We start from the raw sequence: 60,948 nt of genomic DNA on the forward strand, positions 1-60,948 counted from the left end.
TAAGATTCCTTTGAGGAAAAGCCAACTTTACTTCAACTGGACTAAGGGTGGAAGGATGCAGACATCTGGATCAACATGACCAATAGAGATCAAGCACAGCCTCTCCCCAGGCACTTGGAGGTGGTAGTCATAGCAACATCTCAGGTGGAAACAGGGAAGCAGGTAGATGCAGGTGAGGTAGACAGAACAAAGAGCAAAATGTGGGAGCCAGAGGTTACAGCCCCACTCCCAGTTTCTCTCCTCCTGGGATGCGCCTGCTCACCCCCTCTACTCTCTTTAGTCTCTAGCCTGCAAAGAAAAATGTGGACCTCAGACTGGGGAAAAGAAGAGTATGTTTTTGAAGATTTACTTATTTATTTCAAAGGCAGAGTGACAGACAGCAGGGTGTGGGGTGGACAGAGAGACATCTTCCATAATTGGTCTACTCCTCAAATGCCATAACAGCCAAGTCTGGGCCAAGCCAAAGCCCGGAGCCTGGAACTCCATTCCAGTCTCCCACATGGGATGCCAGCTTCGCATGTGCTAACAACCCACTATGCCACAACACTGACCCTGAGAGAAGGGTATTAAAAGTGCAGACTAGGCTGGCCCCACCACTCGCTAGGCTAATTCTCCTCCTGTGGCGCCAGTACTCTGGGTTCTAGTCCCAGTTGCTCCTCTCCCAGTCCAGCTCTCTGCTGTGGCCCGGGAAGGCAGTGGAGGATGGCCCAAGTGCTTGGGCCCTGCATCTGCATGGGAGACCAGGAGGAAGTACCTGGCTCCTGGCTTTGGATCGGTGCAGTGTGCCGGCTGTAGCAGCCATTTTGGGGGTGAACCAATGAAAGGAAGACCTTTCTCTGTCTCTCTCTCTCACTGTCTAACTCTGCCTGTCAAAAAAAAAAAAATGCAGACTTTAGGGGCTGGCACTGTGGCATAGCAGGTAAAGCCGCCACCTGCAGTGCCGGCATCCCATATGGGTTAGAGTCCCGGCGCTCCCCCTACAATCCAGCTCTGCTATGGCTTGGGAAAGCAGAAGAAGATGACCCAAGTCCTTGGGCCCCTGCACCTGTGTGGGAGACCTGGAAGAAGTTCCCGGTTCCTAGCTTTGGATCGGCTTGTTGTGACCATTTGGGGAGTGAACCAGCGGATGGAAAATCTCTCTCTTTCTCTCTCTGCCTCTCCTTCTCTCTGTGTGTAACTCTGAATTTCAAATAAACAAATAAATCTTTAAAAAAAAAAAAAAAGAGTGCAGACTTTATACTCAGACTGAATCAGGTTCCAGGACTCACTGCTACACTTGGCTGTGCGACCTTGGACACGACATAGATTCTCCCTAAGCCTGTATTTTCCGTATTAACAGGGAGGAAGAGTGATGCCTGTCTCATCAAAGGTTATTGCTGGATTCACAGAGATGACAGCTGTAGAAGTTGAGTGGAGTTTTGCTGTTTAGCCAGCCCATCACTCTTCCTTTTGTGGGAAAGCCTCCTCTTTCTTTCAGAGAACTCCTCTTCCTCTCACACTTCCACTGTGACATCCAAATGGGAGTTGCTACTTTTTAAATACATATTTTATTTGAGAGGCAAAGTTACAGAGAGAGAGAGAGAGAGAGAGAGATCGATCTTCTATCTGCTGGTTTACTCTCCAAATGGTCACAACAGCCAGAGGTAGGCTGGGCTGAAGCCATGAGCCAGGATCTTCATCTGGGTCTCCCACATGGGTGCAGGGGCACAAGCATTTGGGCCATCTCCTACTGCTTTCCCAGGCACGTTAGCAGGGAGCTGGATTGGAAGTAGAGCAGCCAGGGCTCAAACCCATGCCCATATGGGATGCCATAACTGCAGGTAGTGACTTAACCCACTGTGCCACAGTACTAGTCCCAGTGGGTTGCTACCTTTTTACCCGACCTTGGCAACAATGACTGATCAAGAAGTAATCACCCATCCAAGTTATGCCAAGCACAGTATATGTCCAACAACTACTGCCATTGGTCCAAGGATGGCCATGTGTCCTCAGCACGTCACTGAAACCCTTCGAAAGGATCCAAGTGTGCAGATGTTGAATCATTGCTCCAGTCACCCAGCTACCTGTTAATTTGAATTGGTGTTATGTCACATGCAACCAAAAGATCTTTAGACAGGGGCTGGGACTGTGGTGCAGCGGTTTAAAGCCCCGGCACCAGAATCCCATATGGGCACCAGTTCGAGTCCCAGTTGTTCCACTTCCAATCCAGCTCTCTGCTATGGCCTGGGAAAGCAGTAGGAGATGGCTTAAGTCCTTGGGCCCCTATACCCACATGGGAGACCTGGAAGAGGCTCCTGACTCCTGGCTTTGCCTCAGCTCAGCTCTGGCTGTTGCCATCGTTTGGAGAGTGAACCAGCAGATGGAAGACCTGTCTCTCTCTCTCTCTCTCTCTGGCTCTGCCTCTCTCTGTAACTCTGTCTTTCAAATAAATAAAATAAATCTTTAAAAAAAAGATCTCTAGACAAGCCATAAGCAGGGAAAAGTGGGAGAACTTAAACATGAAGAACTGGCTGAGTTAAGATGGGGCAGTTTTAACACATATTTGAACATCCCATGGCACTCCTTCCATCAAGGGGTAGTATTTCTGTGCACTCCTCTTAAAACTGGAGAGGCCCCTGTGACTGCCTGGATGGACACAATGCATTAGAAATGACACTGTAGGATTTCTGAGGTTTGGGGGAGAAAGTAAGGGACCTTCTGCCGGTTTCTCTCGGGACACTCACTCTGAAAGCCTCAGTCTCCATGTAAGACATTTGGAAACCTGCAGCTGACATATGGAGAAACCATGTGCATGGACTGCCCAAGGACCCCCTGCACCCCAGCTGCTGGAGTGTTCCCAGCCAAGGCAATCCTTAGACGAACGAAGCAGACCTGGGGGAAACTCTGGCCTCAGCCTCCGAGGCCATGAGTGAGAACTGCCTCACTGAGTCCAGTCAATGCCTGGAATTACGAGCAAGACAGACGTCCTCGTGTTCACTGCTGTGTGCAATGGCTTGTTGTACAGCAACAGATCTCCAGAACAGCAAGTGGAGCCCTCTACTCTGATGGCCATTTTGATATGAGTCAGTGAAGTTGTTTGCCAAACAATTACCTGCCACATCTGGGGACCCAGTCCACTGAGATTAGTGCTTTAGGGAGGTGGACGAGTTCAGAACAATTAAATGTACCAGATTGCCTGTAATCACAAGGAGCCGTTTTGGAACTGATGAGAAGAAATGGGCACCACCATAGTGTAGCAAGCAGTGGAACCCAATTCTGGAACATCTCAAAGTGCTGAGGAAGTAAGTATGTCATTTTGCTGGGGGGGGGGGGGGAGTTGCATTAAGTTGGATGAGACATTTCTAGAAATGCCCAGGAGAAATAGGCAGGGTCTGGGTGACTGTCCTTTGTTAAAATCCATGCATCTGTGGCCGGCGCCGCGGCTCACTAGGCTAATCCTCCGCCTTGCGGCGCCGGCACACCGGGTTCTAGTCCCCGTCGGGGCGCCGGATTCTGTCCCGGTTGCCCCTCTTCCAGGCCAACTCTCTGCTGTGGCCAGGGAGTACAGTGGAGGATGGCCCAAGTGCTTGGGCCCTGCACCCCATGGGAGACCAGGAGAAGTACCTGGCTCCTGCCTTCAGAGCAGCGCACCGGCGGCGGTGGCCATTGGAGGGTGAACCAACGGCAAAAGAAGACCTTTCTCTCTGTCTCTCTCTCTCACTGTCCACTCTGCCTGTTAAAAAAAAAAATCCATGCATCTGCATGCGGCACTGGACAGCCGAGGGTCTGGACTGTAATGGATTTGTTCTTCTCTTTACCCAGCCCTCCTCTCTTCTGAAAATGACCCGTTCTCCCTCCTCCCTTGGGTTGTGCTTAGGAAAACTGTCCTCCACCGGAGGGCTGAGGCAGCCATCATCTTACGTTTACCACGATCGGTCAAGAGGGAAAGCCTGGTTCAAGGAGGCCACGCAGGGGTCTTCCCTAGCCTTGTCCAAACCTGAATGGAGAAGCTACTAGTGGGCTTGGGGGGAGAGACCCTTGCGCTCTAGACTAGAGTCGGTACAGGTGGAAGAGCAGACCGACGGTGGAAGCAGCGGTGGCCTCATGAAGAGTGAAGTCAACACTCAGAGAAACAAATTGGTGGGAGCCCAGGAAAGCCTCTGCGGTGTTGGAGCCCCTGCCTTTGTCACCATCGATTTACATCAGCCAAAAACTCACAGCCAAAGCTGTTAGATGCGATCATCTGCAATCGGAAGAATCATTTAGCATCGTGCCAGGGACATAAAAAGCTCCCAATAAATGCTTTTCACACGGAACTGCTTTCTACCACTGTGCTTCCAGCAAGAAGGAGGGGCATCAGCTATGCCTGAAAGAAGTGTTCAAAGCCACACTCCCCTGGGGCTCAGTGAACAGCAAGGCCGCCCACCCCATCAGCCCGGTGTAAGCCCTTAAGATGGGAGAATGACCTGATCCCACCACAGGCCCCCAAAACAAAATCTAGGATGGGATCTGTGCGCCTGCAGCCTGGAGAGTGTTAAACTTCCGTGGGTGGACTTCTGATTAAATAAACACAGGTGTTTATCTCCACTTCCTCCTAAAATCCCATGAAATGACAGCAAAGGAATTAAGGAGCTAAAAATATACAAAAGCAGAAAGAATAGGAGACAAGCCAGCAGCAGATGAGGAACGTTAATAATATGCAACTGCATGGAAGCTTCAACAAAGGAGGCAGAATCTAGGCTCCTGCAGGGGAGGCACCCAGAAGTGTTTGTGCTACTGGACCTGGAAAGGCTCAGGAGTCAAGAGTACTCGATACCCTTGAAGGCAGAGGTGCAAGGCAGGGCTTACAATGGGAGGATCAGGGCAGTGTTGTGGGTTAAGCTGCAGCTTGCGACATCATGGGCATTTCATATCAGAGAGCCTGTTGGAGTCCTGGGTGCTCCACTTCCAATCCAGCTCCCTGCTAATGCACCTGGGAAAGCAGTAGAAAAGGGTTCAAATCCTTGGGGCCCTGCCACCCACGTGAGAGACCCAGATGCAATCCCTGGATTCAGCTTGGCCAAGCCCTGGTTGTTGAAGCCATCTGGGAAGTGAACCAGCAGATGGAAAAATCCCTCTCTCTGTCACTCTGCCTTTCAAATAAATAATAAAATAAATCTTTCAAAAGAAACAAATAAAAACAAGAGGATCCATCAAAAAATCTGTGGAAGAACCATTCCATACTTCGATGAATGTTCTACCCAAGCCTCAACTCTTCCCCTGACAGACACGACCCAGTCTCTGGAGAGGATCAGCAAGCAGGGTGCTGGATTTTGGGACTGAGACAGAGATGAGAGGAAGGTAAAATGCCTCTGAGAACAAGAGAATTAAAAGAAAGATTGCAGGCCAAGTGGAGAGAAAGCCCAGCCCTCCTCCGTTCTCACTCCCAGAGTGTTACACCCTGGAGACGCGAATGGACAGAGGACTTCTCTTGGAGTCCAGTTAGAGACCTGTGGATGGACCCAACAGAAAGCTAACTCCCTTCCACTTAGTTCATAGTCCAACCATGCACACTGAGCTTCCCTTTAGCTTTCCAGGGCTCCCACTTGAACACAAATGACCCCCAGGGATCCTCAGCATGGGAGGGAAATCCTTCAGGAAGCCTGGAAGAAGAGAATACAATGCAGGTAGTAGAAGAAACTTCTTTAAAAATTGTAATTAATATCCTCACAGACATGAAAGATAGTCCATCAAAGAAACTAAAATAAAATACTATTTTAAGAACCAATTGAGGACAAGAAATATTACAGCGGAATAAAAGAAGGAGCAGAAGATAAAGCTGTGAAAAGCCCACAGAAATTAGAGTTTTTAAAATGGAAAATAAAAAAGAAAAGATGAATGGCCTTTCAAAGACTATTCCAAAAAATGAAAGCATTGGGAAGGAAACGGACACAAAATAGTGTAAGGAAGAATTTTAGAACTAAGGACATGCATTTTCCTTTTATGATGGTAGGAGGTAGAAACCTCAACATAAAAGCCCAAAACTGCTGGGTAATTGTTCATTTTGTCTTCATAATACTTGGATTCAAAAGTACTATGTGGGCATAATAGTAATTATGGGATTACTTGCTGAGGGCTTGCTCTATGTCAGGAACTTGCTGTGCTTTATAAACCTTATATCTCATTTAATCTTTATGACAAGCCTATGAAGTAGGTACTATTCTTTTTCCTGCTTGCAGATGGAAAAACCATGTCTCAAAGAAGTCCCTGAATTTGGAAGCCTATGATGCATCCCGAGACTACCTGTTCTCCTAACTGTGGAACTCTTCTGCCTCTTATTCATGCAAACTGCATATATGTCTCTCTCTCTCTCTCTCTCTCTCTCTCTCACACACACACACACACACACAAATACACACACACTACCCGTATGTTCCTTGTTTTTACTTCTTAGGCAGCTGCTACCAACTTCTGTTATTTGCTGTTGCTGTTGCTGTTATTTTACTTTTACAACTCTTTGTGTCCCTTCACATTCTCAATTTTTAACTAAATTGACCACGTTCTGCTTTTTGTTTGGGAACTCTGAACACAGAAATGTGGAAAATAGCTCAGTCTTTGGGTTTGTCATGCCAGCTCATGTGACCCTTTAACCTGCCAGTCATTCTTTGAAAGCCAAAATCCTCTGGAGAAGAAAAATCTTCTTTTTGCCCCTATTTGATTAGTCAGAGGCTGCTAAGGAGAGACTTTGCAGAAGCAGGAAGAGTTCACCTCCCCTGTGAAAAGCAGAGGCCAAGTGGGAGCCAGATGTTAGGGTAGGAATAAGACTACCTTTCACCAAGCAATGTTTTATTTGAAATCATGAACAGAATATCAATGGTGACTGTCCTTGGGCTTCCCTCTAAAGAAAGGCTATGTATTCAGCGGGGCTGGCCAAATCTCCTGGAACAAAGGCAACTACAGGAACTTTCAAGGTATATCAGCTGTTACATGAGTGCTATGGGAACATACAAGTACCTCAAAGGCTACACTATTTCTGAGCCACAAGAAGAAGCCTTCTTCAAGAATCTACATTTATGTTAATTTCCTGAGTTCTAGCTTTCTACCCAGGTATTCTTTCTTTTTTTAAGATTTATTTATTTATTTGAAAGTCAGTTACACACACACACAGAGAGAGAGAGAGAGAGAGAGAAAGAGAAACAGATCTTCCATCTGCTGGTTCACTCCCCAGACAATTACATCTGCTGGGGCTGGGCCAGGCCAAAGCCAGGAGCCAAGAGCTTTTTCTGGTTCTCCCATGTGGATGGCAGGGGCCCAAGGACTTGGGTCATCTTCAGCTGCTTTCCTAGCCCATTAGCAGGCAGCTGGATCAGAAGCGTAGCAGCCAGTACCTGATCATATGGGATGCTGGCATACAGGCTGCAGCTTTACCCACTACACCATAACACCAGCCCCTACCAACAAGCCAGTTTCCCTCATATGTCTGAGTCTCCTCTTCTTTTCAGAGTGTATGCCCAACACGAAGCAGAGACCAACCCTTCCAGACTTCCAAAGGGTGAAAGGGGCAGCAAAGAAACTAGGGTCGACTTTGGGCCAGTATATTAGATGTGTATCAGTGAAGCAGATAATGGGGAGATTAGAAAACAGAACATGACAACCAACAAAAGGAGAAAAGGAGACACAGTGATGGACCAGATTTATTTTTTTAATTTGTTTTCATATTATTTGAAAGGGATGTGAAGTGGGGGAGGAGCGAGAGAGAGCTAGAAGAGAGGGAATGGGGGAGGTAAGGATGGGAGCAGAAAAGGGAGCTGGGGGGCTGGCGCTGTGGTGTAGCAGGTAAGGCTGCCATCTGCAGTGCTGGCATCCCATATGGGCGCCGGTTAAGTCCTGGCTGCTTCACTTCTTTTTTTTTTTTTTTTTTTTTGACAGGCAGAGTAGATAGTGAGGAGACAGAGAGAAAGGTCTTCCTTTTGCCGTTGGTTCACCCTCCAATGGCCACCAAGGCTGGCGTGCTGCGGCCGGTGCACAGCGCTGATCCGAAGGCAGGAGCCAGGTGCCTCTCCTGATCTCCCATGGGGCTGCTTCACTTCTGATCCAACTCTCTGCTGTGGCCTGGGAAAGCAGTAGAAGATGGCCCAAGTCCTTGGGCCCTTGCACCCACCTGGGAGACCCAGAAGAAGCTCCTGTCTCCTGGCTTTGATCGGTGCAGTTCTAGCTGTTGTGGTCATCTGGGGAGTGAACCAGCAGATAGAAGACATCTATCTATCTATCTATCTATCTGCCTCTGCCTCTCTGTAACTCTGCCTTTCAAATAAGTAAATAAATAAATCTTTAAAAAAAGAAAGAAAGAAAAGGGAGATGAGGGAGGGGAGAGGGGAAAGGTTTCCCATCTACTGGTTCACTCCCCAAATGCCCGCAACTGCCAGACCTGGGACAGTCCAAAGCTAGGAAACCAAACCTCCGTCTGGGCCACCCGTGCGGGTGGCAGGGACCCAAGTACTTGGACCATCATCCGCTGCTTCCCAGGGTGTACATTAGCAGGCATCTAGGTCAGAAGCTCGGATTCAAATAAGGTGCTCCAACATGGATGCAGGCATCCCAGGCAGTGGCAGCTTAACAACCACTATGCCAAACCGCTGCCCTGGGCCAACTCTCAAGAGAGGGTTGTCCTGTGAAGTGGTTTAAAAGGACTGTGTCAACATTTGAGTATTATTTTCTTTAGCCACGCAGTTGTAATTATGCCTTTGACCACTGAAGGAATTATTGAAATCTTGGATTAAACAAATGGCAGGATTCAACAAGGTATAGAAATCATGAAACCATCTTCATATGGATAATGTACAAAGCATTCCACTTGAATATTTTTAAGTTAATTTGAGGCCGGCGCCGCGGCTCACTAGGCTAATCCTCCGCCTAGCAGCGCCGGCACACCGTGTTCTAGTCCCGGTTGGGGCGCCGGATTCTGTCCCGGTTGCCCCTCTTCCAGGCCAACTCTCTGCTGTGGCCAGGGAGTACAGTGGAGGATGGCCCAGGTGCTTGGGCCCTGCACCCCATGGGAGACCAGGAGAAGCTCCTGGCTCCTGCCATCGGATCAGCGCGGTGCGCCAGCCGCAGCACGCCAGCCGCGGTGGCCATTGTAGGGTGAACCAACGGCAAAGGAAGACCTTTCTCTCTGTCTCTCTCTCACACTGTCCACTCTGCCTGTCAAAAAAAAAAAAGTTAATTTGAAACAGTTGCTAAAGTAATAAAATATTTTGCAGCTTACCCATGTTTTCCCACAGCATTTGATAAGTCTGCCATTATTCTCCCCATTCTACAAATCAGGTAACTAAGGTTCAAGAAGGCTAAGAGAGGGGCCGGCACCATGGCGCACTAGGCTAATCCTCCACCTGTGGTGCCCGCATCCCATATGGGCACCGGGTTCTAGTCCTGATTGCTCCTCTTCTAGTCTAGCTCTCTTCTGTGGCCTGGGAAAGCGGTGGAAGATGGCCCAGGTGCTTGGGCCCCTGCACCTGCATGGGAGACCAGGAAGAAGCACCTGGCTCCTGGCTCCTGGTTCCTGGCTTCAGATCGGCATTGCTCCGGGCGTTGCAGCCATTTGAGGAGTGAACCAACAGAGGGAAGACCTTTCTCTCTGTCTCTCTCTCTCTCTCTCTCTCTGTCTGTAACTCTGCCTGTCAAATAAAAAAAAGTCTTAAGAAGGCTAAGAGATTGGTCATAGAATTAGTAAAACCAATGGCTAACTTAGAATAGTACCTTATAAGATGCAAAGCACTTTCAAATATATCACATCCCAAAATTGCATTGGGGCTGGTGCTGTGGCATAGTGGGTAAAGCCACCGCCTGCCGTACCAGCATCCCTTGTGGGCAGCAGTTCAAGTCCCGGCTGCTCCACTTCTGATCCCGCTCTCTGCTATGGCCTAGGAAAGCAGTGGAGGATGGCCCAAGTCCTTGGGCCCCTACACTCATGTGGGAAGACCCGGAGGAGGCTCCTGGCTCATGGCTTCAGATCGGTGCAGCTACAGCCATTGCGGCCGATTGGGGAGTGAACCAGCGGATGGAAGACCTCTCTCTCTCTCTCTCTCTCTCTCTCTGCCTTGCCTTCTCTCTCTGTGTAACTCTGACTTTCAAATAAATAAATGAATCTTTAAAAAAAAGAATTGATACTCATCTTTAAAAAAATGCATTGAATATGCCTAACCTATTGGACATCATAGCTTAGCAACACAGCACACTGTAGGTTTCAGCTTTATTTGTGATCTCTTGGCTGAATGGGAACTTCTGGCATTGCCACTGCCTAGCATCACGAGACAGGATGGTGCCACATATGGCTAGCCTGAAAAAAGACCCAAGTTCAAAGTTGAAAGTACAATTCTAGGGCCGGTGCTGTGGCACAACATGTTAAAGCCCCAGTCTGCAGCACCGGCATCCCATATGGGCGCTGGTTCAAGTCCCAGCTGCTCCACTTCCAATCCAGCTCTTATGGCCTGGGAAAGCAGTGGAAGATGGCCCAGGTCCTTGGGTTCTTGCTCCTGAATGGGAGACCCGGAAGAAGCTCCTGGTTCCTGGCTTCGCATCAGCTCAGGTCTGGCCATTGCAGTCATTTGGGGAGTGAACCAGCAGATGGAAGACCTCCCTCTCTCTCTCTCTCTCTCTGATTCTGTCTCTCTCTGTGACTCTATATTTTAAATAAATAAAATAAATCCTTTAAAAAAAGTTGAAAGTACAGTTCATATGATCTGTGTATCACCTTCTCACTACCATAGTTAAAAAAGCATGAAGGCAAACATTTTAAGTTGGGAACCATATTTAGTCTCAACAGTCAACTTACCCTGATTCACAAATAGAAGATGCCTTAGAAACACAACAAGTCTTAACACGTGCGCATTTAGCACAGTATTGAAAATTTAGGAGCCAGCGTTGAGGCATAATGAGTTAAGCCAGCACCTGCAGTGCTAGCATCTTATATACATGCCAGTTTGAGTCCCAGTCATTCCACTTCCTAGCCAGCCCCCTGCTAATGTGCCTGGGAAAGCAGCAGAAGATGGCCCAAGTCCTTGGGCCCCTGCACCTATACAGGAGACCCTGAAGATGCTTCTGGCTCCCGGCCCGGCCCTGGCCGTTGTGGCCATTTGGGAAGTGAACCAGCAGATGAAAGATTCTCACTCTCTCTCTCTCTGTAACTTTGCCTTTCAAATAAATAAAATAAATGTTTTAAAAATTATCTTATGTTTAAAATATATAGAGATAGTCAGACAGACATAGAAAATTTAAAGCCAACCAACTAAGGCAGTGGTTTCAGAAGATTTAAGTGTATCGTGGTGTGCCCACACTAAGCACCCCCACAGGTCAATGTGCCAAATTAAACATTGTGGTTAAGAGATTATTGAGCAATATGCTACTCAAGTGATCATCTGCAAAATACCCAGTTCTCATGGGTATGGTAAGCACACTCCTTAAAAGGATCTCCATCAGGATCCAATGTGGGAGGCAAGAAAGTATCTACTAACAAAGCCCAAAGCTTATTGGTCTTAAGTTCTCATTCTGGGATTTTATTTTTTTAATTCAAAGTTAACTTTATTTTGGCATTGATTTGGGTGTCTAGTATAATTTCATTTTTCAAGCAAAATTTAAAGACTGTCATTTCCACACACTTGCACCCAATGAGAAACAGCATTAGTGACAACTTTTTTATTAAAGCTCCTCACGAGCAAACAATAGTGCTTCATTCATCTGAATTGAAAGGCAAGGTTGTCAGAAAATCTGTAAGCTGTTTCCGCACAAATCCCCCAAGCGGTGAATAGTGCCTCTGTCCAACGCGTCTCTCAGATCTGGCTTCAGCACAACACTTGGCTCAGAAGTTTTCATAAAACCAATCTTCAGATGCCATAAATGCCCAGCGAATTTTCTGTTGACTCTGAAAATACCATACCCTGTATTTAATCTTTTCAGACACACTCATTAGTTTAGTTTCTACAGTCCTGAAATATCAGAAGGTTCTTATGTGCTCAGGGTATGCTTGGGAGAAATCAAAATGGCTTATTGCTTTTTAAATTGTGTGCGATATAATAAGTACCACTTTCTCCTTCTAACATTTTCACTTTACTAAACAAAGTAAAGGCAGGGATGAAGGGGAAAAAATGTAATAGAGTTCCAGGTCCAAAGTTCTTCTGTTTTGGTTTATCTAATTCTTATGGAACTATGAAGATAGTCTTCAAATTAATACTGAATGTCAATGTCAATGGATATGTTGGTCCCAAGAGAACTGTCAGGGATCAAAAACAGAAACTAGCTCCCGTAGTACGTGCGGCTGGCATCGATCTGAGAAGCCAGTTTACTACGGAGGCTTCCCTCCGAAATACAGCGTGAAAGGCTCATCCGGTCGTGGCTGACAAGATCTTAACCGGGAGAGAGAGAAGCTAGAACAGGTGGCCGTGGTGATTCTCAGATTATGCATTTGATTTTTTTCGTAATTAAATAAAAAGTCAGGAGCCTCTTGATTGCTCACATTTGTTTTGTTACAGCTGCTCCCAGGAGGAACCGTGTTTCCACCATCTGCAGATTGGCAGTAACTCCCAGCCTTTCCTTTATCTCTCGGCATATGTCATCAGCAGTTTTCTGCTTCTCACGTACTTGGTGTGCTCCTCTAAATTCCTACTTACAACTCACTTTTCTTGTGCTTCCATGTGTTAACGCCTATCTGTTTGTTTCAGTCTGTCACTGTTGTGTGTCTCCATCTACCTCAGCACCTACTACACACCTGCCACCCTAAGCGGGCTTCTCTGCCTATCAGCATATGTCCATGCTCTCAACACCTTTCAGGGACAGCTTTTGATGCGCCAGTTTTACAAATGGCTAAACTGAGATTCCAAGAGATGAAAACAGAACTCATCATGCTCGCAAAGCTTGTCTAGGGGAGAACTGTGGTTTGTCTACCCGGGCTGCCTGGCTCCAGAGCCTGTTCTGTCCACCCTGGTGTGGGATTCCTTAGACCGAGGGTGACAGCTGCCTGGAGATGTAAAGGGACTATGAGTAAGGACAGGCACAGCAGTGTCAGTGCAAAGGGCACGTGGACAATGAGTTAAACGCAGGTCTTCAAGGTCATCAAATTCAAACTTCCGCTCCAATAAGCAATTCCTTCTACACCATTCCAAGTAAATGGTTTCTTCAGCCTATGCTTGGCTTGTTTTTAAATGAAAAAAAAAAAAAAATAGTAATTGGCTGTGAATATGATCACAGTTATATATAAATATTCATTCTGTGGATGAATCTCTACAGCAACATTGTACTTGGGAATAATTGTGTAAAAAGCCATGCTCAGATTGGATCAGAGAATTCCCACCAGCAGTGCCGGGTACCCAGGAGAGACCTGGCATGGAGGTATAATCAGGAATTGTAGTCCTTGTGGCTGTTTATGTGCTTTCCTAGGGCTGACAGTCTCAAAGTAGTCCCCAGAAGGTCTGAATAGCACTCCTTTCAAGCTGTACAAACAACATGATAAACGTAACACAAATCCAGAAAGAGGAAGAATCCCGCACAAGCCCACCAGCTAAGCTAATCATCTGTTTTCATTCTTCTTGCTAGTCCTTGCCCACATGTAAACATGATTTTTGGAGTTGTAATCAAGAATATGTGCAATTTGCTATTCCGCTTTGCACGCTTAACATCATATCATAAGCATTTTATGTTGTTACACAGTCTGCATAATTATAATTTTTAGTGACTGTATGATAGTCCATCAAACTGACACAATGTAATTTACTTAACTACTGACTCTTAAGTTGTTTCTGGTTTTTCTTTAGTATAAATTACTCCATGATGATTACTTTGATTTTTATTGATTTTTTCCCCTTCCTTTGGATTATTTCCTTGGAGTCACTAGGCCTTTAGCCTCATGGTTGAGATGCCAGTTAGGATGCCCACATCTCAGATCAGAGTACCTGGGTTTGACCCCCAGCTCCAGCTGCTGGCTCCAGTTTCCTGTGAATGCGGACCCTGGGAGGCAGCAGTGACGACAGCAGTAATTGGATTTCTGCCATGCATATGGGATACCCGGATTGAATTCCTGGCTCCCAACTTTGATCCTCGCCCTGGCCATTGTGGGCATTTGGAAAGTGAACTAGTAGATGAGACATCTCTCTCTCTCTCTCTCTCGGCCTCTCAAATAAATGTTCTTAAAAAAATTTTAATTGGTGGGGCCGGCGCCGTGGCTCACTTTGTTATTCCTCCGCCTGTGGCACTGGCATCCCATATGGGCACCGGGTTCTAGTCCTGGTTGCCCCTCTTCCATTCCAGCTCTCTGCTGTGGCCCAGGAGGGCAGTGGAGGGTGGCCCAAGTGCTTGGGCTCCTGCACCCGCATGGGAGACCAGGAAGAGGCACCTGGCTCTTGCTTTCGGATCAGCACAGCGCCGGCTGTGGTGGCCATTTGGGGAGTGAACCAATGGAAGGAAGACTTTTCTCTCTCTGTTTATAACTCTACCTGTCAAATTAAAAAAAAAAAGTTTTAATTGGTATCATCTTTAATAAGTAAGTGCAAATGGATTGTTTTATTTTTTTAACTTTTATTTAATGAATATAAATTTCCAAAGTACAGAATATGGATTACAATGGCTTCCCCCCCATAACGTCCCTCCAACCCGCAACCCTCCCCTTATCCACTCCCTCTCCCCTTCCATTCACATCAAGATTCATTTTCGATTCTCTTTATATACAGAAGATCAGTTTAGCATACATTAAGTAAAGATTTCAACAGTTTGCTCCCACACAGAAACATAAAGTGAAAAATACTGTTTGAGTACTAGTTATAGCATTAAATCTCAATGTACAGCACACTAAGGACAAAGATCCTACATGAGGAGTAAGTGCACAGTGACTCCTGTTGTTGACTTAACAAATTGACACTCTTGTTTATGGCATCAGTAATCACCCTAGGCTCTTGTCATGAGCTGCCAAGGCTATGGAAGCCCCCTGAGTTCACTGACTCTGATCATTTTTAGACAAGGCCATGGTCAAAGTGGAAGTTCTCTCCTCCCTTCAGAGAAAGGTACCTCCTTCTTTGATGACCCATTCTTTCCACTGGGATCTCACTCGTGGAGATCTTTCATTTAGATTTTCTTTTTCCCCCAGAGTGTCTTGGCTTTCCATGCCTGAAATACTCTCATGGGCATTTCAGCTGGATCCGCATGCCTTAAGGGCTGATTATGAGGCCAGAGTGCTGTTAGGACATTTGCCATTCTATGGGTCTGCTGTGTATCTCACTTCCCATGTTGGATCATTCTCTCCCTTTTTTATTCTATCAGCTAGTATTTGCAGACATTATTCTTGTTTACGTGATCCCTTTGGTTCTTAGTCCTATCATTACGATCAATTGTGAACAGAAATTGATCACTGGGACTAGTGAGATGGCATTGGTACATGCCACCTCGATGGGATTAAATTCGAATCCCCTGGTATGTTTCTAACTCTACCGTTTGAGGTAAGTCAGCTTGAGCATGTCCCGAATGGCACATCTCTTCCCTCTCTTATTCCCACTCTTATATTTAACAGCGATCACTTTTCAGTTAAGTTTCAGCACTTAAGAAGAATTGTGTATTGATTACAGTATTCAACCAAAAGTATTAAGTAGAACAAACAAAAAAAAAATACTAAGAGGGATAACATATTAAGCTGCTCATCAACAGTCAGGGTGAGGGCTGATCAAGTCACCGTTTCTCATAGTGTTCATTTCACTTTAACAGGTTTCCTTTTTGGTGCTCAGTTAGTTGTCACCTATCAAGGAGAACAAGTGGTATTTGTCCCTTTGGGATTGGCTTATTTCACTCAGCATAATGTTTTCCAAATTCCTAACAGGGATCACTTTTCAGTTAAAATTTAAACACCTAAGAATAATTGTGTGTTAATTACAGAGTTCAACCAATGGTACTAGAACAAAAAAAATACTAAAATGGATAAAGTATTACATTGTACATCAACCGTCAGGACAAGAGCTGATCAAGTCACTGTTTCTCATAGTGTCCATTTCACTTCAACAAGTTTCCCCTTTGGTGCTCAGTTAGTTGTCGCCAATCAGGGAGAACATATGATATTTGTCCCTTTGGGACTGGCTTAATTCACTCAGCATGATGTTTTCCAAATTGCTCCATCTTGTTGCAAATGACTGGGTTTCGTTGTTTTTGACTGCTGTATAGTATTCTATAGAGTACATGTCCCATAATTTCTTTATCCAGTCTACTGTTGATGGGCATTTGGGTTGGTTCCAGGTCTTAGCTATTGTGAATTGAGCTGCAATAAACATTAATGTGCAGACTGCTTTTTTGTTTGCCAATTTAATTTCCTTTGGGTAAATTCCAAGGAGTGGGATGGCTGGGTTGAATGGTAGGGTTATATTCAGGTTTCTGAGGAATCTCCAGACTGACTTCTATAGTGGCTTAACCAATTTGCATTCCCACCAACAGTGGGTTAGTGTCCCTTTTTCCCCACATCCTCTCCAGCATCTATTGTTGGTAGATTTCTGAATGTGAGCCATTCTAACTGGGGTGAGGTGGAACCTCATTGTGGTTTTGATTTGCATTTCCCTGATTGCTAGTGATCTTGAACATTTTTTCATGTGTCTGTTGGCCATTTGGATTTCCTCTTTTGAAAAATGTCTATTGAGGTCCTTGGCCCATCTCTTAAGTGGGTTGTTTGTTTTGATGTTGTGGAGTTTCTTGATTTCTTTGTAGATTCTGGTTATCAACCCTTTATCTGTTGCATAGTTTGCAAATATTTTTTCCCATTCTGTCGGTTGCCTCTTCACTTTCCTGACTGTTTCTTTTGTAGTACAGAAGCTTCTCAATTTGATGCAATCCCAAATGTTAATTTTGGCTTTGACTGCCTGTGCTTCTGGGGTGTTTTCCAAGAAGTCATTGCCGGTACCTATATCTTGCAGGGTTTTTCCAATGCTCTCTAATAATTTGATGGTGTCAGGTCATAGATTTAAGTCTTTAATCCATGTTGAGTGGATTTTTGTGTAAGGTGAAAGGTAGGGGTCTTGCTTCATGATTCTGCACGTGGAAATCCAATTTTCCCAGCACCATTTATTGAATAGACTGTCCTTACTCCAGGGATTGGTTTTGGACCCTTGATCAAATATGAGTTGGCTGTAGATGTTTAGATTGATTTCTGGTGTTTCAATTCTGTTCCATTGGTCTATCCATCTGTTTCTGTACCAGTACCATGCTGTTTTGATTACAACTGCCCTGTAGTATGTCCTGAAATCTGGTATTGTGATGCCTCCAGCTTCGTTTTTGTTGTACAAGATTGCTTTAGCTATTCGAGGTCTCCTGTGTCACAAATGGATTGTCTTAAATGCTGCAACATACAAAAGATCCAAGGACTTAGTAGAACACAAAGTATGTGTGAAATTCTTTCACATTTTATTCAGTTTTAGGTACCTAATAAATTTGTGTCCTAAAGAAATAAAATTGCTCTCATTGAACTTGTTTCAAAAACAAAAGTGAAAAGAGAATCTTTTTTAAAAGGAATAAAAAAATTTGTGGCTGGCGCCGCAGCTCACTAGGCTAATCCTCCACCTGTGGCAACAACACTCCGGGTTCTAGTTCCGGTTGGGGCACCAGAATCTGTCCCAGTTGCTCCTCTTCCAGTCCAGCACTCTGCTGTGGCCCGGGAAGGCAGTGGAGGATGGCCCAAGTGCTTGGGCTCCTGCACCCACATGGGAGACCAGGAGAAGCACCTGGCTCCTGATTTGTGCAGCGCGCTGGCCATAGTGGCCATTTGGGGGTGAACCAATGGAAGGAAGACCTTTCTCTCTGTCTTTCTCTCTGACTGTCTAACTCTGCCTGTCAAAAAAAAATTGCAAGCTGTCTCCCCTAAAAAACTTTATAAAGTCTGCACATTTGCCTCTTCAAGCATGAATTTTTAGGTGGGAGATTGGTGGCACTGATTTGTTACCAGGCAGATCACTTTGGCCGAGACAGGGTAGAGTTATAGTCAGGGTCCACTTAGGAGAGCCCAGCAGTAGTCCAAGCAGGCAGGATGAGGCTCTCAGTATGTGTGGATGGGGGCATGGAATGGGCAGAGGGAGGCAAATACAGGTGACATTTCTTAGTCTGGTCAGGGGTTGAAGTTCAACTGGTCCAATGTACAGATTGGAACAGTACACTGGTTTGCAGCTCTTCAAGGTTTTCAGAAGAATGATCATTTCCCAGGCTTATGTGTAGGAAGTCAGATTCACTTGAGTTACTCTTAAAATCTCTGGGCTGTGTTGGTTTAAGTTGACATTCACCTCCCCATCAGCCTCCAGTTACAATACAATCCACTCTTAAATGAGTGGCATGGTACATTATCCATAAAGTGGTCCAGAGAAAGAGGTACTGGCAAGGGAATCAGTGAACCTGAGTCCTTGTCCTGGCTGTGTGGTCATGGTAATCCCTACCTGTAAAATGGGGATAATAATGACTGTTCTGCCTGCTTTGCAAGCTGTGTTTAACCAATCATCCTTGTAAACTCTGATGTACCACACATGTTGGAGGGTCAGGGAAGCAGAAAGCTGATCTCACCAGCAACTGTTGTTGCATGGCAGGAAGGGCCCTATCTTCATGGGATACAAGGCAGATAAATGATGATGAGTGATCTGGAAGAGTTGTCTTAGCTTGGGCCACATACAGGCACCCGAAGCAACAGGTATTTCTTTCACAGGTCTGGAACCTGGAGAATCCCATATGAGGATGTCAGCAGGTTCAGTTCCCAGTGAGGGCTCTCTTCCTGGCTTACATGCAGCTGCCTTCTCATTGTGTCCTCACATGGTGGAGGGCATACTCTGGTCTCTTCTTCTTCTTGAAAGGACAAGAATCCCATCACAGGAGGCCTCATTCTCATGACCTTGTCCACCCCTAATCACTTCCCAAAGGCCATCACAGAGTTTCAACATCGGAATTTTCAGAGGACACAAACCTTAGTCCCTAACAAGGGTTAATTTTGGAGGACAGAAACAGACCTCCGTGGGAGGCATAAGGGCTGTGAGCAATGGAGCAAGACGATGTCTGAGGATGGTGACTGAGGCTGTGCCTGCTGAAGCACTGTGTTCTTCAGCTGGGCAACCTGGACAGATTTGCAACTGGGCCACACCTCCTTGTCTGTAATGGAGACTCCATTCATCTAGTGGTTCACTGTGCAGCCACTGTGTGCCAAGAGTATTCTAGATGCTGAGGAGAAAAGGCCAAATAGAACAGACCGAGTGCCTGCCCTTGTGATCCTTACATCCTCATGGGATAACAGTGCCTCACGGGCTCCCTCTAACAGTGCACGGGGTCCTCGACATGGCTAGTGGCTGTGCATAATTAGTGCTCTAGAATTGTTTGCTGCTATTATCATCTGTTTCACCACTTTTCCGGGCTGGTCCTTTTAAGACATTATGGAAATGGAACAAATGAATAGAAATCAGGGGCATTAACCCAGAGGTCCATTCACACATCACATCTGTTTGTATTTGCTGTGTGGATGGAACTTCCAGGGTCACCCCCGCACTGCTCGTCTCACTGGGTAGCCAGTATCGCTGCTTTTTAACCGTTCTCTGGGCTCCTTTCCCCAATGAGTCCAGAAGGGCATTGCTTATTTAGGAAACAGCATGTTCCAAGTTATTAATACGTTCCAAATATTAAAATTTCAGTGGAAGCACTGGGAAAATCATGACTGGATCGTAATTTAGGGAGGCCAGGTGGCTAATGAATGCTTGGTGCCCAGGAATATCTTGATTCCTCTAACCCCTCTCTCCCAATTAACAAAAGCATTGATGATCTCAGGGCTCTTTCTGGCCAGCTGGGATAAATCAGCCCTCTGGCAGCTGCCCAAATGATGTATTTTAAGGGCACAGGCCATGTGGCTCTCTATCACAAAGCAATTGGGGTCACTGTGCTTGCATATGGATTAACTTGCTGTGCAGGGATCCTACCCACTTATTGCACCCACTGTGGGTTGACACTCAATAGCTATTCAACAATGATAAAGAGGAGGCTGGCCTAATGACCCTTCAGAATGTTCCCCATATTCATTTCTCTCTCTTCCTATTTTTATTACTTGCAGCAAAGAGAATTCAATTGGCTCTCCCTATCTATTTTCACAGCCCCTATTCTTCTTGGGAGAAATTTCCCACAATTAACAGAAAAAGGTATCTGGGTGAACAGAGTTGGAGTAGACCATAACGGTCTGTACAAATGAGAACTTATCAGTGTGACCCTCTCTCCTTAATGATTCCAAGGCAAGATGCATCAACCCTAGACTCATATAGAATAAACTATTAATTGGATGTGCTGTTCTCTGGGGAAACCCAGGGTAAGTCCCAGTGAATGGGCTCAGTTGGTAACTGCTCTGTTGTGAACAGTGTCTAGAAGTTCCTGAGTGTTCTGTCTCCACTCCCCTGAGCAATCACCTGAGGCACAGAGGAGGTAACTGACTTAGTCCCTATTGAGCCATTCAATAAATATTTACCAGTGACCTACCATGTTCAACACATTCTATTAAACACAGGTAGGGTCCAAAGATATACAGGACAGAGCAAGACAGGAGCTTGCTATCTGGTAAAATGGATTGGAAATTCACAAAATAAATGTTATGTAAGCACAGTTATTTGCCAACTGTCTTTGTGATCATGGTGATCTGGGATCTCAGGGTCTGGATTTTCTGGGCTCACTTTTTTTTTTTAAAGTTTATTTATTTTCTTTGAAATTACAGAGAGAGAGGGAGAAATAGAAAGAGAGATCTTCTACCTATTGGTTCTCTCCCCTAATGGCCCAACAGCCAGGGCTGGGCCAGGCCAAAGCCAGGAGCCAGGAGCCAGGAGCTTCTTCAGGGTCTCCTACCTGAGTATAGGAGACCAAGCACTTGGGCTATCCTCCATTACTTTCCTAAGCACATTAGCAGGAGCTGAATTGGAAGTGGAACATCCAGGACTCAAGCCAGTGCCCACATAGAATACTAGCATTGCAGGTGTTGGCTTAACCCCCTACAACACAGCCCCAGCCCCATGGATTTTCTGGGTTCATTCTAATACTTCATTTTCTATGCCATGGTCTTCATCAATCATGAACAGAGTCCAAAGATCACAGGGAAGAAGCCAAGCTACATTTCTCAGATGACCTCTTCTATCCAGAAGACAAAAATCCTCCATCAGATCCTGAGTGGTGATTGTTAGCCAGAAACAATGGCCACTGACCATGTGGTGACTCACGTCATAAGGTTACTGGCCATTTGTAACTGTACAATGGCAATGAACACGGAGCACAAGCTTTTGCAGCTAGGTTTCCTGTCCTATGACCCAGTGTGTGTTTTCAGCGTCCCTTGTGCTTTTTTATTTTTAATGTATTAGTTTGCTGTGCACCTGCCCAGTGAACAGCTATGAATAAAGCACTGTCTTGGCCACCCAGCAGCTTACCTGACAGTCTGGTGGGGAAATCAATAGGCAGAGGAGAGCAGGGAAGTGTCCAGAGCCTCCGTGCTTCCGAGGAGTCTGGGCTCTACACCGATGATGCTGGGAGCCTCAGCAGGGTCTCGCACAGAGAAGTGAGGGGGTGAGTGAGTGACACTCCGGAAAGACGGTGGTGCTACAGAACGAACAGATGGAAAAGGCCAAGACAAAGGACGGCAGGTTGGCTTGTGCCATCCCAAGCTTAATGGCCACTTAGAGCTCCAATGGGAGGGATTTGAGTCCTCAAGAAGGGAGAGGTGAGCTAGGGCACCCACGCCAAGGTGCAGCCAGCTGGAGGTGTGCAGGGCAGGGCAGGGCAGGGCAGGTGCAGCCAGCTGGAGGTGCGCAGGGCAGGGCAGGGCAGGGCAGGGCTCCAGTTGTTTACGTCCAGGTTTAGACAAGGTGCTCCGTACACGTTCTGAACACGTGGGCATTTGCATTCGCAGGAGACAGTTTAGGGACAAATGACTAAAAATAACTTGAAAATTAATCTATCTAAAATGGTTCAAAATTGGCTAAGCTGAAGGGAAGAAATCTGCTTTGATGATCCAAAAGGTAGATAATAAATGAATTCCTGGGACAATATCCCTCCTTATCCTCAGGGGACACTTTGCAAGGCCCACAGCGGATGCCTGAAACTGTGGATAGTACCAAACTCTTTCATCTTAATTAAGATGACTTTTCCATCTTAGCTCAGCACTTAGCTCGCATTAAAGCTATAATTGTGCAGTTTGAGGTGCAACAACAAAATTAGCATGAATTTCTTTGTCCTTCTTCACAATGTCACAAATCGATCTGTTCTTAACAGGAAACTTAGCAACCTCAACACCCAGTTTTTTCTCCTTTCTTTATTGTCAAGAACTTTTACATTTTCATTTAAAAGGACTTTTCAGCTTCTTGCTTCTAATTTTTTTAAATATTTATTTACTTAAAAGGCAGAGTTACAGGGAGACAGAAGGAGAGACAGTGGGAGAGAGAGAGAGGTCTTCCATCTGATGGTTCACTCCCCAATTTGCTGCGATGGCTGGAGCTGCGCTGATCTGAAGCCAGGAGCCAGGAGCTTCCTTTGGATCTCCCACACAGGTACAGGGGCCCAAGGACTTAGGCCATCTTCCTCTGCTTTCCCAGGCCACAGCAGAGAGCTGGATCAGAAGTGGAGCATTCGGGTATCGAACAGGCACCCCTATAGGACGCCAGCGCTTCAGGCCAGGGCATTAACCCACTGTGCCACAGCACCGGCCCACTATTTGTTTTCATTTTATTTGAAAGGCACAGAGAGAGATCTCCCATCCACTGGTTCACTCTCCAAAAGCCCACAACAGCCAAGGTTGGACTAGATCAAAGCCATGAGCCTGGAACTCAATCCAGGTCTCCCATGTGGGTGGCAGGGAACCAAGAACTTGAGCCATTCCCTGCTGCCTCCCAGGGTGCACATTCACAGGAAGCCTAAATGAAGAGCAGAGCCAGGACTTGAACCCAGGTACTGTGAATGGGAGGTGGGCATCCCAAGTGGTGATTTAACTGCTGTGCCAAATGCCTGCTCCAACTTCACAGCTTGTATTTGGCACATCTAAATTGCTAGTGTCACTATTCTTGCGCTTTGCTACCATTAAGAAATAAATTAAGAGTTACTTGAACACAAGTGCTACAAAATTCCAGTGGTCCATCTGATAACCCAGAAGCCTGCTAAGTGAATAATAGTGGGTAGAGTATGCAGCATGGATAAACCAGACAAAGGGACCAGGCACACTCAGGGTGGGAGGGATTAGGACTGCAGATTTCATCACGCTACTCAGAATAGTGCACAGTTTACAATGCTTGAATTGTTTATTTCTGGAATTTTCCATTTACTATTTCTGGACTGAAGTTGACCTCAGGTAACTGAACCTGCGGAGAATGAAACCTCAGGTAAGGAGGACTACTGTACTTAGCTTTGGAATTCAACCTTTTCCTGAAGGGTATCTGCTATTGATGCAATGTTTGTTTTTATTTTGCCAATGTTAAAAATATTCCTTCAACAAACTCCAAACTGGCTGACAACAGGAAGTGGGAATGGAAAAGCAAATAAAACCCATGCACCAGTTCCTGAGCACAGCCATGTAGGGACCCTGGGGTAACACACAGAAAGTTCATTGTCTCTGACAGCCATACATCAATGCCTTCCGAGTCTCTCTGGGTTGTGGATATCAGTATTGCCATCAGAAAATTCTAGACACTGCAACTGCTTGAGAAGAGTGATTGTGAGTTAGTGATGCCATATAATACCCTCAGAAGCTCTCCATTATCTTTTTTTTTTTTTTTTTTTTTTTTTTTTTTGACAGGCAGAGTGGACAGTGAGAGAGAGAGACAGAGAGAAAGGTCTTCCTTTGCCGCTGGTTCACCCTCCAATGGCCGCCGCTGCAGCCGGCGCACCGCGCTGATCCTGGCAGGAGCCAGGAGCCAGGTGCTTTTCCTGGTCTCCCATGGGGTGCAGGGCCCAAGCACCTGGGCCATCCTCCACTGCACTCCCTGGCCATAGCAGAGAGCTGGCCTGGAAGAGGGGCAACCGGGACAGAATCCGGCGCCCCAACCGGGACTAGAACCCGGTGTGCCGGCGCCGCAAGGTGGAGGATTAGCCTATTGAGCCACGGCGCCGGCTCTCCATTATCTTAACCACTTGTCCCAACGCTGCCCTCTTTTCCTCATGTAAATGCCAAGGTATAGAGAAAGCAGAAATGAAAGAAAACTGCATAAAAGTAGCTGCTATCATAGTCCCAAAGATTGGAGCTCTCCTCTGCACCCCCCCTCACCTGCTCTGGAAGACGGAATCCCTGCATGGATTCCCTGGAGCCAGCTGACTGTTTCTGGTTCTTCACCCTCCACTCCAGCATTTTAACCCATTGCCCTCTCTATCTCAGCAAAAGCTCTTCTTTCGAAGTCCACACCCGTGTTCCTACAACCTTCTTCTCTCCCTCACCTCCAACCAGGGAGCTGCGGGCAGAACATTCTCCTACTCTCCTTAGTCTCTGCAACCCCCACACAACTTTTCTTTCCATACCATCCATCCCTACCATGCCATTCAAGTTCTGTGTTCTGAATAATTGTGCCCGCCCCCAACCCAAAGTCATACATTGAGGCCTAATCCTCAGTGTGGTGGTTTTGAGAGGCGGGGCTGTGGGTAGATGGTTAGGTCATGAAGCAGAGGCCTGTGGGAGCTGGGGAGAGCTCCCACACATGAAGATGCTGGGAAAGGTGCATCTATGGAGCAGGGAGCGAAGCATCCCCGGATGCAGGATCAGTTGCCGTCTTGATCTTGGACTCCCTGGCCTCCAGAACTCTAAGAATACATTTCTGTCCTTTATGAGTTACCCAGGGTCAGGTGCTTTCCTATAACTGCCTTAAAGGACTGACACTGCCACTCCAAAACTCCCAATGATTCTAACACCCTGATCTCAATGTCCTCAACTCCTAAAAGTGTCATTGTCTCCAAGCCCTTTCATCAGTAGTCCACACTTCAGATCTTTTCTGCACAGAACCAGTCCCCTCTCGAATTGTCAAATCTGAATTTTTCCCTCTCTGATTGCATTTTCCCCTCTTTTGTGTCCTCATAGGACACCATCATCACATCAACCTTTCCCTATTCTTCTGCTTCTCCTTAGCCCCTCCTCACTTTCTGGACCACTTTCCCTAGCGCATACCCCAGAATCCCCCAGCCCTTGTCTTTCTGCCCTTCTCAGGACTATCTTCAATACCCAATGACACTCAATATCATCCTGTGTCCTGGGACCTGCTGTAACCTGTCTAGTGCTAATAGGGAGTCTTGGTCCCTTCCTGTTCTCCAGTCCCAAATGATCACTATTTTTGTAAATTCCATGTTGTATCCTCATACAACTGTTATCAACGTCTCCTGCATCCCATAAGTCCCACGCCATCCCTTAGACTCTCCATCTCAGCAGATGGTTGCCTCTGCTTCTTTACTGACACTGTCAAGCACCACATCTCCACCTGACTTGTCACTGCTCTTCAACTTAACAGGCCCCAAACTCAGCCAATGTCCCCAACGTCTACCCAGTTGTTTGTGCTTGCTACACAGGGGTCCTCCTGACTGCTCCCTCTCTCACATACCTTGCACTCAATCAATCCCCAGGGCTTGTTGATTCTACCTCCAGCATTCTACCTCTTAAATCATTCTATCCCATCACCATCATTTACAACCATCCTAGCTCTGACCATCGTCTCTCGCCAGGATCACTGCAGGAGCCTCTTGAACAAACCACCCCTTTCACTTTGTCCTCCTCCAGTTGATCATTCTATCCCATGGTGATCAAATTGATGCTTTCAAAATGCAAAGCTGATCATGCTATTCCACTGTTTCAAACCTCTTTGTGACTTCTCACAGTGAGAGGACAAATTTCAAAATTCTTACCATAGCCTAGAAGTCACCTTGGGTAACCAAGGTAACTTGCCCCTCTCTGCAACCTCATCTCTGTCTACTCTTTCTTTCATTGTCTACAACCCAATCTTCTCTTCTTTTGAGTGCTAACTTCTTTGCTACTGCATAGACTTCTAATGTGCTGTCCTTCCACATATTTCACACTTTACTGCTCATCTCCACCTGGAGAATGCCTCTTCTTTGTCTTGCAGTTCTCAGCCTAACTGCTACTTCCGCAGGTGCGATCCCTCGTCTTGCCCAGTGTAGAGTGGATGCTATGTGATCTCAGGGTACTCTATACTCTTTCCTTACACTGTGCATCACGAATGCAAAGGCATCACTATTCTATGGCTGTCTTTCCCACTGCTCTATAAGCTCCACAAGAACAGGTACATGTCTCATCTGCTCATTGTGTGTCCAGACCTGGCAGAGTGCCTGGCATGAGCACCAAGTTGGGCTCCGCCCTTCAGGGAATGAGTTTGTGGATGGCCACAGCAGCAGAGTGGGTAGCAGGAAGCCAAGTCTATGGAACTGGTAGCCCTTGGATCCCATTCTCCAAGAGCCTCGTGGTCATGCTTCCTTGCTTTTTCTGGTGTTTTTCAGCACTCTTAACCATCATCCTGTCAAGAATTTATCTTAGTGTTGTTGAAAATATTTCACTTAGGGAGAACTTGTTCAGAGGGTGCCAAGGGTCTCCCTGGCTACCCGTACCAGCTCGTGGCCATATCGGCTACTTCCTGTGTATTGATCATTGAGAATGTATGAGCAAGGCATGCCCTTGCATTTCCAGGACTCTTCACCCTCACCTCAATGCCCACAGCCCCCAGAGCACCCATTCCTCACCCACTCCCTTCAGTCCCTCTAGTCCTCAAAGTTCAGCATCAATTTTCAAAATTTGAGAGAGATAAAGTGAGAAAGAGAAAGATTCCCTCTGCTGGTTCACTCCCCAAACGCCCACAACAACTGAGGCTGGGCTGGGCTGCAGCTGGATGCCAGGAACTCCATCTGGGTCTCCTACATGGATGGCAGGGCTCCAACTACTTGTGGCATCTACTGCTGCCTCCCTGGGTGCACATTAGCAGGAAGCCGGAATTGGAAATGGAGCTGGGATTCGAACCCAGGCCTTCTGACATGGAATACAGACATCCCAAGTGGTGTCTTAACCACTAGGCCAAACGCCTGCCCCTCAAAATTCATCTTATTTGAATCAATCACCTCCTTTCCATCTTTCTGTCACTCCTGCCTCTTTCCCTTTAGCCTTCAAACTTCTTTCCAGCCCAGCTAGCCAAGGGGGATACCATCTGTGTTCCTCTGCCTCCCTTGATCTCCCCTATCCTTACTTTCTTCTTCCCTTCAAGGCCAAAGTTCTTCAAAGAATTTCTCTATTTGCAGCCTTCACCCCTTCCCTACCCACTCACTGTTTCCATTTTATTCTAATTTCTTGAATAGTTGCACGTGCTCACAGTGTAGAAGCCAGAATGCTCTCAGTCAAGCATCTTCATCTCATCCGTCTCCCCCAGCCCCATATTCTCCTAAGGCCCAACCTCCATCACCAGCCTCAAGGTGGCCTTACAGAGAGCACATAGAGACATTTGGGAAGAGGGCTTGCAAATAGAGGCATTTACATGCATTTTCTACCCTTTGCTTTTTTCACTTAAGATATCATAGAGGATGTTTTATATCAGTCGATCCAAAGCTGCCTCGTTCCTGCAAACAGCTGCCAGGATGCCACCGTGAGGCTGGACTATAAATTCTCTACTCTGAACATTATTTTTCCAGTCCTTTGTTCCAACAAGCGGGCTGCAGTGAGCATCCTTGCACACGCAGGATTTTTTCCACCCTTGTGAGTGCATCTGTGGGATAAATCCACAGAAATATAATTGCATTTTGCATTTTGGAATTAAATTGCTCTGCATAGAAGTCATAGCAATTCACCCACCCGCAGCAGGATGTGGGAGGGCCTCGCTTTCCCTCACGCTCCCCAACAGATTGCTTTAACACGTGTTTTTATTTTGGCCAGCATGAGAGGTAAACAAGTATATGTTTAATTTGCATTTCTTTTTATAAATGCTGTCAGGCATTCTTTTTCAAGAGACATTTGTATTCCTTGCAAGAATTGCGCGTTCCTCTCTTTGCTTGTATTTTTCTATTACATTTTTTCTTTGTTCTTTTGGTTTTCTAGGAAACTCTACACAAGGAAACGAGCTCTATCTGTGATAGGAGTTGCTAGCATTTGAGGCCTTCTGATATCCCTGGCATTGCATCCACTGTACCCACTAAAGCAAACGGGAGCTGTGATCTCTCGGGGTGCCCGTGCCCTCCTAACTGCAAAGCTCTGAACGTCTGGTTTTTGCTTTTCAGCATTTGACACTGCTGGCCCGTCTTTCTGGAACCCTGCATTTTTAAACTGCATGTGCTGCTTCGTGTTGGAGCATCTCCCACTTCTGTAATTATCCTCATTCCGGCAACAAATGCCCTTGGGAAGGGAGTTCTGTGCACGTGCCTGAGCAGCACCCCAGCGATGAGCAGGGCTGGGGACCCGGCTGGAGGCTTCCTCAGCACCTGCAGCCTAGTGGGACGGGTGGACAAGTAGCACCACAGCTGAAGCCATGGCAGGCTCAGGTTTCCTCCAGCTCTTCTTGTTTAATTCCCACCTCAAGCTCAACAGGTCTAAAACCTGCCCTGCTCAATTTCCTGCCTCCTCCTCCAATCCTGCTAGGCCCTTGGCCTCCCCCAGCCCAGGGGTTGCTGTGTCCTGTGCTTCTCTCCTCCTTCCCAATCCCAGCTCATCCTGCCTCTTGTCCCACCCCCACTCCCATCATCATCATCATCATTATCATCATCATCATCATCGCGCCTCACCGAGTTTCCCATGATCCTTCAGCGCTGTCTCCTGCTACAGCCCTGTACATCCAACACACTTTTCACTCTGCACTCCCCACCTCTATCCCTTCAGCCCCCCTCTGCTTGGCCTTCACTTTGCTGCAAGTCGTCGCCTGGAGACACCTGTGACAAGTCCACACTCCATGCTCTCGTCCCAGGGACCACCCAGCAGTGGCAGGCCAGTGCGAAGGCGGCCTACCTTGGGGCAGCTTTCAGCTATTGGCCATCCCCTGTTCACCTGCACAGCCCTGCGCTCTCAGTCCCCCCTCCCCTCAACATGCCCGCAGAGGCCTGAGGGATGGGGTGAAACGGCCTCCAGCCGCGTGTCACAACAGAACCCTCTGACAAGCCAAGAGATCTTTGCATGGGCGGCTAATTGCCCTAAAAACGCAGCACGGCTCAGAGCCCAGGACTCAGCATTCCGGCTGAGGCGCTCCGGAGGCTGCCGCGGGCGGGAGGGCGAAAGGGAGGAGCGGGGTGCGGCGCTGGGAGGGGTGGGGACGGCTGGCCCGGCCCAGGCGGGACGGTGCAGGGCGCGCGCGCCGCGTTGAAATGCCCGGCCCGTGGGGGCAGCGGGTCAGAGCGTAGCGCGCGCGCCCAGCCTCCGAGCGCCTCGCTCAGCCCGCCGCAGCCATGCCCGAGCGCTCCGACAAAGTTCCCATCGCCCTGGTGGGGCCCGACGACGTCGAGTTTTGCGGTCCCCCGGTGAGTCCCGCCGCGTGGGTGTCCGCCGTCAGCAGTTTGCGCAGTGTGTGTGTGTGGAGGGGGGGGGGGGGTACGGGGTGACTAGGGGACACATGGTGGGTGCCTAAATGCGCGCGTGGGGTGTGCACGGGATGCCCAGACCGGGGTAGGGAGCACCGTAGAGCCGGAGGACAGCGCGGATCCCACGGCACTGGCCCTGGACCCTCGGGAGGGCGCCGGAGGAACCCACCCCGATTCCCGGCGGGCGCGGATAGGGGCGCGGGGCGCGGGGTTCGCAGGGCGCAGACGTGACCGGGCCCTCTCGCACCCCTGCCCGCAGGCCTACGCCACAGTGACGGTGAAGCCCTCCAGCCCCGCGCGGCTCCTCAAGGTCGGGGCCGTGGTCCTCATTTCTGGAGCGGTGCTGCTGCTCTTCGGGGCCATCGGGGCCTTCTACTTATGGAAGGGGAGCGACAATCACGTAAGTGCGGAGGGCGGCGGCGGGGGCCTCTCGGTGGCACCCAGGTTCCCGCGAGGGGCCCCGTAGCCCCGGGTCACGCTTCCCTAGTGACACCGCCTTCTTTGTGCCATCCGTGCCCACTAGCCGCTTTCAGCCCGCCGTGGAAAAGCAAGGCAGGGTTTTCTGTGTCTTAAACACAGAGTAGTGGAGATCGCCACGGACGCTGTGCCCGGCCACGAAGCCGCCGTGTGACCCGAGGAAGGCCTCGGTTTACTCACCGCGAAAGCGAGAAATGGAGGTGCCTGGCCTCTAAGACCCCTCCCCGCTGAACACACTGTAAATGTCACCCCTAGGGCTAAGGTCACCGAGGAATATGCAGCCCCATCATTGAGGATGAATTTCGATCTTTCAGGAGAGGGTGTGTGTGTGCCCGCTTGTGAGAAAGGGACAGAGAGAGACAGACCCGTCCATTAACACTCCCCTTTCTCTCTCTCTCTCTCTCTCTCTCTCTCTCTCTCTCTCTCTCTCAAAATAAAAAAAAAAAAAAAGGCTAACTTCCTTAAAGGAGGCAAGTGTCTGAAAATCAATTCTGACCTGGTCACTTGTGATTGAATGGTGGATGTTTCACTAAAAGCTGTCCTACTTTTTTTGTGTGTGCAACTGTTTATTTTAAAGTTCTGTGGGTTCTCCAGGAGTGCCCAGCTCCCTTCTAACTTGACTGGGCATAGTTCCAGTGTTCTCGAAATACTCTGAACGTACTCACCTATGTGAAAGGGGGCATTTTATCTTGATGACCATTGCCAGGTCTGGTATGAGCCTATTTCGCTAATGGAGAAGAATTCCATCTCCCTCTCCAGGCGTGCACACAAAGGGCTTTCACATCAGCATCCTCAAAGGATCTGGGACTGCTGCCCCCCCCCCCCTTCTCCCACCATGAAATTCAAAGCATGAACAGATTCCAGTACTTAGAGAAAATGGTGCTGAAAGCAATTCAACCATTTTGCACATCACATCTTCTGTAGTCACTGCATAATTTGTATTTTTAACTCAAATGCCTAATGTAGATAAGCAGGCCATTTAGCACCAAGTCTGTTTTAGAGAATATATCAAATTTGCAAGCGTTGGTTTGTGAGATTAGGATTGCACTGTGTTTGAAAAGTGCCTGCATGTTTTGTGTTTTAAATATAGAAGCTAGGTCAGATGCTCTTATTTGAAAGCAACAAATCTGAACACGAGAATGTTTTCAATATCTCTATCTCTATTAACAGGATTTAGATCGTCTCAACTTGGGGAATTTTTTTTATCATTCATGGGAAATTCATTTGAGAATCAGACAGAGAGAGACAGAAAGAGAGAGAGAGACCCCAAGAGAGAAAGACCAAGAGAGAGTGTTCCATCTGCTGGCTAACCCCCCAAATGCCTGCAATGGCCGGGGTTGGACCAGAGCTAAGCCAGGAACCAGGGACTCAACCCAGGCCTCTCACATGGGTGGCAGGAACCCAGCTACTGGAACCGTCCTTGCTGCCTCCCAGTGTGTGTGTTCGCAGGAAGCTGAGTCAGAAGCCAGAGCAGGGCATCCAAGCCGGGTTCTCTAATGTGGGACAAGGGCATGTTAGCCGGTATCTTAAGCACATGTCTAAACATCCCCCCCTCCCCGCTTTGGGAAATTTGATGGCATTAGAATATAAACACTATCTTTCAGGTAACAAAACCTTAATAGTACAGGTTATTTGGGAATTAAAAAAAAATAGCTTTGCTTTTTAGTTTTGCTTTGGTAAAGATTTTGGCCATGAGATTATATTAAAATGAATATCGTTTGGAATGTAATTATTCAAGACAAACAGAGCTTACTGACAGACTTCTAAAAGGAGAGATTGAACAATCGGGAATAAGTGGGCTCCCCTTTTTCGTATCTTTACTGTAAGATGGTGGGTTGTCTGGTTCAAGAGCGCGGTATGAAATTTTAAAAATACAGAGGAATAGTGAATCTCATTTTATTGCCAACAATCAAAGTTACTGCTATTTCCTGTACAGACAGGAGAATGAAAAAAACATCATAAAAGGTTTTTTTTTCCTCCCAAAATGTCCAATGCGGATCCATATTACTTAAGCCTGAAAAACAAATCACAAAATATTAAAAAGAGTAAATGTGGCATCGTCCATGCACAGCGCATGCATGGGGCTGCTTTCCTTGAACACAAATCTAAATAATCCAAATGAAACGGCATCAAAAAAGGTAAGTCTGTGTGGAACAGAAAGACCTATCAAACCAAGTGGATTAACCACTCTTGGGGCTTATCTGTGCCTTGGCTTCTTTGTATTTGTTTATAGAGGAGAGCCAACTGTAATTCACCTCCTCTCCCCTGCCTGTGGGCAGATGCCCTAAGGACAGCATTATTCACATGTAGCTGGAAGACTGGGAACCTTCAGAGCACTAATAATCAGGAGACAACTGACAGGGCTCAAAGATTGAGGCCATGCTTCATCCCCATTATTGTAAATAGAACAAGGCATTGCAATACGGGAAATTGCTGCTAATATGAGATAACTGACAACACACCCTCTGGGATAGGGGGAGGAGATCCTTGCTGGGGGCTTTTCTTCTCAGACCAATTTTTCCCAGACATTTTCCCAAACTAATGTAATTAATCTTATAAAACCTAGGTCTTATTAAAAACTCATTAGCAAATATCCTTGGCTGTGAAAGGCACCATATTGAGCAGAATTTTGGCAAATAATAAACTTCATTGTACTGGGATAGAAATAGCCCTAGGTGCCAACAGCTCCACAGGCTTAGAGCAGATAATGCAGTGGCTGGGTTGCTCCAGCAGCCCAGCCCGGAGCCCAGCACTTTGGAAACTGCAAACTCCTTTCTGCCCTCCCCTCCCCTTTTCTCCCATGGCCTCAGGAGGGTCACAGCTGTCCGGGTGCAGCATATTGCAAGTCCAAGATGGGACGCAGTAGCTGGCGGGGGGAGCCTTTGTTGGTGGGGAGGTGGCAAGGGTGATGGAGAAGGAAAGTGACATTAGGACCACAGGTCACTCTTCTCATGTTACCATTCCAGCTCCTAAGGATCCCTAGGAACTTGGAAGGGGATTGAGTTCTTAAATGTTGCATTGCTTTATCGATAAATGCCTATGTGCAGTGCTTTCTTTCCTTTTTTAAAAGGAGCCTCTTGTCACCTGAGCGGAGGATGCGTTTGCCAGCAGGAAGTCACACCAGAACTGTCTGCTGGGCTCCTGGTGACAGTCTTCATTACCTCCTGTGAATAGTGGCTTCTGGGAGAGACCGGGCAGCACACAGCCTGCTTTCTAAACCTTACCTGTGGAAAGCACTGGCCCAGCCAAAGAAAGCAGGTTTCCTTAACTTGGCTGATCATAAGGACCAGCCGAGGGGCAAAGTGAAAACAGCCTGGTGGGCTCTGCTCCAGCTCCGCTAACTCAGAACCCCTAGAAGTGACTCTTCTGATCAGGCGAGCTTGGAAGACATCGCAGTTCCACAGAGGGAGGGAAGGAGGGGCGGGAGGCGTGGCTGAACAGAAACACGGCCGATCCTTTCTGTCCCACTGGATGAACGCTGCTACCCAAGAAGGGTACCCCAGATGGCAAAGCTATTTCTGCATCTCCGCTGAGCAAATCAAATGGTGCTCTGTGGGTCTTGTAATAATGAGTTTCCTACAAGTCATGAGCCAGTAACAACAGATACAGAGTCCAAATGTTTGTCCCTGTAGCAGTCATTCTTCATAATGAGGGAGAAAATGCACTTGAATTGAATCCCAGATACTTGCTTTTCTAACCAGCTGACCTGACATTAATTAGCAACTGTCTTTCATCCATTCTCATTCCTTCCCTTTTAAAGATTTATGTACACACATATTTATAAAAATACAGAAATGTAAAATTTATGTTATGTACAATACAAAGATACTTCACTTTGCGGCGCCGGCACACCGGGTTCTAGTCCCAGTCGGGGCGCTGGATTCTGTCCCGGTTGCCCCTCTTCCAGGACAGCTCTCTGCTGTGGCCAGGGAGTGCAGTGGAGGATGGCCCAAGTGCTTGGGCCCTGCACCCCATGGGAGACCAGGAGAAGCACCTGGCTCCTGCCATTGGATCAGCGCAGTGCGCTGGCCGCAGCACGCTGGCCGCGGCGGCCATTGGAGGGTGAACCAACGGCAAAGGAAGACCTTCCTCTCTGTCTCTCTCTCTCACTGTCCACTCTGCCTGTCAAAAAAAAAAAAGATGCTTCAAAAAGTTCATGGAAAATCAAATTAAAAGATAAGTTTATTTTAGTATCAAACATTTTTAAGTCTATGCATAGCATTTTCATAATATGCATTTTCCATGAACTTTTTACAAGTCTCTCATAAGCATGGACAAACTTATTTTTTAAATCCATTTTTCACTGACTTTGAGGTGCCCTCATACAACACACACACACACACACACACACACACACATATATACTGTGTCATACATAAGATGGCTATACCACTAAGTCCAAAGAAGTAAGAAATCCACTACTGCCTCACCACACAAAGACCTAGCAGGGCACAGCAAGCTGAGCAGGAGCAGCAGTGGGTTATTTTTAAGCCAGCGTAGTAATAAGATGTCTAAGTTGGGGCAGGTGTTGTGGCACAGTGGGTTAAGCCACCACTTGGGATATCCACGTCCCATATCAGAGGGCTGATCTGGGTCCCAGTTACTCCACTTCCAAACCAGTTTCCTGCTCATACACCTGGGAAGGCAGCAGGTAACAGCCCAAGTACTTGGATCCCTGCCATCCGCGTGTAAGACCCAGATGAAGTTCCAGGCTCCTGGCTTCCACCTGACCCAACCCCAGGTGGTGCAAATATTTGTGGAATGAACCAGTGGATGACAGATTTCTCTATGTCTCTCCCTATGTCTCTGTGACTCCTCCTTTCAGATAAGTAAGTTGGTTTTTAAAGTCTACGCTGAGACTCCATTGGATCATCTAACTTAGTGGATGCCTTTAAAAAACAATATTAAGAGGTGGATTTTTCTAACAAAATCTTACTGAGAAATGCAACACGTAACAGAGCCAGTCTGATTAGATGATGGGTGAACAGGGAAGGCACTTCACAGTCCCACCTGCTCTACCATCTCACCTCTGGGCCACACCTGTGCAGCCTCTGAGCTCTATGGACATGGGTGAAAACCAACTAAGAGGTCCAACTTCTCCATCTGCATTCAAGGCCCACTCCCAAGACCCGGGGATAAGTGGTGTGGTCACCTGTTTTTCCTGTCCCTGGGCCAGTGCTCCTCTGCAGTGTCAAGTTCCCTCCCCCTCTCCCTCACTCCCTGCACATCTCATTATAACAAAATGCCCTACACCATATGCCTGTCCCACAGGGTCATTAAGTGAGTAACTCCCATTTGGAACTGGAACAGATGTGCGCATTGACCTTGCTCTCTACAAATGCTACTCTATATCAAGTCTATTCTAGTCCTGACTGCAGTTCTAACTATATGCCACATTCCATGCCTAACCTTGACCAAAGGATTGCTTAAAAATATGAAAGAGTTTAAAAATGCTTCGCATGTTGAGATGCCACTGCAGACTGGTTCAGACTTGCCCAGGTAGCCCTCTGCCTCCTCAGTTTCCATGTACCGATCAGTGGTTCTCACTCTACCCAGCTGCATGATAGAATTGAGCTGTAAAGAAGGACCAGTGCTCCACCCTCGTCCCTACAGGCTCAGATTTGATTGGCTGAGGATGAAACTCAAGTGTGGCCCCTGGTGAGTTGACCCGGTGCTTCTGATGTGCAGCCAAGATTGCGAAACACTGAGCTGTTTGAATAAGTATCCAGGGACTATCAAGGGTTTTACCTTTAAGATATTTTTAAAGAAATCACTGTAATGAGTGACTGGTGTAGGATGAAGACCTTGTAAATATGCTATTGTAAAGGAAGCTGGCACATGTCTCTGAAAAATATGAGCGGTACCTCCCCCAGTGCAGGTCTCCAGATAAGGCCTGACTTGCTGGGAACAGAAAGCGTCGCTAACTCTCCTGTTCCCTTGCAGATTTACAACGTCCATTACACCATGAGTATCAATGGGAAATTACAAGATGGGTCAATGGAAATAGATGCTAGGAACAACTTGGAGACCTTTAAAATGGGAAGTGGAGCTGAAGAAGCCATTGAAGTTAATGACTTCCAGAACGTGAGTATATTTCACACATTTAGAGGGTAACCAGGCAAGCCTCGGGGACCCTTCTCATTCAAGGAGAAGCAGCCTCTCGCACACGCACATCCCAGTGATCACCGGGTTTCACAGCAGGTGTCATGCCACTAACATGTGTCGGAGTTTATTCTCTTTGAGAAAGAACCACACTGAAGACAACACTTCAGGGTTAAAAACTCAAAACGCCACCCCCCAAACCTACTTATATTGCATTCATGCACTTCAGGAAATAACTTCTGGTTTTAAATTTTTTGCTTCTAGGGAATAAACAATGTGAGCTTAGAAATCAAAATAGAACTTGATTTTGAAAAATGAAAAAAAAAATTAAAACACCACATTACTGAAAAAAAAAAAAAAACAAAGCATGTTCTGGGAATGATATAGTCTTGGCAGAAGGACTTGAAAGAACTATTTCTTTCCCATCTGTTTTCTCTAATGTGGTGGATAAAATACTCAAATCCTCCTAGAATGTTGCCAAGCCAAAAGCTTGAATTTCTAAAGAGGTGAGAATTGTTAATGACCTCTCCTCAATAATAGGTGGGCTCTGTGACATACTTTTCTCAATTCTTCTAATTTCTCAATGAAGCCAGCGCATTGGCTTGGAAGACTCGCCTGTGATGGCATGTTTGCTGACCATGGCCTATTCCAGGTAAAATACTCGAATCTTCTTTGAAAAGAAGACTGTTTTTTTTTTCTTTTTACAAAAAAAGTTAATCTACAAGCAGTTTGAGACATCAGGCTATGCAGCAATGCTTCAATATTCATCTGCAAATGAAACTGTCTCTCCTGTTGGGAACATAAATGTCTTTCTCTCCCTCACGTTCTAACAATGGGGACGAGGCATGGCACCTCTGTTAAATCTGCACAGGGAGTAGATAGAACTTTATTGGGAAGAGAGGCTCTTGAAAATAATGTCTCTTCTGATATTTTATTGGTCCACAAACATCTCACTGACCCATCTTCCTCTGATTGATGAGAAGAACTAAAGATGTTTTTCATTTGAATGAAAGCACTCCTCTGGTTGGTACCCAAACACACTTCACAAATCCTTCTGAATACCCAGCAGATGTTAACGTGAGAGCCCTGTGAAATAGGCCTTATTTGATGGTGACAAGCACTGGCTCTGTTCAGAGTGATCTCTGCCCTGGGACAGGCTGTGCAGCTCCATGTGTGCCCTACTGCACTTTATTTAGTCATAGCTTTGTAAATGGTTCTAGTCAGCACACAAGTATAATTTCTCCAGACCGATTAAAGGCTTTTACTGCAATACCCAGGAAAGGGTGAAAACAGTTTTTCTTCGTTTATACTACTCAATATAAACTAATAAAATGTGACTCCTCCACTGACATCATTCAATTCAGTGCAAAACTGAATACAACGAGATGCCACAATATCAAGATACGCAAAGGGAACTACTACAAAGATGAATAAGAAAAGCTCCATCTCTCTGGACATGGCCATGTATCAAGAATATCCTTTTAAAATATTTTAATCCCAAACCTGTATTTCTGTTTTATAATCCTTGGGTTCTTTCTAATGATGGTATCGATTGTGTTTTGTTCTCATAGACCAACAGGGCTACAAATATTTTATAAACTGATCAATTCTCTTTGATAGCTTCCACATATCTCTAAGTCAGAACTGGTGAGTAGAACATTTTTTTGATGGATAGTACCTGTTATGGGTTTAAGCAAGCCTGGACTTTGGAAAACACATGAATCAGCCTCTATGGTACCTGCTTTATTACTTTCTCTTATACTTTAAAGCATCAGTCAAATTCAGGAAGAGTTGATTGAGTCCTACTGTGTGCAAGGGGCAGTTTGAGCATGGGGGATACAAAGATGACTGGCACAGAGGACCGGCTTTGGGTCAACCTTGGAGACATACTGTGATAAGATGGGCAGAGCGCTGTGGACACACCAAGAGAAGGCACTGCTGCTGATGACAGGATCAGAGCAGGTGTAACGGAGGCCCTGACAATTGAATCAGGTCCTGGGGAATGATTAAGGCTTCAGCCGGCAGAGAGGAAGGGGCGGTGGGGAGGGGGTGGAGAGGAGTGCTTTCCAGGCCCAGAGAAAAATAACACACATGAATGCACAGGCCTGTTCCAGAATTCCAAGCAGCCCACTGTGGCCAAATGTAGCGAAAAATCGATGGAGATGAAAGTGGGGCCAGGTTATGAAAGGTTCTGAATTGTGAATGAACAGCCTTCCTGTTCACCCCGGGAGGCACCAAGATCTTACTACAGCCCAAGGGGAGTGAAGAAAACAACACACACACAAATATACCCTGAGAGAGATAAAAATTGGGTTAGTTCATAGTGCATAAGTGTGTTAGTCAGTTTCCTGTTACCTTAAAATACCTTGGAGGAACGATTTAGGCAGGAATAAGGGTTACTTTTGCTTACAGTTGTGGAGGCTCACAGTTCAAGATCAGTTGACTCCATGAGGCTGGCATCTGATGGAGGCTGGCGAGGTCAGAGCCGAATCACACGACAGGTGGGGAAGCAGAGAGACAGGAGCACACTCTTCCTTCACGCTCTGTGACACAGGGGTGGGGAATGCCTGGCCTGCAAGCTGTATTAGGCCCACAAAATCATTTGGTCTGGCCTCGCCAAGGCAACTGAAGGTGGGACTCAACATCAATAAATCTACAGCATGCTAATTTTTAAGTTGGTAATCTTGGATGGCCCATGAATGATGCTATAAATACCCAAATGGGTGTCACAGAAGAAAAGTTCCCCACCCCAGCATGGTCTCTGCTTATAATGCCACCATGATTTGGTCATGAGGCTCAACTCCAGCAAACTTAACCCAGTCTAGTCACTTCCCAAAGGGCCCACCTTCAATGCCAAATTGGATGGAGACTCCACAGTACATGAATCCACTAACAACCGACTTTGGGGTTCAAACATCTGCATGAGTTCAGGGAGTCAAATCTTATCCAATCATAACAATGGGTTACATTCTAGAAGGTTACATCTTCACAAGCATTAGAATTGGTTTAAGCATTGCAATCCCCTCAGACTCAAAGCCCGATGTATATAATAAAAATTCTGTTTAGAAATTAAAAGAGAATAAACACTGGTGGGCATATGGGTGTTTATTGTACAATTCTTTGACTTTTGTAAGTATTCAAAAGTCTTGATTTAAAAAGCTAGAGGAGAAAAGTATAGCATGACCTGTCTAGTTGGTAAGTAGGTTGTTGATTTCAAAAATCAATATAGCTTCCAAATGTAACATAAGGGAAAAATAAAACGAAAGTAATTCAGAGTAAAATATGGACTTCCTATGTAAATGCTCACTCAGCCTGATGCACAAGACATAATAAAGTCAAGCCTTGGGCCCATAAGTTGAATGATTTTCAATGCTGCAGTCTAAAATGCAGATGGACATGAGTGTGTGTTGGTAAATTAAATGCCATGGAATTTTCTCAAGCAGTGGACAAAAGTGCTGTTTTCTTTCCATTTTCATAGTAATTGCATCTCTAGGGAACTTGCACATTAAGACTCTGCTAAAAGTCACTTTGTGTTGCTGTGTAAAACAGTGCTGGGGTCTAGGCAGGAATACTCAGCAACAGGCTTGCCCTTCAGACTCAGCTCGGGACTGCCCCTGGCTCTGCAGGACTGCCATCCCCTGGCCCCTACCCCAGGGAAGCCAGGAGCATCCCAATCTTTGTGACAATTGTTCCCCAGACATCTCGAAAGCATTCCTCTGGGGCAAGACCCCAACCCTTCTTGGGAATCCTTGGTGTAAGCTATAGAAATAAGTAAGGTCTCCTTCAAAAGAAAACCTGTGCAGCCAAGGTGAGGCTGCCTGATGTTTGATAAGCGTGTGGCGTCTTTGAACTCTTCCCTCATTGCCTTTGTTAGCAAACCTCCTCATTGTCCCCAGCTCAGGAAGGCCTGGTTTGTTTGCAAAAAACAGGTTTGCTTGGCTTTCTTGAGCTGCACTTAGTTCCCTCTGTTTAATCTCTGCTCGATCTGCCTGCTTGATGTGGATTTGTGCTAGACACGGTAGTTAATATGTGTGAATCCCTTCCCACAAGTCGGGTCCCCGTGGGGTTTCAGTTCTCTGCAGCAGGTGTGCTGTCAGAACTAACTCAATACTGGATTCAGGTTCGGGGCTGTGAATCCCACAGTAGGATCACCGCTCTCCCTCTCGGTATCATCGCGGTCTGATGGCGCTTCCTGCTGGCGCACCTGCCAGGCAGAGGGCACGAGTGTTTGAAGTTGAAAGAACACAGCACACAGAGAGACATTCACCGCTCTTTCCTGCCTTCCGTTTTTCTAGCAGTGACTCCTAGATTTACATGCAGAATAAGAGGGGCAGACTTTTGGAGAATGGGAAGAGCACTGGTTCTCAAAGTGTGTTCCTCAGGTCAGCGCCTCTGAGAGGGACCCTGCCCAAAGCTCTGTGTCTTATATAACAAGACCTCCGGGTGATTTGGATGTTAAGGGAGAATTTGTGCGCCACTGGTAAACCGCTGTCCAAAGGTTATGGGGTCACTTAATAAACAAATCCCTTTCTCCCTAAACTGGTGGGCCTCACCCTTGGGGAGCGGCTGAGACGATCATTGCTGGATGTGGAGCCAGGCCTGTGTGTTCCTAAAACTTCTGCAGGGGACTCTGGTGCCGCCAGGGCCCTGGCGGAAATGAGCTGTGAGTCTAGGGGCCAGCAAGGCCTCAGGGTGCATAGAGGTGCTCTAGGGAGGAAGAGCCTTCCCTCTCTGTTGCCCAGACTTCCCCAGGGCTAGTGGAGACTCCGGGCTCTGAGACTGCCTAAGGTTAGACCTTCCCACAAAGGTCCTCCAAGGTACCGTAACTTCTCTTCATTCTTCATTCAGGGCTAAATCCTGAGCCAGGGCCCCTAGATTTCTACTTTTTAATTTTATTTATATTTTTTAAAGATTTATTTGAGAGGCATAGTGACACAGAGATGGGGAAAGCTCTTTCATCCGCTGGTCCATTCCCTAAACAGCTACAACAGCCCAGGCTGGGCCAGGAGCCTTGAGTTCCATCTGGGTTTTCCACATGCGTGGCCAGGGCTCATGTACGTGGGTCATCTGCTACTGCTTTCCTAGGGGCATTAGCAGGGAGCTGGGTCTGAAGTGGAGCAGCCAAGCCTTGAACTGGCACTCATGTGGGATGCTGGCAATGTAAGTGGCGACTTAACTCCCTGTGCCACAACGCCTGCTCCAGGCCCCCTAGATTGCTAAGTGCTTTTTTTTTTTTTTTTTTAAGATTTATTTATTTATTTGAAAGGCAGGGTTACAGAGAGGCAGAGGCAGGGAGAGAAAGAGAGGTCCTCCATAAGCTGATTTACTCCCCAAATGGCTGCTACCACCAGAGCTGGGCCGATCTGAAGCCAGGAGCTTCTTCCTAGTCTCCCACGTGGGTGGGGGCCCAAGGACTTGGGCCATCTTCTACTGCTTTCCCAGGCCATAGCAGAGAGCTAGATGGGAAGTGGAGCAGCTGGGACTCGAACCGGCGCCCATATGGGATGCTGGCACTGCTGGTGGTGGCTTTACCTGCTATGCCTTTCTTCCTCGACTCCAGCACTGACTCCAGACTTCTCAATTCTGTATCATCCCGACATCTGCCTCAACAAAAGGTTGATGTGGTTTGGATTTGTATGGCTACATTATCAAGGCATATCATTTGTAGACTTTTTTTTGTTTTATTTGAAAGAGTTATGGGGAGGGGAGGGAGACAGAGAGAGACAGAGAGGGGGATCAATAGAGATCAATCTTCCATTCGCTGGTTCACTCCCCAGATAGCTGCGAAGGCTGGAGCTAGGCCAGGCCAAAGCCAAGAGCCAGAAACAACTTCTGGGTTTCCCACGTGAGTGGCAGGGGCCCAGACACTTGGGCCATTTCCTGCTGCTTTTCCCCGGGCCCTTAGCAGGGAGCTGGATCAGAAGAGCTGGGACTGGATCTGGCACCCCTACAACATACCAGCAGTTTGCAGGCGGCTTTACCCACTACCCCACAACACCAGCCCCCTCATTTGTACATGTTTAACACTATTTTTGGTAACTCATTTGTTGTGAAACTAAAACCAGCAAGGTGACAGAGAACATTCTTGGGCCAGAAAGTACTGCTACCCTATGTCTTCTGTAGGGAGAATCAGGGCCGAGCTGTCCACCCAGACGGAGCCCTGTGGCTGATGTGCCCTTTGAGGCTGGTCCCTAGGCGGAGGAGAAGACACTGTCTATATCTCACAAGGGCCAAAAAACAAAACGTCCCCATCCTTGGATAAGGTCTAGGAGCACAGGTCAGCTCCAGGTGCTGCGGAGAGCTTTCCTATTTACTCTGCGCATGGTAACTTGGAAAAAATTCTGAATTCATGGACTTCATTTATTAGACCAACATCTTTTGAGAACCTTTCAGTGAATCAGCAAGAAGGAAAAATAAAAAGAACAAAAGGTTCAGAGACTGATCCTGAGAGAGACTGGTCCTGGTGAGGGCAGCCTGGACAAGGTGGCGAGAGAGATGAAGACGGGTGGGAAGGCAGAGGCAGGGGGGCCCACGTGGCCTGGGACATTCACAGAGGGCTGCATGGACAAGCGGGCACTTCCTCTGGGCTGCTGGGTGGAGATGGCCAAACCCTTATGCTCCTTCTCCGTGCAAAGATCACCCTCTCCTGGTCACCTCCCTGACTGCTGTGTGAAGTACCATCCCTTAGTCCTACTCTCTCTCTCTCTGCCTTAGTTACTTTATCTCCATTAAAAAAAAAAAAAAAGATTTATTCATTTATTTGAGAGAGTGAAGGAGAGAGAGATCTTTCATTCACTGATTCACTCTCCAAATGGCTGCAACTGCCAGGGCTGGGCCAGACTGAAGCCAGGAGCTTCTTCCAGGTCTCCTATGCAGGTGCAGTGGCCCAAGCACTTGGGCCATCTTCTACTGCTTTCCCAGGCCATAGCAGAGAGCTGGATTGGAAGTGGAGCAGCCGGGGCTGGAACCGGCGCCCACATGGGATGCCAGCGCTGCAAGTGGCGGCTTTACCCACTACACCACAGCACCAGCTGCTTTATCTCTATTTTTTTTATTATTGGTCAATTATGCTAGAAGCTAAGCTCCATGAAAGCGATTCATTTTTTGTTCATCCCTATCCCCGGCACCTAGAACAGTGCCTTGTTCACAACAGACACTCAATCCGTTGAAGAGAAATGAACACTGGATACACTTTCGCTTCACAGGGCATCACAGGGATCCGTTTTGCTGGGGGAGAGAAGTGCTACATCAAGGCGCAGATGAAGGCTCGCGTCCCTGAGGTGGGCACCGTGACCCAACAGAGCATCTCTTCGGAACTGGTGGGTACCCTCAGGGGCGGGACGGCGGGAGGTTTGGGCAGACCTTGTTTGGAGGCAAAATCTCCCTGCAGCCTCTAGATCCTGGATCCATCCTGATGGGAACCTAGGTTCTTGTCCTGCTGTTTCCAGGGCATCCTTCTTTCTTGATACAATGTATTTAAGGTCTTAGGGAAGCCATGTTGGAAAGCGCATAAAGGGGCCTGGTGCTCACTCAGCTCTTACTTGCCTGGTGTTAGGGAGCGATCTGATCAGAGATTAAGACTCCACAAGATAGAATCTTCTTTAAAGGGACCTCCGAAGCCTTCCCGCTTCAGCCTCCGTCAGCGTGGGAATTCGTCCTGACATCGACAGGTTTCCCCTGCACCGAGCTGTGATTGCTTCCTGTTGGTTCAAGGTCAACCCAGGGAAGCTACCTAACATCATATCTAATGCCTTTTCCATGTGCCAAGCCTGTGAGTTTTAATCTTTCCTTAATAATTAATAACTCCCCTTGGAACTTGGTTTTTAAAATTTCCTTTTAGAACTGCAGGCAGTCACCTTACGTTTTGATAATACTTTAAGGCTCACGAAGGGGTCACATTCATTTTGTCTTCCACTTGAGTGTGGCAGGGTATGGTGGAAAGAAAGTGGATGATGGAGCCTGAAGGGCGTGGGTTCCATCCCAGCTCTGACACAGGCTATGGATGAGGCCTCTTTCAGCCTCAGTTTTGTCTTCTGCAAGCTGGGGGTATGCACACTGTGCCTGTGGCCCTAGAATCTACTGCCTGGCGAACAGATGGTTCTCGCTCAGTGTTTTTAATTCTATCATGATCATCTTCAAGCCCTCCAGTATCCCTGAGAGGGAAGCGAAGCAAGATCAGCTCCCTTAAGGCAAAAGAGGAAAAATATGGGTAAGCAAAGGTGCCTGGAAACTGATTGTTTGCCCCCAGAGGAGAAGTAGCAGGTGGTGTCTCAAGTCAAAACAGAACAGAACAGAGGCTAACAACAAACCTGTGAGTCTTAAAAACTGGCTACCTGTTCCCTGTTTCCCAGCATTCATCCTGTGAGAGGCTTCCCTGGCCTGGGGTCCGGTCCTTATTTCTGACGCCCCCCACCCCGTACCCCACGAGCTGGGTGGTGCAGAAGCAAAGGGTGTGCTCTCACTTGCTAATGCTGAGAACAGCTTCCCTTCCTGCATTCCCCTTTGCTGACAGTACAGCTCCAATCCCCGCCCTGTCCCCCACACGCGGACAGAGGGACAGAGGACTGCTTCCCCTGGACCACTTCCCCAGCCACAGCGGACTCTGCCCTGATTACAGGTCTGCAGTGTGTTTTCTTTTTTCAAATGAGTTCCCTTCCCTCCCCACCCCTGATTTAAAACACAATACTTTGCCACTGTAGAAACTTTGAGAAACACATAAAAGTATGGAGAAGAAAATCACCCACAATTGTATAATCCACAGGTAACCAATGTTGACATTTTGGTGGGTCTCCTGCATGTGTAACATTCTATTCAGAGGTAGTCAGACTTCTGTGCACTCTTATTATTGTCGCTTTGGTTTTTCTACAACGCAGATGATGATGGATGTGGTATGTGTCATCACGGGATTTTAAGTCTCATTCTGGAACACTTCATTATACCTCAATTTTCAACTATCTCTGATGGTGGCAACTGAAATAATGATTTTGAATTCTAAATGATTCACTGTGCTATTTCTGTATTTAAATTTTAAAATTGTCTTTATTTGAGGCAGAGGCCAAGGGGGGGGGGGTGCAGACAGACAGACAGAAGAGAGCTCCTGCCTGTAGGCTCATTCCCCAGATGCCCACAACAGCTGGAGCAGGGGTAGGACTAGCAACAGGAGTAAGGAATGTGATCCAGGTAATCTGTGTTGGGGGAAGGGAACCAGGACTGGAGCCTTCCCCGCTGCCTCCCAGAGTCTGCACTGGCCGGAAGCTGGAATCAGAAGCTGGAGCCGGTTCAACCCAGGCACACCGATGTGGGCTGTGGATGTCTTCATCACTACACTAAACACCTGCTCCTCTTTTTGTATTTAAATCTTTGTCTGTGTCTGAGTCTTAGACCATAGAGGTGGATCTTGTGTTTTAGTCATTTATGTCATGTATAGTGGATCCTCTGCTAGACAAAAAAAAAAAAAAAAAAAAAATCCAGACGTTTGCGTACATAAGGTATGTGTACCTGTAGGAAGCAGCAAAGTACACTTAGAGTAACTTAAACAGCTAGGGGTTGGGTTTTCTGCATGGCAAGCAGTGTAGAAACAGGAGGTTGACTCAGTGGCCACTATCTCTGCGATTTGTTGTTGTTGTTGTTTTTGAATCTTTCTTTCCAGCTTCAAACAGGACAGCACTGCCCACCCTCACTCTGACTTCCAAAGTCACGAAAAGGCTGAGTAGTGCCAGCCATGACTTAGTGTTAGTCAAGCGAAAACAAAGGCCTCCAAGCCCTGACACAGACGTCGGCCTGGATGGTCCTGGTTAGCGCCGGTCACCCGGGCCCCTCCGACCTCTTAGTGGTTCTCTCTCCTGGCACTGGGCACACTGCAGCCTCCAACAAAATCATGCTCGTCTGCAAGGAACCAGAGAGAGGCAGGAGGTCGGGAGGCAACCGAAGACCAGGCCTGGAGATTGATTTAACATTCTTGGCTTGTAGGCTGCATCTGTATGCATTATCCCAGTCATCCCACTCTTCCCCACACACTTTAGACCGTGATGGGGGAGATTTATGCGGCAATTGCTCTCATAAATGTTTCATCAGCTCTGTATAACTTTAAGAAGCTACTGTACTCAGAGAGCATTCATTTCCTGCATGGAGTCATTTAATTTAAGGTAAATAACTGGATTACCTGAGTGTGAGCTTCCTCCAATAACCTGAAGTTGTTTTAATGCAGCCATAGCCTGAGGGAGAAGGAGTAAATGAAGTGCTGCTTTTAGCTAAAAATAAGGAGAAAACATTTTAATTTCTCCAACCTATTACAAACTAATAAATACATGAAAGCAAGAACCTGGCAAAACAGATCTGTCTCCTGGGTTAGGAGACCGGTCTTAGCCTCTCGCAGTAGAAGCAAATCCAGGGTTTAGCTTTTGAATCTCAGTGGTGCGCTTGATAGGAGGAACATCTGAACCCTATTTTGTTATAGCTGGGAAATGGAGAAATGGTTTATGTTAAATAACACTTTGAACTGAAGACATTAAAGAACCAATCACTTGCTTTTTCCAATTGTTGTTCCGAAGCCGCAGAATCAAACCCCACAAGATTTTTTCACTTCAAATGAAGGGCTCCTCTATTCTTTACAGGATTCCGGGGTCCATTCAATTGCTTTCCCTCAAAAACAGCTTTGATCAAAAACATCAGATTAACCTGAATCTCCAGGCTGGTATCAAGTAATTTTCACTCCAGCTCAGGACACACATATTCACACATCGCAGCTAGATGTGCTGAGCGCTGTGAACACGGCCAGCTACAGAGAGATGAGGAACTTTCTCTCCAAGTGCGTGTGTGCTACGTGCACACCTGCACACCCTCACACAACTCTCATTTCCAAGGCAAAGTCACCCTCTAGCCACCTGCGACTGCTCGCCGCAGCACCTCCCACCGTCCCCTGTGCTCAAATGCGTGTTGTTTTTCCTCGCCCACAGGAAGGCAAGATCATGCCCGTGAAACACGAAGAGGAGGCTCTAGTCTGGGTGGCCGTGGGGCAGCCTGTCCAGGACAACAGCTTTTTGAGCGCAAGAGTCTTAGAACTCTGCGGCGACCTTCCGATTTTCTGGCTTAAACCAACCTATCCAAAAGGTAACTTCTTAAATGAACCTGATCCCCCTTGCAACACTCCCTGCTCCTGCGAGCTTGGGGGTGGGGTGGGAGGAGACCCCTCCAGGCCTGAGCAGGTAGGGAGCAGGAGGGATCAGGAGGCCTGTGCAGGGTCCCAGTAATTAGCATGAGAAAGAAAAGAAGGAAGAGGACAGCCTGGAGGAGGAGACAGAACAGCCGAGCTGCCTACTGCTTTTATTTACGACACTCCCACTTCTTTCTGCTCTTGCCCTTAATCTCCGTTGTTTGTGCCTTCCAATTTTACCCTTTTTTTTCCCCTTCCCAAGGCTAGAATCAAGGGACTGAGAAGCTGTCATACCACCAACTCTTTATGATGTTCAGACCTAGAATTATGGGACAGCCAAAAGCCTCTCTGGGTATAGGCTGAGATTCCTCAAGTTCATGGCTTAAACAGCTGCTTGCAAGCCCAGTGAGAACTCACACAGGGTCTCCGAGTTGAGGGAGCAATCCTTTGGGCTGTTTTCCCGCGACCAAGGGCAGGTGAGCCCTGCGGGCCTCACTCCCCGCACCCCCAGTTTGCAGGGGGCCTCTCCCTCTCCCTCTCCCTCTACCTGGCACTCACCACCCTGGTTTCCCGGAGGCCTACTGGGTCGAACTATGCTTTCTCAAAGATTTTTCTGAACATCAGGAGAGAGCAGCATGGAATTAAAAAAAAATATATATATAGACATTGAGGCCACTAAGCTTGGTGGGGTGGGGGTGACAGGAGGAGGAATGGACAGTGTTTAATCGGTGCAAAGTTTTCATTTTTTGCAAGATGAGGAAACTTCCAGAGATGGATGGTGGTGAGGGTTGCACAGCAATATGAAGGCACGCGATGCCACTGAACTGTACACTAAAAATTGGCTAAAACAGTACATTTTGTTATGCATTTTGTTCCAGGAAAACAACACTAAACCCAGCAGGCTTAGAAAGTACCAGTTTCTGACCCTGCCATGACTAACTTAGCCTTAAGGGTTTACAAGTCCTATTCTGTTCCAAAGGCTGGAGAAGCAGTTTCTCTAGCCTCAGGAGGCAAGCCGGAGTCAGTGTCCGTGTGGGCGGCGGAGGAGCCTGAGGCCGCGTGCGGGTTCAACTGTCACAGCTTTTTGCAGCTGCGGGGGCGGGCGGCAGCTGCCACCTGCGCTGTGCTGCTGCCATTCCTGCCTTTGTCCGCACGGAGGAGCTAAGGTTCACAGTACGGCCACCGGCCAAGTTCGGGCTTTGCATTCCCCACCTGCCTTAGCAGGGAATGGGCCTTCTAGCTCTCCACCACCCAGGAACTGCCACCTCTTCTAGTTGAGGTGGCCCAGAGTCCCCTGACCGTCACCGTGTGCCGCTCTCCGTGTTCACATTCTGTCTGAGGAAGAGCCTCACCCAAAGAGCTGATTCCCGCAGCCAGCACACAGCTGTGCAGGCCCAGTATGCCCCACGTGCTTGTTCTACAGTGCCCAGAACAGTCCAGAATCCACGTCCTCAAGGGGTTTTACGTTGTAGCAAGGGAAGACAGCAGACACACACTCAATCAGGAAAAATCGTACGGTATGATAGGAAGAGCTATGGAAAACCAACAGGGCAGGGTAAGGGGGTGGGGGCAGGGACAGGAAGAGAGCTGGCTTGGCGCTGCTTGGAGGCCTGATGCAGTGACTATCTGCACCCCCAGGTATAGAGCTTTTCCCCACGACGACGTTCAACCACGTGCCCAGGTCCCTCACAGCACCACGCAGGCCCACATGTTAAATATTCAATGCCCCCTCCATTCATACAAGAGTTACATACATTATGTTCACGGGAAACACGCCCCAGATTAGAAAAGGATTAATGTTAGGACATCAATAAGATGGACCATCACACACATTTCAAATATCATACCTGTTTTAAATGAAGTTTTTTTTTCCCTAATCTCTCATATGTGCTGCATATTTTGCAATAAAAATCAAGAAACTCCATCCCCCTCTGACGATGCCTCACTGCCCACCACCTAATGCTAATGAAAGCCCCCTCCCCGCCACCGCCACTGCAGGGTCCCGCAGCGGCTGCCCTTGGATCTTGAAGTGGGCGGTCATCAGTGTCACACAGTTGTGTTATCAGGGACTCAGTGACTGATGGCTGGACGCAGGTTACGTGAGAGCCGATGGTGGCTGAGCGCGGACTGTGTGCCAGGCACCGACCTGGGCGCTGCACTTCATGCTCACCACCGCTGGGGTAGCTACTCATGTCCCCATGTTACAGGGTACATTCAGAAAAGACGTAGATTTGTGAATTGAATCCAGGTTTCCCTGCTGCCTCTCCAGGCATACAGATGCCAACCACAGCTTTGGAAAGTACACTTAAGTTCTCACAGATAATAAAGCACGATACAGTCACCGTCCTCTAACATTTGAATGCTTATTATACGCCAGACACTGTGCTTCCACCTTTATTCTCATTCACTCCGTGATTATCCTGTACACTACACAGTTACCTGTTTTAGATGAAGCGCCAAAGCTCAGAGAGATATCCCCATCCACACTGTGGACACACCTTCAACTCAGGAGCCACCAGCCACGCTGCAGGAGCCCCGAGGCGGTGCGGTGGATCAGAGTTCACATGTGACTCTCGGCTCTGCCACATATCCCAAGATCCTGGCCAAGGCACTTGGTCTGAGACCGGATGCCTGTACAGAGGCATCCGTTTCTTCTATCCTGTAGGATTTTTTTTTATAAAGAATCACTCGAGATAATATGTCCCTTGCAAGCTGTGAAACTTCATGGCTTATCTCGTCAATCCATTAGGAATACACAGGGCTGCAAGTAGCAGTTACCTCAGCGACAGGGATTTCAACAAGTGTGTCGTGTGCATGTACATAAAGTCCGGAGATGAGCGGTCCCTGGCACTGTGGCACACTCTGCCAGGCCACCAGCTCTTTCCAGCTGACCTTCTTGGTGTCTGTAGCACTCTGGCTCATTACCCTGTCCTAACACTGCACGCTCACCAGGTGGCGCTCATAACTCCAGATATCACATTTGTGTTCAAGAAAGGAAAACAAGATGGAAGAAGGCATGCATGCCCCTTTCATCAAGGAAGCCAAAGCTTTCCCAGAAACTGCACTAGCACACGCTGCTTGCGTCTCACTGGTCAGAAATGTCACTCCCAGTCACTCCTAACTGCAAAGGAGCCAGGGGAAGAGTGGTGCAGGCAAAGAAAAAAGATTGAGAATGGATCTCTTCAACCAGTACTAGGCCACCAAATAGGGTTAGGTGTATGTTTAACTACTAACCCAAAGCTTTTCTTATTACAAAAACCATCACAAAATTAAAAAGTATCTTTTCATGAATACTTAAGGACCTTATGTTTTTCCTGTTGATAAACAGATCTAACTTCTTTAATATGCAAATAATGGAATTAACTTACAGAAATTTTTGCAGAAATCCAGAGAGAAAGAAGAGAGGTGGTGAGAAAAACTGTTCCCACCACCACAAAGAGACCGCGCAGTGGCCCCCGGGGCAACCCAGGTCCCGCAAGAGTGAGGAACGACAGCCAACCCAGCGTTCAAGAGGACTCGGAACCCTTCAACCCCGATAACCCCTACCACGTGCGTACCTGTGTCACCCTCACACACTCAGCCCAGGCGAGCGCAATAAACCTCACCCAACGGGTGTTGCCACTCAAGGTTCCAAATGAGCATGCAAACAGCATTTCGAATTCCACTACTGCTAATGAACTATTTTAAAATACATCTGAATCTGTTGCGAAGTTTAGAACTAAGGGTGACAACACTTACCCATGGCTCTGTGGTGTGAGGACTCTGGCCCTGCACTCAGAGTTGTTTTCTTGTTGAGTCACAGGCAAATCCACGAAAACAAATTCATCTCAAGAATTTGATTTGAAAATGTTTCCGAGAGTGTGCCCTGGGGGCATCTCGTGGAATGAAAGTATTCTCTTTCCTCTTGTATGCCCTTTTTATTCCTCCATTGGACAGCCGTTTGTTAAATACCTGTTCTTTTCCAGGCCCCGAGCACAGTCAGGAGTCAGTTCTGCCCCAGGGGCTCTCAGTCCCAGCAGGGGACAGACACATATGGAGATAAAAATACTTCAGTCTGAGGAGATATTTCTGAACTTGACACCCAGGTGCTAAAAATGCCAACCTTCTACAGAATGTTATTTACCATTATTATCCTTTGTTGGGAGTGGAAGTAGAAGTTCTTACTTGTGCCTTTTTAAAATTTAAAAAAAAAAATGCATGTTTTAAAAAACATCTCAGAAGGGTACAGTAAAAAGTGTGTCCCTGCCACCCTGTTCTCCCTGGAACAGCCTACCAACAATAAATGCCAGTTTGTGTGTACACACACACACAAATTTAAACAAAACACCTATATATTTGGCTTTGTTTCTAGTTGCAGTATTTTGGAGATTTTTTTTTTTAAAGATTTGAGAGGCAGAATGAGAGGGAGAGACAGAGACATCTATCCACTGGTTCACTCCTCAGATGGCTGCAATAGCCAGAGGTGGGCTGATCCAAAGACAGAAGCCAGGAGCTTCTTCTGGGCCTCCCACAAAGGTGCATGGGCCCAAGGACTTGGGCCATCTTCTATTGCTTCCCAGGCCATAGCAGAGAGCTGGATCAGAAGAGAAGCAGCTAGGACTTGAACCAATGTCTATGTGGGATGCCAGCTCTGCAGGCTGCGGTTTTACCTGCTACACCTCAGTGCCGGCCCCTTTGGCGATTACTGTCTCCTACATAATACCTCAATCATTTTTAAAATTTTTATTTATTTGACAGGTAGAGTTATAGACAGTGAGAGACAGACAGAAAGGTCTTCCTTCCATTGGTTCACCCCCCAAATGGCCTATGGTCGGCGCTGTGCCAATCTGAAACTTCCTACTGGTCTCCCTTGCGGGTGCAGGGGCCCAAGCACCTGGGCCATCCTCCACTGCCCTCCTGGGCCACAGCAGAGAGCTGGCCTGGAAGATGAGTAACAGGGACTAGAACCCAGTGACCATATGGGATGCTGGCGCTGCAAGGCAGAGGATTAACCAAGTGAGCCACGGCGCCGGCTCCAATATCTCAATCATTTAATGACTACTATTCACTTAACTGTCTCCCAGTGCATGGATAGATGCACAGAAACTTAACTAGTTCTGTCTTGGTGGGCATATATTATTTCTCTTTCTTTTGCTACTGCAAATACTTTTACAGCATACAATCTGGTACATGACTCCTAGGGTTATGGGAAGGAGTAAATGGGGTGATGCAGGCACAGAGCTGGGCACATAAGCAGCATTAACTTGCTCAGCACTAGCTACTGGTACAGTATTCCTCCTATAAACATGCAATTATAAAATATATCTACAAATACCAAAGCATGGGTTAGTGTGTGGGAATTTTACATTTTAATAGAGGGTACCAAGTCACCTTCCAAAGAGTCAAACCAACTGCATGTGTCTGAAAATGGCAGTAGAGAGATCCATTTATTATCAAACTTTAAAAAGACTTTGCCAATCTCTTGGGTGTTAATTATATCCTCTGGGCGTTTATCTTGTCTGTCTTTAATTATGTGTAAGGTTATCTTTTCATACGTTAAGCCGTTTCTGTATTTTTTTTTCAATACAGTCTATTCAATCCTACAACTGTTTCATGTGTTGCAAATGTATTTGGGAGAGATTTAGAGCAAAATGTATTTTCTAAATACCTCAGGGCTTATCAGAAAATTCAGGACACCACAGTTCTTCATTCCCTAATCTCAGAAAATAAAAAATAAAGTCTGAATAGGCAAACAGAATTTAATAATAGTTTATTCCCTCCTGGCTGGGCCGGCTGAATCAGGCTGAGGGTATTAAGGCATCAGCCCCTCTACAGAAGGGCTGCAGGTGACTTTTGTCTGCCCTGCTACCACACACTCGAGCGGGCCACATGCCTTGAAACTCCAATTATGTTTCTTCCTTTATTGTATGTTGAACTCTAAGCAGAAAATGCTTAGAACATTTCCCACTTGACCTCAGTCCTTCACATACTCCTTTATGGAAAAATCTTAAGAGCATCCTCAGATTTTCTCCCAACTTTTTACTCCCGCAACAAACCCGGCAAGCCCTCATTAAGGAGGAAATGCCTCTACCAACAGGCCTTCTCTTCCCGCCTGCCCGGGAGAAACCAGCTCCTGTTAACGAGGCAGTTGTCTTTTTCCTGGCCTAGATGAACCCAAAGAGGAGAAACTCGAGTCTGAATAATTTCTAAAACAAATGACGTAGAGTAAGACGGGTGTTTTGATGACAAATTTGAGCAAAGGCCGTATCACAGTATATTAGGGAACTGGTAGGTGTAGTAACAGTGTGGTCTATAGGGAAATGTCCTCCTATCTTGTAAGGTATTTTCTAATGTATTTACGGGTGGTATGTCACACCCCCTTCAGTTCTCTTTGAATTCACTTCTGAAAACAAAAATGTGACAATGGACTAACAAGCATCAAACCTAGCTGTACATAATTTTTTCTACTTTCCAGTTTCTTTGAAAGTTTTAATAAACCCCTCTATCCAAAAATTGAAGACTTTTTTAATATTCCAGAATCAGCTTTGTGCAGGCTTAAACTGTCAAGAATTTGCATTACAGTTCTTCTTGGCAATGTTCTTCAATACCACATTAAATACCGAAGCATGGGTTATTACGTGGGACCCTCCACCCCTAGAAATTCTTACAAGGAAACCCAGATGTGCAGCTGGGCAGGCTTCCTTCGTTTCACGCCCTCTCCAGCTTGAGAACAGAGCATTACTTCACAGGACTTCATGTTTATGTCACTATGATGATGGCACGAGGTTGAAGCTCTTGATTTTTTTATCTATTTTTAAGGAGCTTTTTTTCGCAATAATCCAGGCCCGTTATTGCCTATGCAAGTAACAGCCTAATTCCATTGCTGAAATGAAGGCAGGACAAACTAAGACTTGACAGTGTTCTCAGAGCCAGTGCGACTGGAATTAAAACCTGTGGTTTGCCTGGATAGATGACTTTCAAAATGTGTACCCAAAGAGCCCTGGAAACCATGACTACAAAAAAGCACCAGTGTTCCACTGACTTAGAATTAACAATGGCAGAAATACTTTCAATCATAATGCTTACTTTTAATTTTCCTATTTAATACAAGTGTAGTCATTACTGAGTGGTAACTGGCTCCTTAAAATCATGGAGAAATTTTAAGATTTGTTAAATATTTTTTTCTGCTAACGACAAATAAGTTAAGGTTCCTTGTTGTCAGAAGGAATTCTGAATGATGGCAACTTACAAGACTGAAAACTCCTAATGGAGGATTATCCTGATTTCTTATAGCAGTCAAAAATTAAGGAAATTTGAAACATGTGCAAGCTGTAACCATCTCAATATGAAGAAAACACAAACAATTCTCTTTTGTTCCACAGCAGCAGGAAGGGGAAAGCATGACATTCGACCCTAGACTGGATCATGAAGGAATCTGCTGTATAGAGTGCAGGCGGAGCTACACCCACTGCCAGAAGATCTGTGAACCCCTGGGGGGCTACAACCCATGGCCTTACAATTACCAAGGTTGCCGTTCGGCCTGCAGAGTTGTCATGCCATGCAGCTGGTGGGTTGCCCGGATCTTGGGCATGGTGTGAAGTCACTTTGCGTATCAGGTGCTGTAAAGAGGGAACTCAAGAGACAACCAAAGAAGCATGAGACATGTTGATGCTGAAGGGACCACAAAGTGTTTTATACTCACCCTGAGCAATGTTATTCTAGACATTTTTAAGAGTTTTTCTCAACTGCTTTCCAAATCTTTAGTTTATGCAAATATATTGAAAGGCTGATTAAAGTCTAAAGTGCCATAATCCTTTATTCACTACTTTTCAATTGCTTTGTTTTGCCAATAGGTTGGCTTATAAATCTTGCTAAACTATTTTGAAATAAATATGAAAATTTTAACAATTTGTTGAAGACCTCAGACATTTGAGTTCTTTTTAATTAAGTCATGACTAAAATTCAAGTCATTTTCTGATGTTACTTACACAGATTCCTCAATTGTTTTTAACCCCAACCCCTCTTTTTTAAAAAAAAATATTTAAGAGGGAGAGAGACAGACATTCTAAACTGGTTCACTACACAATGGCTGTAGGAGCTAGGTCTGGGCCAGGCTGAAGCCAGTTCTGGTCCTGACATGGGTGGCAGGGCCCAAGTACTTGGGCCATCTTCTGCCGCTTTCTTAGGCACATTAGCAGGGAGCTGCACTGAAGGGGAGCAGCAGGACCGCAGCTGGTGCTGACATTGGATGCCGATACCACAAGGGGACACTTAACTTACCGTGCCAAAACACTGACCCTAATTGTTCTTGATTGTTTATGTCCTTCCTGGTTTCACAAGTGTTGTCCCTAGAGTTCCCATGTGAAAGCACGAAAAACCATAACGGGATCTACCAGAAAGTAAGTACTGTAACCCTCATGAGGCGCTGATGTAACCAGCTGGCTACCTCAGGCTGACAGGCACCTTCAGGTGATGAAAGCGTAGTTAAGGGTAAATCAGGTATGTGGAGAACTGTGACGGTATGGAAGAAGGAGGTGTTGAAACCCTTTACGAGCTGTCTTCAGTAAGTGGTCACTGGGCAAGGGGCAGCAGGATTTTTCACCTGTGCAGTACACATCAGGCTGCTGATGCAGGCCAGCTACCTGCAGTTAGTGTCCTAGTAATGGGCGGGCAGTCTGGCCACAGATACGACGAGCAGGATTAGCTTATTTCTTCCTTCCTTTCCTTCCTTTCCTTCCTTCCTTTCCTTCCTTTCCTTCCTTCCCTCTCTCCCTCCCTCCCTCCCTTCCTTCCTTGTTTTTGACAGGCAGAGTGGACAGTGAGAGTGAGAGTGAGAGTGAGAGAGAGAGAGAGAGGTCTTCCTTTTGCCGTTGATTCACCCTCCAATGCCCGCTGCGGCCGGCACACCGCGCTGATCCAATGGCAGGAGCCAGGTGCTTCTCCTGGTCTCCTATGGGGTGCAGGTCCCAAGGACTTGGGCCATCCTCCACTGCACTCCCAGGCCACAGCGGAGAGCTGGCCTGGAAGAGGGGCAACCGGGACAGAAGCCGGCGCCCCGACCGGGACTAGAACCCGGTGTGCCGGCGCCGCAAGGCGGAGGATTAGCCTAGTGAGCCGCGGCGCCGGCCTTATTTATTTCTAATGACAAAGAAACTCTCTCAGGAACACGGACTGTCTTTAGAAACTGAAATATTCGATCAGGAGACAAGCAGGTATTTCATATGTTTGACATGTTAGTTTTGAATCCGGAAGTTTCAGAGATGAAGAAAATGTTTCCGAGGGAAAATAAGTCTTCCAGAACACAGGATTCTGAGGCAGAAAGGTCTTCATACCACAGTCTCACTACACTCCCATATTCCGAATACATTTCATTATTACATGCCTGGTGTTTGCCAATGAAGTCTGTGAAGTTATACAGAAAATTTAAAAACTGCTTATAATATTCAGATGCCTCCACTTAATACAACTAAAGGTAGGTCTCTGAAGAGAACAAAAGGGACAAAAGACACACACTGTAATGACTTGTTACACACACACTGTTCTCAGGCAGCAGCTACTTTCTGCAGTTGAGAATTTCACATGCCTGGTCTTTGAAATGGTTGAAACTTTGTAATTAAACAAGTACCCCCTAACAGTTCTACACACCCTCTTCTACCCCACAGCTCAACTACCTGTACTGGGATCTAGAAACAAAGTTTGGGAACTGTGTGTGTGTGTGTGTTAGGGAACAGGGAACTAATGAGAGATTCCAGGCAAAGATAGGGCTAGTCATTTTCCCATTTTAGACGGATCACCATGTAGCTTTTCATGTGAGAGCTGAGACGTCATGCCAAAGGGTTGAAGGGGCATCTCAGGGGAAGAGGAGGTCATAATAGAAAGCGGCCTTTTGAAAAGATACTCCTTTTTCCAAGTTCCTTAAATAGAAATACAAGATACGGATAATATACTTTGCAACAGATACAGGGGTTATGTTGTATTACAAAAAAAAAAAAACAACAAACAAACAAACAAACAAAACCACACCATACTCCAAGTGGTCAACAGAGAAAAAAGTATCTGGGTGTTTTAAGGGCAGAGGGGAAACTCGGGTTGGATTAAGGGTGGTAGTGATGAAGAGATCCCAAACTGTGTTCAAGGAAGAAAATAAAAGGCTTATTTGAAAAACAATCAAGCGGACAGAAGAACATATAGTCAAGGGAGACAGGACATGCAACTGAACACAAAGTTCTTCACAGCCTGGTATTAACCTCCCAAATTACCTTTAACCACTTCAGTCCCAAAGTTGCAAATACATCTCAACCTGCTGTGCTAAATAATCATGACTAAAATATGGGTGTACAGACTCAGGTGCTAGTGGAATATTATTTTAGAGTTACTGTATCAGTGGTGGTGGTGTAAGTCAACCTTATGAACATCTAAGATAAGTTTTCAAGAAGTCTGACTGGTAAAGGAAGGGCCACCACAGTCTTCTATGTGATGGCTACTGCTCAGTTAGCACAGGGAATATGGCAAAAAGGTATGGCAGTTATGTATTGTGTTCTTCCTATCACTTAAATGAACCTAAGTCAACGAAATATGACAAGCTCCACCTGCAAGTTTAAAAACCTGTTAACCTCAGCCTTGTCCCTTCCCTTCCACCACCTCAAGTAATCAATATTTTAAAAAAATGCTAACCATGCCATGTAATCTATTCAACTTTTTTTTTTTTTTTGGACAGGCAGAGTTATACAGGGAAAGGGAGAGGGAGAGGGAGAGGGAGAGGGAGAGGGAGAGGGAGAGGGAGAGGGAGGGGGGGGGAGGGAGGGAGGGAGGGAGGGAGGGAGGGAGAGAGAGAGAGAGAGAGAGAGAGAGAGAGAGAGAGAGATCTTCCTTCCATTGGTTCACCCCCCAAATGGCCACTACAGCCAGCGCGCTGCACCGATCCGAAGCCAGGAGCCAGGTGCTTCTCCTGGTCTCCCATGTGGGTGCAGAGCCCAAGGACTTGGGCCATCCTCCACTGCACTCCCGGGCCACAGCAGAGAGCTACACTGGAAGAGGAGCAACCGGGACTAGAACCCGGTACCAGCACCACAGGTGGAGGATTAGCCTAGTAAGCCACGGCGCCAGCCTCAACCATTTCTTCTGTTACTCTTTATTACACTCTGAAAGACAATTTACATTTTTACAAAATAGATTTCTTGTAAGAGTAGCATGACTTAATTTTCTATATAAGGTGAATATACTGATTTGTTTTTATGAACATATTATTTTACAGAAATAGTTATATTGTTCAAAAGTTAACTGATTTAAGAGGGTGTTAGGTAGCAGTTGGGAAAAGCTACATGCATAGGTAGTTCCAATACCATATCTCAAACATAAAGATGTAAATTTGAGAGTGAATGACAAACTTCAACAAAAAAATTTTACAAAGAGTGTTTTGGTGTTTTCAAAAGAAAGCTAAACTTCTGTTTTAGAGATTTTGTACATATATGCATGCTCACTCCATGTATTCTGAAGAAGTCCAATTATACTTACTAAACTGGTTAAGTTAGTGTTAACTGACTAAAGCACCACAGGTTTTATTTAAACTGCTTACATTAAAAAATATTCAATTTACATAACAAAGTTTTTAAATATTTATTGTGTAAAGTATGAAAGGACTTCAAAATTTCTATGGAGTGGAATTAAGATATATTTTGCTGCAAAAATTTTAAATTCATGCACAATGCTTTCATGATATGCATTTTCCACAACTTTCTGAAGTACCCTAAGAGTTATGTAAATACATTTATATATTATATAACCTAGAAAATAGCAGATGCTTACTAAAACTTTTTCGTATCTTAATTATATCTAAATCTGGTACATAAGCAATCAGTCTCCACTAAGACATATCAGGGTAGGTGTTTACATCCTGGGTTGGCAATGTGGCACAGCAGGTAAAACCACTGCTGGCAACCTGATATCCCATATGACATCAGTTCGGGTCATGGTTGCACCACTTCTAATCCAGCTCCGTGCTAGTGGCCTGGGAAAGCAGTTGAAGGTGGTCCAAGTGCTTCGGCCCTTACACACATATGGGAGACCTGGAAGCAGCTCCTGGCTCTGGCCTGCAATAGGCCTGGCTGTTGCAGCCATCTGGGGAGTAACCAGCAGATGGATAAAAGATGTCTCTCTCCATTTCTCTAATTATGCCTTTCAAATAAATAAAATAAATCTTTAAAAAAGAGAGAGAGAAAAAAAAAAGAATGCCTACATCCTGTATTTGAGTACCTGGGTCAAAACCCAGCTCCAAACTACAGCTTCCTGCTAATGCACACCCTGGAAAGCAGCAGTCATAGCTCAAGTATCTGAGAAACTGCAGGCCACATGAGAGATGTGGACTGAGTTCCTGGTTAGGGAATCTGGGAAGTGATCCAGCAGGTGGGAGCTTCCTCTCTGCCTTTAAAAAAAATTAAAACAATACAAAGATACATACTATCACCGCAGAGTGACACAAATCCATAATGGGGCCAGAAATAGAACCATTACGCTAAAGGAAAGCACTATAACACCAAGTTATCAAAAACCATTTAAGAGGCAGACTCCACAGAATTCCCTGAGTTTAGTTAATAATTTATACATGCTGAGTGTCATCCTCCTGTTCACCTGTGTGCTCCTTTGCAAAACTCACAAAATTCCTACATTCAAAGCCTCAGAAAATCCAAAAAATTCTTTTTTTTTTTTTGACAGGCAAAGTGGACAGTGAGAGAGAGACAGACAGAGAGAAAGGTCTTCCTTTGCCGTTGGTTCACCCTCCAGTGGCCGCCGCGGCCGGGGCGCTGCGGGCAGCGCACCATGCTGATCCGATGGCAGGAGCCAGGTACTTATCCTGGTCTCCCATGGGGTGCTGGGCCCAAGCACTTGGGCCATCCTCCACTGCACTCCCGGGCCACAGCAGAGAGCTGGCCTGGAAGAGGGGCAACCAGGACAGAATCTGGCGCCCTGACCGGGACTAGAACCCGGTGTGCCGGCGCCACAAGGCGGAGGATTAGCCTAGTGAGCCACGGCGCTGGCCGAAAATCCAAAAAATTCTAACAGCTAGCAATATAATTTTGAAGAAATCCTTAGTGGTTTTTGTTTTTTTTTTTTTTTTTTTTTTTTTTTTTTTAAGATTTATTTATGGCCAGCGCTACAGCTCACTTGGCTAATCCTCTGCCTGTGGCGCTGGCACTCCGGGTTCTAGTCCCGGTTGGGGCACCGGTTCTGTCCCGGTTGCTCCTCTTCCAGTCCAGCTCTCTGACTGTGGCCCGGGGAGTGCAGCGGAGGATGGCCCAATTGGTTGGGCCCTGCACCCGCATGGAAGACCAGGAGGAAGCACCTGGCTCCTGGCTTTGGATCGCCTAGCGCCGGCCGTAGTGGCCATTTGGGAGGTGAACCAATGGAAAAGGAAGACCTTTCTCTGTCTCTCTAACTCTGCCTGTCAAAAAAAAAAAAAAAAAATGATTTATTTATCTGTTTGAAAGACAGAGTTATAGAGAAACAAAGGCAGAGAAAAAGAGAGAGAAAGTCTTCTATCCACTGGTTCACTTCCCAAATGGCTGCCAACAGCTGGAGCTGCACTGATCCATAGCCAGGAGCCAGGAGCTTCTTCCAGGTCTCCCACATGGGTGCAGGGGCCCAAGGACTTGCGCCATCTTTTACTGCTTTCCCAGGCCACAGCAGAGAGCTGGATCAGAAGTGGAGCAGCTGAGATGCAAACTGGCTCCCATATTGGATGCTGGCACTGCAGGCGGTGGCTT

At 46.7% G+C, this 60,948-nt stretch overlaps 1 protein-coding gene across 2 annotated transcripts; it reads left to right on the forward strand.

The window, feature by feature from the left end:
• Positions 1–29,211: 29,211 nt before the first annotated feature.
• CNMD (chondromodulin) lies at positions 29,212–55,112 on the forward strand. 2 transcript variants are annotated; one of them, XM_051849872.2, is made up of 7 exons: positions 29,212–29,418; positions 29,738–29,878; positions 35,899–36,039; positions 43,263–43,376; positions 47,013–47,166; positions 50,592–50,758; positions 54,571–55,096. In XM_051849872.2, the coding sequence occupies exons 1-7, from the start codon at positions 29,347–29,349 to the stop codon at positions 54,784–54,786; spliced, it is 1,005 nt and encodes a 334-aa protein (XP_051705832.2). In that variant the 5' UTR covers positions 29,212–29,346; the 3' UTR covers positions 54,787–55,096.
• Positions 55,113–60,948: the final 5,836 nt, after the last annotated feature.

This window comes from Oryctolagus cuniculus, chromosome 9, assembly GCF_964237555.1.
Source record: "Oryctolagus cuniculus chromosome 9, mOryCun1.1, whole genome shotgun sequence".
NCBI lineage: Eukaryota > Metazoa > Chordata > Mammalia > Lagomorpha > Leporidae > Oryctolagus > Oryctolagus cuniculus.

What these genes read in the sequence shown, in the direction of transcription:
- CNMD (XM_051849872.2), top strand. Translation starts at nt 29,347, where the DNA reads ATGCCCGAGCGCTCCGACAAAGTTCCCATCGCCCTGGTGGGGCCCGAC. An exon ending in TCGAGTTTTGCGGTCCCCCG is followed by an intron (nt 29,419 to 29,737) that starts GTGAGTCCCGCC and finishes CCCTGCCCGCAG; the next exon opens with GCCTACGCCACAGTGACGGT. An exon ending in TAAACCAACCTATCCAAAAG is followed by an intron (nt 47,167 to 50,591) that starts GTAACTTCTTAA and finishes AAATTTTTGCAG; the next exon opens with AAATCCAGAGAGAAAGAAGA.